Raw genomic sequence first — 72,089 nt, forward strand, 5'->3', positions numbered from 1 at the left:
GTGAAGGGTCATGTGGTACAAAGCCCTCGTGTCCAAAATCAACTGCTAATATAAGTGACCCGTTTTATACACCAATAATACATCGCAACCATATGAACCTTCACGGGATTCCGCTGAATTGGTCTCCCTTGTAGAATTATTTGAATTCTTATCATTTTGAGCTCTAGGATTCCAATAATCATTCTTCGTATGTCCATGTCTACACAATTCCAGCACTTTAACTTTCATTTGCCCTTCGACTTAAACCTCGATCTCGATTTTCATTTTTCTTCCTTAAATGCTCTTCCCCTAGCAACCAACGTTCTCGTAGATATACATTCCTCATCGTTCTTTCTTCTCAATTGCTTTAATTGAAGCAATGAGATAGCGGTGTCAAGGGTAAATGTGTCTCTACTATGGCACAAAGTATCCACCAAATCCTTGTAGAAATCCGGAAAGGATGTCAACAGAACAAATGCTTTATTTTCTTCGTCAATCTTCACCTCCACGCTCATCAATTTGCAAATTAATTTGTTGAAAATGATAATGTGCTCATCGATATTCGACCCCTCCGTTATCTTCAGATTATATAGTTGCCTCCTTAGATATAGACAGCTTGAAAGAGATTTTGTCATATAAAAACTCTCTAACTTCGTTCACAGCCCTGCAGTGGTCATTTGATCAAGGACATTGTAAAGGACATCATCCGCCAAACATAATTAGATTGAGGTAATCGCCTTCGAATAAAGTTATTCTCATTCCTCTTTATTCACAAATTTAGGGCGCTTCGCTTTCTCAAGGAGTGCGTGTTGCAGTCCTCGCTGAATTAGAAGGTCTCTCATCTTCACATTTCATAGTTCAAAGTTATTTTTTCCTATGAACTTCTATGTCTTATACTTCATATTCGATCCCTTCAACGTCGTGTTTTAAATTCTAACTGATACCACTTGTTGGGGGGGCCTAAAAGAAACTTCGGAGTTGAATCACACAACAATAGATAAACACAAACAAAGCAACCATATAGAACACACGATTTTAAATGAAAAATCCATTATTGGAAAAAACCACCGCATAAAGCGACAAGCAATCCACTATGAAAACAAATTACAAAAAATATAATCAACTTACAGATGTGAAAACCCAAATAGAAAATCATTCTCAAAACCCTAGCTCTCCTTTAAAATAAGTCCTTCATACCCTAATCACATGTTACAAACTCTTATATAGAGTTATATCCAAATTAGAAAATAAATTGTGCAATTACACGAAATCACGTGCTTTATCAATCTATCCATTGATTGATCAACATCAATCGACGATCATTTTATCAATCGAACGTGCTCAAAAGTGTCCGGAGAGCTAACATGATATTTCAGATTTTTTTTGATCAATCGAGTCTCCATGTTCAATCAACTGAACATATCCAAAACTGTCCATAGAGATAGTTGAAAATTTTGGAATTTGCTCGATTGATCGAGGCTAGAGTTCGATCGATCAAACTCCCTTATTTTTCACAAGATTGAATGCACCAATTTCAACACCTTTGGATATGGGGTGAGCAAATTCGCATCAGGTTGGCTTGGGTTGGCTACAACTTAGGTTTAGGTTTCCCCAAACTTTACTGACCCAACCCAAATTTGGGTTAGGTCAGGTCACGTTGTCAAGGTTCTCAGGTAATGTTGTCAAGGTTTTTGAGTTGGGTTCAAGTTAAAAAATGGCAATCCCATTTGAATTTGGGTCGGGATCAGGTTTCAAAAATTCTCCATCCGTTAGGTCAGGTTGGGTTGAAATTCGGGTTGGGTTGGGTTGGGTTGTGGGTTTGGTCCTCTATGCATCTTTCATGATTCTTTATATATGTGGTAATTGTAGAATATTCAAATAGTTTGTACAAGTGGGGTCACGTTATAATGATCTGGACCGTTGATCTTGAGGGACTCATACGGATAGACTATGCTCCAAAACTCTCCTAGTTAAAATGGATCTAACCCTTTGATTAATGGCTAGCAAATAAGCAGCTAAGATGGGAAACCCAACAACAGGTCACATTCAACTCAAGAGGCCAAAGATGGATCACTATATCTTCCAATCATTTTTGGATTTTGGGGCATGGTTCATCCATAGTAGCCATGGTTTTAGCCTCTGTGACTTGGGCGGACTCGTTCTGTCTCGAGCCAAGTCACAACTCACCTGAGTCAGGGGTGCATCAGCCCAATGGATCAGGTTGAATCGGTTTGGGGTTAGCTTCCAAACCTGACCCACTGCCATTGTAACTGGGTCAGGCTCAACCGATCCAACCCAAGTGGCCACGACACAAACTCTGGCTTAAGAATGGAATGCAGTACTCAAGATATGCTATCTCGACTGAATTAATGAATACATACATATATACATCATCAATCCATTTATAAATTTCTATTATTTCGTCTTGAGTTATGGGTTAGGTCAGGTCAAGTCATCTGGCCCAGCCCATTGATTGCCTACATGGACGGGTTGGGTTTGGTAGAATTCAGCCAAGCCAGGCACATTTACTTAAATAGGCTACATTTCTAGCCCAAGCCGGACCAGTTTCCCATTTAGCTTGGCCCAAATCCGCCTAAAAAGCAGGTAGGGCTAGTTGACTAATGGGCAACCCGGCCCATGTATCCAACAAGCTTGTCGACGCTCACCACAAGGACATGATCAACACCATCAGGAGCCTGAAAAAAGGGAGCTCAACTAAAAAAATAAAAAAAAATAAAAAAAATATGAACTCTTGGGAGCTTGAGATATTTTCTCATATCCAGGGTTTATGATATTATGATGGAAATGGATTCCGGCATACAGAGGCTGCTTTGAGCTGGACCAAGGGTTGTCCTAGCACAGCCCGTCCGAGACTCAATGTTTAGCCGGGTTAGCTCAAAGACTCGGAAACTGTACTCGATGTTTAGCTGGGTTAGCACAAAGACTCGACCAACTCTTAACTCGACTCAACTCAAAATTTAAATAATTGAATTTGGGGTTTAGTATGGCTGTAAAAATTTAAATTGTAGTAAATAGCTATATTATGAAGGGGAAAAAAAATAAAACAAAATAAAGCACAGCAGTGCCTGGTAGCACACCTGTCGGTGAGTTTCCAAGAGACGGCTTGAAATCCTATTAAGTCAAGTTGACTCGGCTTCGATTCGACCCAAAGAGTTTTAAAACTATGGCATGGACAGTCCTGACTTTTGGTCTACAGCATGCTCACAGTGGAGAGGGCCATGGACTGGTGATTCAAACTGTTTGTCTGATGGAACAATCATATCCTTTCTATTGGTGGTCTGCAAATAGATGGTTGTGAAGTAATAGAGAAACACTATATTTTACAAAAGAAAAAGAGAAAGAAAGATCAGATGTTGGAAAGCTAAGAATTCCAGCCTAGGGCATTTTTGAGGCACAGGCTATCCACATTAAGGACCATTGGATCAACAATCCGTATCACCAGTACGTGGGCCCACTCCCATTCGTACGTACTCAGATCTTAAGGATAATGTACATATATGCATAACCTTAATTACATTGATAATTTAAGTGCAATTTACAGAGGGAAATGAGTAGAAAGATTTCAATCTTGCAATCAAGCAAAAATGCAGTTCTTTAAGGCTCCGTTTGGCATCCTTTTCCAGGATAAATAGATGTCAAGGGACATCTACAGCCCACGGGTGCCACATCAGCAAGTCTCCTACTGTTTTGCATGAAGCTCCTTGTTACAACTTGATAAAGTGCAGTTTTACTCCTCAGCATTTTACAACTTATCAAGTTCGTTGAGAAGCTTCTTGCAAAACAACAGAAAGACTCATTCATGTGGTAACATTTACTCCTTTGGGATCCTTGTATTGATCAATCATGGATTTGCCAATCCAGGATATCAACCAAACAAAAGATCAGCTGATCTAGTAGGAGTAACCAACCTAGGATTGACGAATCCCAGGATTCACAACACCGCTAGGGTTGGGAAGTCCCACCATCCAAATGGGCCCTTATTTATCTTGAAAGATACCAAATGGAGGATTAGCTTTATACAGAGATAAAACTATGGGAATCATGAAGGTACTGAAATTTCTAATGGTACGCCCGGCCTTGGCTCTAATACCTCTGCATCTGGTAATTCTCTTGATAAAAGTTCCTGCACAGTACAACCATCGCCATCGTCGGTAAAAGATATGAAATCTCAGTACAATAGAAAAATTGAAAGTTGAAACAAATCAGCTAGGTTTCTATTAGGGCTGCAACTTCTGTTCAGGTCAACCCAAGCCTGATTGACCCAACTCGAGTTGGGGTCAGGTTGTCATGGTCCTCGGGTCGGGTTAGGGTTGGAAAGCAGCAAACCAATTTGAAATTGGGTCGGGTTCGGCTTGAGCAACTTATGGTGGAGTTAAGTCAGATTGCGAAATAATCACATATATTTAGGTTGGGTCAGGTCGGTTTTAGGGTTGAATATACAGGAACTCGAGTTGGGTTTGGGTTGGGGCTCACGGGTTAGAATTCGGGTTGGTTCGCGTTGTGGGTTGGGTTTTCTTGAGGTCAGGTTGGGCTCAGGTTGACCCTCAACCCAACCCTCCCAAGTTGCACCTTTAGTTTCTATTAAGAGAACTAATCACTTATAGGCAAGGTACGACAACTTGTCGTACTGTACCATCTTCCGTGCCAACATGCCACCTGTATGGGACATCAGTACCACTAAAGCGGTAGGCCCCTCCATGAAGATTGCCTGTCCACTCATCAGGTGGTACACGCCATTGGAATAAATGGGCAAGACAGTTCAACTCAACATACAGGAGTAGCCCACCTAGTGAGTGGATCAGCCTCATTATCAAGAAGAGCGATCCTCATAGTGTGGTCTATTGTTTTCTTGGTACTGATTTTCTAAAAAAAGTTGCATGTTGATGGAAAGTTGGAGACCACAACTTGTGGTACTGTTGCCTATAGGTGACCAATTCTCCTCTAGTGTAACCATGAGAGCACCTTGGCATGCGCAACAACTTTTAAATATTTCCGTATGAGAGCATATAAAAGAGATGCGAAGGGTTCTCAAATAGATAAAGCATTTACTAATTGTTCAAGCCCTCTTTTTTTTGTGAGTAAGGCGGACGGTACCACTGCAAGCTCAATAAATAAAAGAAATTAGATACTGTAAGGGTTACCTCCAAGAAAATCCATACAATGAAGCAAAGCAATCAAGTACTCATATAAAAAAGACCCATCGAATCCAAATACAGTTGTAACAACCACAAGAAGGTCTATGATGTGGCACTGATATACTCGATAAACGATTCTTTTGGGGATAACACGTGTTAGTATAATGTGAATTAAATGAAATTATGTTCAATGAAAGGAGCTTTTAAACTTAAGACATTAAGACATTGAGAGTGTTTGGATCATTGGATTGAATTTTAATAATCCAACCCAACAAAGAGGAAATGACTAAAATGGGGACAGCACCATTTTAAATCATAGTTATTACCACAATGTAATTTGCATTTCAAGTTGGTCCTGAAATTATTATAATTCAATTTGTGGGCCCAAGTCCCATGCTATGAAGAGAGTGGGGAGTGCCCCATTTTGCCATTTCACTTCTATTGAACTGAATTATTGCATTTCCATTCTGGATCCAACTCATCATCATCATTTAAGTCTTATCTCAATTAATTGGGGTAGGCTATATGAATCCTATTCTACCATTCCACTCTATCAAGGTCCATATCTTTAGTTAGACCATAGGTCATCAAGTCTTTTCTATCTCCATCCATGTACTTTTGGACCTTCTACTTGCCCTTTTAAAGCCTTCAACTTGTGCCAACTCACTCCTAATCAGCGTGGCTCTTGGTCTCTGTTGCACATGACCAAACCATCTAAGTCTACTTTCCCTTATCTAATTAGGTATTGGTGCTACTCCTAAGTTCCCTCAAATGCATTCATTTCTAGTTCTATTCTCTTGTCTTGCTATTCATCATTTTGTCCCAAAAAGCATGGCTGGTATTATAACTATCTTATAAAATTTCCCTTTCAATTTGAGAGGTACGCAATGATCACATAAAAGTTGAGAGGGACACCTCCAATTCTTCCACCCAGGTTGAATTCTATAGGCAACATCTTTCTCAATCTCTCCACCCGCATGAATTATTGACCCAAGGTATTGAAAGTAGTCATTTTGGGAAAATTCTTAATCAACAATCTTAACTAATTTCTTGTTTTCAATCCTAGTGTTACTAAACTTGCACTTCATATACACTGGGGATAATGGTCCAGTATCTCCCATACACTTCCAAGCCTTTATTGGTATACCATCTGGTCCGAGGGCCTTTACTGTTTTCATCTTTCTCAAAGTTTTTTTCACTTTAGATTCCTAATCATCCAGAAGTATCTATGGTCTTCAACGTCGTTTGAGTTTATCGTTCTTTCTATCCCTATGCTCTTAGTGTGATTGTCATTTACAAGTTCTAAAAATAACTTCTCCACCTTTAATTGATCTCATTATCCTTTACTAGTAGCATCTTGTTATCTCTCTTAAAGCATCTAACATGATCTAGGTCTCCACCCTTCTTCTCCCTCATTTTTGCAAGTTCGAAGACATCTTTCTCACCTTCTCTTGTCCCCCTATTGTAAAGATCATCACAATCCTTAAGTTTAGCCTCACTACATTCTTAGCAATCTTTTTGGGCTTTCTATATTGTTCAAATTTTTCATCATTTCTAGTCCCTTGTCCGGCTTCAAAACATGAACAGTTTCTCATGAACATCAATAACCATTAACTTATGTTGCACAATCAGACTCTATCCTGGTATAACCTTGCAATCTTTACATATTGATCGTTCTATTTTATTTTATTTTTAAAGTAGAAAGAAATGTATTTGACTTGTATATGATCCACTTTTGGAAATTATAAAATGTTCATCTTTTCCTTTTAATGTGTTTGCTAGAGCTAAATTGTATGCCATAACGAATTCACGAATAGCATCTCCCATCTCATTTCTTCTCCCAAAACCATAGGCTCCATGTATGCTCTCACATCCTCTCTCCTAAGGAATTCCTTTCATCAATCCATTCATATCATCCCTTGATTCTATCCTCTAACCCTACCTGCAATGTATGTGCAGTAATAACATTAATTATCTCCTCTCCTAACACAAGTTTTATTAACAAAATCCTATTACTTGTTCTCCTAACATTTACAACTTTATCCTCTAAATCTTTTTATCTACCACTATCCCTACACTATTTCTATTGTCGTCCTTTTCTTATATACCAAACTTTAAATCCATCAATTTCTCTAATTCTTGTCCCTTTTCACTTGGTCTCTTGAACGCAGGCTATGTTAACTTTCCTCTGTTTCATCGTATCTATTAATTCCATACTCTTACCTATCAATGTTCCTATATTTCATGTGGCAAGGCAAATCCTATTCTCCTAGCCTAGTTTCTTTACTCCATCGCGTTTAGAATAATATGAGAACCTTAACCTACTTCTTACAAGCCATAGCAATTGGATCTTTTCAATTCAGGATCCAAATGTAATTTCACTAAGGAATGTTGTATACGTTAACATCACTTGTCATCCAAACGTGCACAAGCGAACGCACAAAGATCACTAATTTGTTTCATTTTTATAATATTAATGTGCAACAAAGATCTGGACTTGATTTTTAAAAAGAAAAGGAAAAAAAGAAGAAGAAGAGGAAGAAGAAGAAGAAGAAGAAAGAAATATCTAACCTTGAATGATTCTATTGTCCCCTTGGCATAAACGATACTTGAGAGAAGGCCTTTACTGTCAAGATCTCCATTTTTCATTGGCACAATGAACCTGTAAAGAAACGGAAGATGAGCAGGGGGGCCTACATATCATTCAAGCAAACTACAGAGTTTTGCTAATCCCCACAGATTCCTCACACACATCCCTTACATGCATTCATACGTGCCAAAGCATCCCAAATACAAGATCCAAGCTGTTCATTAGGTGGGCCCACCTTGTAGATGCCCTTGGCCAAAAATAAAGTTCTGCGTATGTGTCACAATAGGTTGGGTCAGCCTATGGGCACAACTGGCCTGCATTGCCTTTGTGAGCTTGGACCAACCTAAATGGGTAGCAGGTCAAGCTCAAGCTAGAAATGTGACCCATTTGAGCAAATAGGTCGGGCTATCGGTTGAACCCTACCAACCTGACCAGCTCATAAAGGCTTGGCCATGCATAACCTTAGCCTCATATTCCATTATTCAACCTGAGTTGCATTGTGGCGGGTTGGGTCGGGTCAGCTCAGTCAAGCCTGGCCCTGTTACGATTGAACAGGTCGGATCAGGCGAGCTTGGGCTTGTTGAATTTTAAGGGGATGGAGTCAGGCCATTAGTCGTGAATCAGGTTTGGGATACAATTCTTGGCCCACTTGGTAAATGGTCAGGCTCAGGCAATCTAAACCTGGTCCAAACCTTGACCCATTGCCACTCCTAGTCCCACATAAGGTGGGGAAAATGTGTACATCAAATGTGGATTTGACTTTTTGTTTACCATACCTTGTTCCAATACATAAGTGACCCGCTGAGTCATCTAATTTTTCAGCGAGTATTACTACATGGTGGGGCCTACATGTTGAGTGGCTTGGTTCTAGCACATATGGCACATGTTGCCATGTACACGTGCAAAGGTGCTTGGAAATTAGCAAAACTCTATGTTAACAATTAAGATGAAAGTAATATACTTGGCTTGCAGTAGCTTGGCAAGCGCAACTGCATCCTCTTGTCCAGAAACCAAAGTAAATGCTGGCAGCAATTGCTTTATAACTGGTGTAATGACAACATCAGCACTCTCCTTTTGTAGAAAAGATTGGTTGTAAACACAATGCGGCTCATAGTAAAGAGTTAACTGGCTTTGTGGAGACATGATGAGATACCTGAAATGCATTTTAAGAGGTTGAGATTTGATTGCACAAGAAAGAAAGGCAGAAGTATAATTGATCCTTAAAGAGAGTCATTAAAAGACATTATTATTTATATAAAAAAGAATGTGTGCCAGCAATGATGCAATATGTAACACCCAAGGATAATGAATTAGGGTGTGTTTGGTTCCACCATATATTGCCAAATTTCATGACATTTCAGGATTAATCAGTCTAATTTGGTGCAAAACGTTATGACATTTGGTGCAACCAAACACACCCTTAACAAGTTCAAGGAATTTACCCATTCTCTGGACGCTGCCAAGGAGGGCCTAGAATAGGTCCAGCAGTAGCACGGACACTGACCTTCGAACCATTTTTTCCTTCAATCTCAGAGCTTTGACCAGGCTCTAAATATGTGACCTGAAATTTTTTATAATGTAGTTTGTAATCAATAATTAGAGGGAAATATACCCTAAGCATGGTGCCAATTCATTATCCAGTGCGCTGCATCCAATTGGAAATGTTGCAGAATGGACTACAATCCAGACTGTTCGTCATCTGCGTGCCCTTGTGGATTGATAATAGAAAAATCACACTAATAGGATGATCTTAACCATCAGAACTGTGAACTACAAATGGATGGTAGAAAAAAATAACACAGCTTTCCGTATTGAATGGAAAAAAAGCAATTCCAGTTTGATGGAATAGGATTGTCCAACCCATTGATTTGAGGACAGTGGTCCATTCACAGTCAAAACCACCCACTTAATGGTCCAATCTGAGTGCAGTGCACCAGGTAAGGAAGTTGTTTCCTGTGCTCTTATTAGATTTCCCAGAAATTAATACGACTTAACCTATCTACACACAAAACGGGTAAGAGACAGAAGGTGCTAACTGAGAAGAACAAGGGTTTAGTCTCATGTCGATCCCAATATATAAATCTTATATTCTTGTATACATGCAGGAAAGCATGTTCAGGATAAGGCTATATGAACAAGGAGTAACATCAACAGGCAAAGGAGCAAAAATGTAAACACAGTCAGGTAGTTATCACTTGGCAAAAGAAATGCAAGTTGAATTCGTGCAAAAAAAAAAAAAAAAACACCCAGGAAAACTATTCTACAGAGAAACACAGGCAAGAAACTAACATACCCATATCTTGGGCAATAAATATCCAATATTTTCTCTATTGAAATTAAGAATCCCACTAGCAGTAATGCAGTAACTGCAAGTTAAATTAGAAAAATAAGCACCAAATGCATCCCATTTAAACTCAACATAGGCTAGGTGTGTATGTAAGCGTAGGCCTAAGAATGAGAGGGCTCAGGCCTGGATTTTGAACTGGTTGGGTCGGTTTAGCAGGCCGGGCCTATTCAAAAATTTGATTTTGCCTCGCCCATTGCCAGCCCTATGAAAGGCACAACAGCTTTCAATTCATTTAACCCCTCGTCAGTTCTAGATAGTTCACCAACTCAATGGCAGATCAAGGAAATTTAAGATGCAAGATACAGGAACTTAATTCAAAATCAATAGCTATACTATATACAACACAAGTAGCTTTTGGACATTTTTGCCCTACAATTAGTTTCGTGGGGTGGAAAACTTTGAATATTCAAAGGATATCAGAAGACATTTTAAATGAAGCCAGGGGCAATTTGGGAACTGGAAAATATGGTTTTGTTCCGGCATGCAGTTCAGATCTCACCTGCAAAAGCCTGCGATGGTTTAGAGTATCCGCATCTTTTCAATTATTTGATGGAAGTAGCCTACTGGAACTCCTCCTCTCTCTCTCTCTCTCTCTCTCTCTCTCTCTCTCTCTCTCTCTCTCCTCTCTCTCTCTCTCTCTCTCTCTCTCTCTCTCTCTCTCTCTCTCTCTCTCTCTCTCTCTCTCTCTCTCTCTCTCTCTCTCTCTCTCTCTCTCTCTCTCTCTCTCTCTCTCTCTCTCTCTACATGTAGCCCACACTTTTGTTACAGTTTATCTTGTTCTCTCTTCTCTCTCCCCCCCTTTTTCTATCTCTCCCCCATCACCTCTCCTACCTTTTCTCTCTCATTACTCTATGTACATGTGTTGCACGGGCCACTTCCCCTAAAGATAAACAACCGGATCCTTGTAAACAAGGTAATGGCCACCACCGTTACCGTTATGATACGGGTTACAATGCCCATTATGGCCTCTTAAAAAAAATTGTATCGGCCCTGTAACAAACTGTTATGGGCCGTTACAGGCCAATCCTTTCATAACGACTGTCACATCCATCCATTACAACCCCATAACACGGAACAGATGCCATCATTATTTTTTACAAAACGGTTACGCCTTTGTAACAGCCATTATAGCACACCATGCTTGTAAACCTCCCCTTTGATGTCTCCATCTATATTAATGGCATCTTTCATGGACCAAAATGTACATACAAAATGATCTAATGCCAAGTGCATTATATTTGAGCAAGGTGAAAAACATACCATCTATGTTGCATTCAGATCATTATAATCATCACTATATAAGCCTCATCACAACTAATTGGGATCGGCTACATGAATCCTATTCCGCCATTCCACTCTATTAAGGACCATACCCACAGTTAAACCATAGGTCATCAAGCCTTTTCCTACTACTCCATACTGTGTTTGGATACAAAAGCTAATTGAATTGAGAATATTCAGATTAGGCAAGAGTACATGACAATAATTAATAACCTTTCCTAGTACTCATAACGAGGACCTATCTCAAATTGCATCAATGCAATTTGGAGTCCTTACCAGCAATATTCAAATGACTGCTAAGGAAAGCAGGCATCTATAATTCCACTTTATTAGCAATTAAGATTTGATCAAATGGTGCATCTGAACACACCCTTAAGGTTCCAGTGTCTCTAATACTCGTTGAGTGTGATTGGTGCATGATTAACAATCATGCCCAACTTGGCTACGGTTGAACTTTAGCCATCCAGTTGCAGCCGCCTTCCAGAAGATGTTTTGGACTGATCTGCTTGTATGCATGGAAATCCACATCCATTTGTGTTGTGCACTTGAAGAAAATTGGATTAGAAGAGATGTGGGGTTGCATGATTATCAAAACAAGCCCATACGATAATCCATGATGATTCTTACGTCTTTTTACAATTCCATAAAACATACAACTTCTAAATATGTTTAATCATTGTCCTACAAAAAAAAAAACATACTACTCCTTACTCTTCCACATGATAAATTGCCCCAGCAGAATAAGTACAATAGCCTATGAATGATCTTCTATCAGCAACAGGTCTGGCCCAATCTGCATCAGAGTAAGCAGATAGCACTGATCCCTTATTTAGTGACATCATAATACCCTGACGATGAGAAGATTTAGGTCACTCATTATCTTGGTTAAGGCATCCATCAGCCTAGTGTATATTGCGCACAATGTAATCAATATCCGGTCTCACTATTGCACTTGGATAAATTCCCAACTAGCTATTGATAAGTCCACTCGTCCTCCAGAAAATTCCAATTTTTTAGCTAAGTTCAGGAATAGTTCATTAGTTGAGTTGATTGATCTAGTGGCTACCTTTTCAGACTCCTGTAACAAATAGATTGTGCTTCCCCTAAAAGAGGAACACATCCTTGTGTGGCTCATCTACTTTAATAACGTTGATCCATTTAACCAAATTGATGTAAACTCCCTCCCTCCTATATCAGTGCCCAGCTGCCAGCAACCACACAACTGTATTGATCAAGAAGTTCTCTCGAACAGGTCAGTCGTTCATCACATGAAGCTTCTAAATGTGTCCCTTGCCACTCATTCAGTATCTGATGTTCGGACATTCTTTGGCAGAGGTCAGCCTGAAACCAGCCAGGATCATGTCTCCCCTTGCCCATATCGAGCAAGCAACAGCTACCCAAAAGTCATTTAGGTACTGTTTCTGAGCCAAGGTTCTATTTGAATTTGGGGCGGCAGGGAAAAACAGAACCACATTCAGTGGGCTTTCCATTTTTGTTGCTATTCCGATAAAAATCACAAGCAATACCAGTATGGGAAGGTCCCAGACATATTTCACTTGTGTTTCGATGCGCTAGTGAATCATGTCGACATTGGGATCTAGGAACTTCTACGCATAGCGAAAAACATAAAAGAGGAAATGTTGACAACAGATATGGTAGAATCAATAACTTACATTTCTGAAAAGCGGGTTCAAAATGGTTTCTGCATTGGGAGTCGATATCACCCGCAAATCTGGTAACATTTTGGATAGCGGCCTCAAGGTCTTGATATGGCAGTGATCATCAAGGCTTTGCGTAATTATTAAGCAGTCAAGCTCGGGAAGATCGTTAAGCTGCCAAAACAAGGAACATGATAACAATGACAATGACAATGACAATAAGCTAATCAGAAGAAAGTTGCAGTGATCAGAAGTACCTGGAAATTCTTCAAGAACTTTTTGGCAGCATCATAAAGCCACGGAATTCCGAAATCTAAATTGCCTACCAAGATTGGATCTACCAAAATTTTTACACCACTCACATCCCATAACCAGCTGTTCCCCTAAAACATCCAAACACAACTTCATGAAACAAGGAAAAAAAAAACATATAGAGCTAATTATAAGTTTATGCATCAATCTGGTCTATTCAAATCAATTGAGTCCATTCAAACTGAAACCACACTAACCAGATGGACCCAACCATTCTGTAGTGATCGAGACCATTCAAATTGTTGGCCACACAATGAATAGATCACACCCTAAAAACTGCAATGATCAAAGAGTCCTAAACTCCTAACCATTGAGATAACTTTGGTTCATTGAATGCGAACTATTGCCCATTTTCTTCCTAATCATCCATTCTCAAACCACCAAGCTGGCCGTTAGTAACACCTGGTTGTCATGATTTCTAGGCCAAAATGTGGATGGTGTATATAAATGTACATGCACAGTGTAGTAGAGAGTACACCATAATCCTCTAACTCAGTATGTCATTATGTCATAATTACAGTAATCCTAGATGTACAGGAAATTAAGGGAGATTTTTTAAAAAGGCCCACCTCCAGATAAGTGAGTTTGATCGAACCATCGCCGCCAGATAAACTTGGCTCAATCGCATTCTCTTCAGAAACAATAGCAGAAACGCGGTGATGGAACCTGTGAATAAGTATATAGTTCATGGAGGAATTATGTGATCCTCCACCCAAGGATATGCACTGCATACTGGAGGATTCAGTTCTACAAGTGGGGCCCACTCTAGATGGACCAAAGCCAAACACTCCCAGATTTGTACATTGTAGTCAGAAGTAATGGCCATTTTGTTCAGTTCAAAGAGAAAGCGCCCCTGCATCTCTCTGACTGTTCACTTGCATGTGAAAATTTTGAAAAGATTAGGTTTGCCCTGTGAAGGAGATTCTTGCGGGCATGGTCCACCAAGGTGGGACCCAACAGACCAATGGTCTGGATCCCTGAACTGTGGGCCCTAGTTGTAGAAACTGAAGACCCGAGTATACTGTGTGTATCCTCAGGTCGGGGTTCATCTAATTCCTGGAATGCATGATTATCAATATGAATTTTGAAAGAAAAACGAAGTAAAAATGAGAGAGGAAGAATTACATGATCTGTGGGCCTTCAATTCTGACCAGTGGGGCCCGCAGTTTGGATCCAGACCATTGGTCTGCTGCATCCCACCACGGATGGGCTACTCCCCTAGAATCTCCTCGAGTTGACAATCTCAACGTTTATCAAGGGCCCACATTCAACTGGTGCCACTAGGATCGTCCAATCGTGGAGATTTTTGAGGCATGGCCCATCCAGGGTGGAACTCAACAGACCAACGGTTTGGATTGCCAATCCATGGGCCCCACACGTCACAATCCAAAACTCGTGCAAAAAAGTGCAAAGACGAGAGAGAGAGAGAGAGAGAGAGAGAGAGAGAGAGAGAGACCTGAGATAGTGGTGGTTGGTTCTGTTGGTGGGAGAAGAGAGGGAAGGGAATCGATGGAGAAATGGTAATTGAGAAGAGAAGCGTTTTGCTGTAGTATTGCGATTGCTTCCATTGCTGTTGTACGCATGATGATGGAGGAAGGAGTTGGCAGTGGCGCAGCTGAATTGGACGGCCATGATTGAATCAAATCAAATATCAGAGAGAAAGAGAGAGGTGGTTTCAGTTGTTTAACAGTCGAGAGAGAGAGAGAGAGAGAGAGGAAGAGGAGGGTGGTTTCGGTTGTGTAACAGACTATTTAGCAGAAAATGGGGTTTGGATTTGTTGGATTCTCAGCCACCCAAATGGGGGACGCGGATTGCCTACCGACACTGTCAGTAGCCAATAGCTACTGGACGGAGCTCTGTGAGCCCCATTATGATGTATGTGTTTTATCTACGCCATCTATCCATTTTTTCAGATCATTTTATATCATGAACCAAAAAATTAGGCAGATCCAAATCTCATATGGACCACACCACAGGAAGCAGTGGTGATTAAACGCTCACCATTAAAAACTTCTTGGGGGTCATAAAAGTTTTAGATGAAGCTTATATTTGTGTTTTCCCTTCATCCAGGTCTTTTTGACCTAATCAACATGTTGGATGGAAAATAAACATTTACAGTGGGCCCTAGGAAGTTTTTAACGGTGGGCATTCAATCACGATTGTTTTCTTGTGGTGTGGTCCACTTGAAATTTGAATCTTTCACATTTTTGGGCTCATCTCCTGAAATGATCTGGAAAAATAGATGGACAACGTGGATAAAACACATATCTCATGGTGGGGCCTGCATAGTACTGTCCAGTAGCTTCCTCGCTACTGGCAGCGTCAGTAGGCAATCCGCGTCCCCAAAGGGGTTGCTTCACTTCAAGATTGCAGACAGTGATCTTCCCGTACACACCCTCAAACGTGGAAACAAGGATCATGTTTGCCAGATCAGATTCGCTCTTCAAGCGATCCAAAATGATTAGGTGATGCATTCAGAAAGTTAGGCTGACCTGTTCATCTGGTGGGCCTCAGTTGCAGAAAGAAATTGAACGGTCATGAGAGTTAATGTGTAGACTTGTGGCCTGTGGGACCGAATGGTGATCAGATCAGTCTGGCTTTTGAGGCATTATTTCTAAACGGTGAGGATTGTCTGATGAGCGACTCCAATCTTTCATCTATAATCCACGTGCGAGCGACGGACGCCGCTTGTACGGGAACTCCTGGCGATCTAAGTACACTAGCACGAGTGCATTTTAGGTACTCACCGTCTATTAGATCCAAGCCGTTCATAAGACGGCAGCGCCATGGCCCCTGTAAATGCATAGGTGTGAAACTCAGCTGTCTGATCATCAAGAGGGCCACACATGTACAATAGAAATGGATGTATGTCTTGGCCTAATCACGTGCTTTTGATCACAGGTGGTGCTTTCGAATGAATGGACAGCACGAAAAGGGATGAACGGCCAGAAAATCATGAACGGCTAGCAGTGTGTTTCTAGATTACTTAATCTGCTAATGGGTCGATTTTGGGGCCTGAGCTGAGTACTTCCTTTACAGTCTGCGTCATGGATTTCTAGCTTGGGTTTTACTTCTCGGCCCATCAGTAAATTGGAATTCAAAATGAGAGCCGTTAAAAAATGGGCCGAGCTTGGTACAACCTTCATCAAACACATGCTTATAAATAGTAATCAGATCCGAGCCCATTCGGCTTCGAGGACGCATTTGGATCCGAGGAAAATCATGAAAATCCAAGGAAATACAAAGAATCATTTCTTTTTTTCGTCATGGATTTTCAAGCACAAAATTCCAAGTGGCCATGGAAAGAAGAATGGAAGAATCCACTTAATATCCAAACAAAATCCTTAAAAATAGAATCCATGTTTGCATGGTAAATAATCATTACATGATTGAGATATCTAACCCACACGAAGGATTTCCTAGAATATGGTAGATCCCATCTTTCCGCAGGGTGATGTGCAAGTCAAGTCCACCACACATGTGCAGGGCCTAGCATGGCTGACGTCACCAAGTTCTTTGAGCCCCACCATGATGTATGTTTTATATCCACACCGTCCATCCATTTTGCGAGATCATTTTAGGGCATTAACCCAAACATGAGGCAGATCCAAACCTCAAGTGGACCACACCACACATAGCAATGAGGACAGTGACGCCCACCATTGAAACCTTCCTAGAGCCCACCATGATGTTTATTTTCAATCCAACCTGTCCCTAAGGTCACACAGGCCTGGATGAAGGGAATATATAAATATCAACTTAATCCGAAACTTCTGTAGCCCCCCAGGAAGTTTTCAAGGGTTGGCATTCAATCCCCACTACTTTACGTGTTATGGTCCACTTGAGGTTTGGATATGCCTCATTTTTGGGCTCATGTCTTAAAATTGATCTCGCAAAATGGATGGACGGTTTGGACATAACACATGCACCATGGTGGGGCCCACAAAACACCAAGCAATCCACTTCCCATATAGTCGTAATGTTGGCCATTAAAGTGACATTAACGGTCAAAAATGCAGTGAGATAAAAAGTGTAGAAAAATTAATGAATACAATCCTCCTCTGGTGGGAGTATATGGGTGGACCTGATTGATACGATCATCATCACCTGACCACGTCCTGTTGGAGAGATCGCTCTTCTACTGTAACATCTCAGATTCAGTAACAGGTGGTGCCACCACATGGGCCCGTTTGGATGCACCCTCTAAAGTTTCATTTGATTCAAAAATGACACTTTGAGCTAAACCACCTTTTACTGTTATGAGTTTGGGTGCACTTTCACAGACCCCTTTTGATTCCCCACTAGTAGAAATGAGTGGTCAAAAGACTGAGAAAATCGACAAGGTCGCCCACCTGGTGACTTACAGTTGTGGGCCATCCATGGACAACCCATGACATAGACGATCTTGACCGACCACCCCACCTGAGACTGCAGTCAGGCGACGACAACCATCATACAAAGCTCCAGCCAAGAAATTGTACAGTACAAACAGATTTTCCAATGATCCAGGAAAAACTCCAATGCATCAAATGATTCGAGGCACATCTCAGCATACTGTGGGCACTACTCGAATCAACCCATCGGGCCTCACCTTGGATCGCCAATGGCCAATAGTCTCTCTCATCAGATGACCCCAACACAATGATCAACAAGCCTGCAGATGGATGGTCGAAAAATCCTTTGCAGTGGAGTTAAAAATCCATTTTGATCAAACGTGGACGATCATATATCCCATGAGAGCAATTTTTGGGCCATGGAGCACCAAGGCGTCCCAAAATCCATCGTTGGACCGTCCACATTGCCCGACCTGATGCTAGGGCGTTGCATCATACTATGGTGCATTCTATCATGGGATCATTCCTCCTGTGCAATAGGATTGCATCATTCATCTAAGGAAAACAAGCCGTACAATTTGAAATTTTGAAACAGACTTCACAGCACTATCCATTTTCAGAACTGGGCCACATCATTGCAACAGCTTTTGCACGAACCCAAATATTATTTCCCATGAACAGCGAGTAAATGACATCCCTATGACCAAACAAATGGCAGAATCTTTGGGTCTGTCCGTCTCCAAAGATTTCTATATTCAATACTAATGTTACATAGAGAAACCAGAAGCTGCAACATACCCGTGTTTGTCCTTTGTCTTCCGGCAGAGTATTTCATCTTCCAACCTGACAATGCCGATGATGATGAAATATGAAATGGAAGCTCCTCGAGCCGCAAGCAAGGAGAGTTGGTGATCCCCACTCCCACACCCAAGTCCTATGTCGAAGCAGAGGCGGCTGGGGCTCATTTGTCGAAAACAGCATTTCAGATTCCAATAGCATCTGGTCAAGACGGATCAAAATAGTTTTATCAGTTTTAGACTTTACTCTAAGATAATTTTTCCAAGATTCCAAGATAGATTTATCATTTTTCTTTTTTGAACAATGACAATATCTAAAGAGAGGCCCAAACTATACAAATATACAAAACAAAAAATTTACAACTCCCCGAAGATGATGCTCATTCTATTACAAGAGATTTAGACCCTATTAAAAACCTCAAAAGCCTGCCTATTGCGATTCCTAAAACATCGATTGTTCCTTTCTAGCCATAGGACGCATATGCCCGCTAGCAAACATAATCACGAGACTTTTCTCCCAATTTTCTCTGTACCCCCACCATGCCACATAAAAAAGAAGCTATCAACATATTTTGGCAAGACCCATAAAACTCCGAACAAAGCGAAAAAACTATCCCACAACCCTTTTGTAAAAGAGCAGTGAAGGAAGAGATGATCCACTGATACCTCATCTTGCAGGCACATCAGACAAATATTCGGAAGAATAAAGCTTCTTTCGCGAAGATAATCTATTCTAAGCAATTTCCTCCCCACTAACCACACAAGCGCCACCACCTTCGGAGGAGCACCATAGCGCCAAATGAACGCTATCGAACAAACCCTACCACTGGAAGTGACCTCATTTACGAGCATGTAGAAGGATTTCGCTGAAAAATTGCTAGACTTGTCTTTTAGCCATTTCCTAGAATCCGGTTATGAGAGTACCAAAGACATCTTTGATAGCAACAACAAACTGATAAATTCTGCAATCTCTTCATCCTCCAAATTCCTCCTATACGGCGAAGCCCATACTACCTCCTCTCTTACTATAGAGAAACAGCTAGCTACCATCAACGCTACCTTGGTTGAGATCCCCAACAAACATGGAAAAAGATCGCTCAACTTGACCCCCCACCCATCTATCCTCCCAAAATCTAATCTTCTTCCCATTCCCCAACAAAAAGCCAACCCCTTCCCATACTCTCTATGTTTTATTGACGCCATAGATTTCCATAAATGTGAAGCCTCGTATAGCGATGATGACCCAGTCCACCACCCCATTTCTTCGACACCATATTTCCTAATTATCACCTCTCCACTGAGAACCCACCTCTACCCCAAACCTCCAAACCCATTTTCCAAACAAGGCTAGGTTCGTATCCTCCAATTTCCTAAACCCTGCTCCCCCTTGATCCCAAGGCTTGCATGCATCTTCCCACTTAATAAGGTAAAATTTATGATTGCCATCCGCTCCTTTCCACAAAAAGTCCCACCTAAGTTTATTCAATTTTTCCAAAACTAACGTCAGACATTTGAAAAGAGACATAATAAACTAGAAGGTTAGACAGACATCACCGCCTTAATCAAAGTAATTCTCCCACACATTGATAACTGACGAGACTTCCACTGATAGAGCTTCGACACCATTTGATTTAATCCAACAAAACTGCCATTTGATGTAGGACGTGGATCAAGCACTTACCTAACGCACATGAACCAGAAGAAGCCCAAGGAGAATTCAACAAATTCAACATGATTTTACAGGTCAACAGGTCGAAATTCCGCAAGAAATTCCAGATTGTTTGCTGGCTGATTTCTGCTAGTTTAGACAAGTCCACAGATCTATCGACAGGTCGAAATACTGTTCAACAGGTCAATAGATTGGGTCAACGGGTTGAAATTCACAAAATTCCCAATTTTAGTCTCTGGACATTTTTGAGCCATTTTGACAGGTTGACTCGATAGGTCGATGACAGGTTGACGGACACGGGAAATTTACGTGATTTTCTGAATTTGTTTCCTAGTTTGATTAGGACTCTTTGATTGCATTTTTAGGATTTGTTTAGGGTTATTTAAAGGGTGCTAAACTCGTTTTTATCATTCAATTCTATCAATAAAATTCCTTGGAAGTTCTACTATTTCTCTCATGGATTCGATAAACCTCGTGGATTCAAGAGTGCCTTGCATTCATAGCTCGAGTGGCAGACTGAGTGAAAGATACCTCGTTTCAACACAGATCTGGTATCGATTCCTAGTGGGGGTGGCTAACAGTGAATGTGAACTGACAGTGGGGTGTACTAACCGGCTAACAAAAAAAAAAAAAAAGTGCCTTGTGGATTCAAGGTGTTTATCGATCGAGGAAGATAGTGCTCGACCTCATCATGTCCTCCCAGCATTAATGTAGCTCAAGGCACGGAAATTGTGATTTTCTAAAAGCTCTTTTTTTTTAGTCTATAAACAATTTCATTAAAAGAAAACCACAACCACTAATTACATAGAGACAACCACCACAATTACAGCAGCTGCCAACAAACTGGGAAATGAAAAATAACTTTTAAAACCATCGCCCATTCCATAACATGAAATTTAGCCTTTCTAAACACATCTATGGATTTCCTTTTTTATTCCTAAAATATCGATCATTCCTTTCTAACCACAAGCCCGTATACCCGCTAGTATGCTCAGCTGCCAAATTCTTTTCCCTGTTTTACCTATTCCTCTGCCATACCATGACAAGAGGAAACTATCAATCAAGCTTGGCAACACCCATGATACCCCAAACAGCCGGAAGAAATTACCCACACTTCTCTTACAAAAGAACAGTGAATGAAGAGATGGTCCATAGATTCCACATCTTGATAACAAAGTAAGCAAGCATTTGGGAGGATCATCCTCCTTTTACAGAGACTGACCACTGTTAAAACCTTCTTTCTCCCCACTAGCCAACCAATGCCACTGCCTTCAACAGAGCACCATAGCGCCAGACGAACGACAACAGAGAAAGCCGGTCGCTACCTTCATTTCCAATTAGCATCCAATGGAAGGATTTCACCGATAAACTTACCAGATTTATCTTTTAACCATCTATGCGAATCCGCATTTGTTGTAATTGGAGAAACCTTGGCCAAAACCTCAAGAAGAGCAATAAGTTCTTCAACTTCTTCATCGACTAGATTCCTTCTACACGGTGGCACCCAATGAACTTCATCTCCCCTCATAGAGAAACAACTAGCCGCTCTCATTTCAGGCTCCCTAGCTATTCCCGCTTACCTAGGAAATAAATCACTCAATTTTTTTATCACCTACCCATTTATCCTCCCAAAATCTCACATTTTTCCCATCCCCCAATCTGAAGGCTCAGTTCAAGCTTTCAGGTCATTAACCATGGACCTGTTGAAAAGGTGGAGACTCGGTGAGGATACAAAGTTGGCATGACTCCTGAGTTTTTCCGAGTTTTCTGTGATTCAGTGACTCGCCCGAGTCATGTCACATTGTGGTGTTGGAAAAACAAAATGCACGAAAAGTTGCTTAACATGTTGATATTAATATCATGTTATAATAACTAAATAATAAAATTATGACATCATATTAAGATGATAAACAAGTATCTTTCACCTCAACTTTCTTTCTCTCTATCATTTCATTTCTTGCATGCTCTTTTGTTTTCAATCAGAGCATGTGACTCCACTGATGGCTACAGTTCCGATTCAGGCAGTCAAACGAGAATGACAAAAAACCATGGGCTTGGCAAACTACTAAGGATTCAGCTAGTTTTTAGAACAGGACAGCTCAGGATGGAGCTGCATGACAAGAGTCTCAATACTTGCATGCTTCTGTATGCATGAGGTACTCATACCGTGTTCGATTTATTCTCATAAAATCCTTATTATTTGTTCTCATAAAGCTCAAGTCATATCACATATAGACCCCGAATATTTGATTCATGGGCTGGGCTTTCCTCTTGAAATGGGCCAAGAAAGTGTGCATCAATTTGATAACAGTAAAACATGATAGATTAGATAAATAATGCTATTGGAGAAGACTCATGCAAGTTGGCATGAATCATCACCTCCTCGGGCAGCAACACAGCAAGCATGACTTTATTTGAATAATAAGAAGATTGTGATCGCACCTTTTCGCGCTCAGTGATGCATTTGAATCAGAAACTGCTATTGGAAAAGGAAGATTGCAGGTCACGACATCAAAGGTAGGTTGATAGACAGCATCAATATAATCAGCAAGAACCCGCACTAGCAAACAGAAAATACAGAAAAAATCAAGTAAGATCCCAACTCAAAATCAGAAAAAATAAAGCCAGCCTTATGTGATGCATAAAATTTAAATAAAAATAAAACTGAAATATATGGAAAACTTAAATGGCATGACATACAACAACCTTACATCTGCCTCAAAAAACACTGATTCAGAAAAGCCAACCACACTGTCATAAATCCATTTAAAGTTCTAAGCTGGCTTGATACAGAAATTTCCTGCAAAATTAGTGAGAGAGTATTAAAGCCAAATTGTCTGAGGCAACACATTCAAATTATTAAGCGTATTAACATTATGAGCCAAGATAACATATGTTGTGCTAGATATTGGGTGGATAAATTTCATTAGACAAGTAACTAAAGCTTGTAGCATTCTCAGCACAGAAAAATAACATGGTATCCAAACCAAAAGAACTATAATATAAACAAAAAAAATTATGCATCCAGGCCACCCAAATGGTCTCATTGAGGCCCAGATATGACTGATTTGTGTGATCAGTCCAATGCAAGCATTCAGGTTGCAGATCAAACCCAGATCAGGCCCGCCCAAGGGTCCAAACTACATAGCAGGTCTATCCAAACATTCAGATTGAAGATCTAGACCATGCCAAGGGTCCATACTGACCAATTGACCATCTGAACCTGATCAAAGGTCATGCTGGTTACTCGGACAATGGTCTAATTGGACTTCTGGACTACACTACGGGGCCACGAATGCTACCGTGCACCCTTTTTTTGGGCTTTATACACAACAATATAAGTAAATGAAGCAACTCGTTGGTTGTAATCAAGCTATGCAATAGACTGTTGGAGAGCACTTGATTTTGATCAACCAATCTAATGGTCTATTACATAGCGCCAGTGGGAGTTTTGTGCTCTCATCGTCAGTCAGTCCCAAGGCCAAATAAAGGAGGGTGGTGTCGGGTTGGCAGCCGGGATCAAGCTTTTACCATAACTTCCATCAAAATCCGGACAATGACCTATGATCTAACTGAAGTTATGGCCCCTGATAGAGTGGAATGGCAGAAAAGGATTCACATAGCTGACACAATTAGTTGGGAGAAGGTTCAGATGATGAGGATGATGATGATTTGTAAAAGAGGCCTTTTGACCGTATAGGCCAATACATACATACAGTTGTGTTGAGGTAAGAAAAGTATGATTTGAACTCTTCAATTCCGTTTCCTTAATTTCAGTTTCTTTTCTTTTATTATTACAACCATTTTAAGAGTAGATTTGTTAATTAATAGAGATTATGCCTTGGTTTCTTTAACTCAAACTAGCATTTGTACAAAGGCAGTCAAATTTGTCACCATTTTTTTTAAGGCTAATATATACAGACAAATGTATGGGATGGAATGAAAATGTGATGAAATTTCAATTGAATGAAATTAGTTTCTTTTGTTTTCCTAAGACAGGAATTTTCATGTGGAGTTTAGATTCTGCTAAATCCTTTTGGTCAAACTCTGAATGGTTGTTTTTTGGTGGTGCGATGAATCAATGATGAGCATCCAATGATTCAGTAGCTGATTGTCTGATAAGACTCATCATAGGGTTCATAATTTCACTTGGCAAATCTGGTCCAGACATCAAATCAGAGCAGTCCAACCAGCCGGGTTGAAGATCAAGTACCTGGCTATCTAATTGAAGGTGGGACCACCTCAAGGGTCCAGAATGAGATGATTGATGATGTGGGATGTGGACTAGGTCAAGGGCTTTGATAATGGGTCAAGACTGGTTCAGTGATTGTGGGTCCAGCCCAATTCGACCATTGAACCGGCCTTGACCTGTCATCAAAACCCTTGACCTAGTCCACATGACTGAAAAGCAAGCAGGAACGGTCGCAAGAGGTGTATAATGGGGATGTAGGCCCCAAAAATCCCAATTTGCAGTTATAAAGGCCTGTTCTGCGGGCCCCACGCATTGAGTTGTGCCTAAAGATTTCTTAGGAGATATGGATCCTATAAAAGTTTGTAGCTTGATTCTTTGGAGTCTTTATTTAGTAAAGATTTTGAGAGATTTTATTGGGAGTCTAAAATTAGGTCTCTTTGGTTGTCTTTACGCTAGTATTTTCCAATTATAACAAGTCTTAGTCATTAGGCATTGGTAGTTTTGTATTTTGGGACATTTTGTATCTTGTGGGATCCTTAATAGGATATATTTGTCTTGGAGGGTCTTTAATAGGAAGTGATAAGCATAAGCGAAAAAAGGGAGAATTTAGGCCCATATATGTGTGCTATTTTGGGGATTCATTTCTTAATCTAGAATAATAGAGTTACATGTGTGCGCGCGCGCTTGTAAATGCCATATGGCAATGACAGATTGGAATAAAAGGGAAATGTGAGTTTAGAGGGGAAAAAAGCTCTTGTAGAGGGAGAAAACACTAAAAATCAACTTCATTGAATTGTGGTTTGTGCAATTCTTATCCTCTTCTTTCCTTCTCAACTACCCTGCTACGTCATTGTGGGGTGATGGGGGACATCAGAGGACTTGCTCGGGTGTATTAGAGACAGAGGCGGCCACCCACATCAGTGTAGCTCTCTTTGTGGATGGGAGACGAGTTCCAGATGAGGCCCGCCGGGCCATTTTGAAAACCTCACGTGCATTGGACATGCATCAGGAAGACCCCACTTAGGGATGATGCATGTGGGCTTCTTAAAAGAAAATTTTAGTCATTGAATTTTTATTTCCTGTTGATCCAACCGTTGGATCTTGTCAATCAAGCCAACGAGCTACCAAATCTTCCAGATCTAGGCCCCTTGGACCTAGATCTTTTCATTTATGTTTTTGTTATTTTTAGGATTTATTTGACGGTTAAGATTGATGGTAAGTGTTTTAGTTTACTCATTTTGGATGATGGGCCATGTCACTTAGGTGAGTGGCATATTTGTAATTTTTTAAAAGTTATAATATAAAAGCAAAGGGGAGGTGGATGTCCAACCCTAATGAGAGCTTGAGAAAAGGAGGAAAAAAAAAGGTCGTTATGTTTTTGGGGTATTTTCCTCTTTGTTTTTAGGGTTTGTAAGAAACCCTCTCTTCCAATTGAATTGTGTAAGGGTAGAGTCTTGATGGGTGGTAGATTCCTCCAACATGCTTTCTTCTTCTTTCTCTTCTCCAACAAGGTACTTCACTTCTTCTTTTTCTTCCTTTTTCCCTTATATCTCTTCTAAACCCATCAAAACCCAACCCAATCCACCTCCTTTCTCTTTTTCCCTACTCACCCATAAGTGGACACACACACGTGCGTCCGTACAGGCTGCCACATGTGGGCCCCTTTTTTTTTGAAAATTCACTGACTATATATATATATAAAGAAAAGAGAAAGAAGGAGAAAGGGAGACAAAGCGGGGGAGAAAAGGGACGTCGCCGAGGAGGCAATCAAATCGCTAGACTCCAAGAAAAAGAAAATCTACATCCTTAAAACATATCCACATGTGGGGCCCCTTTTGGTACCTTCCCTCCTTGATTCCCCTCCAGACCTACCTTAATCCCTAGATCCCTAATTCTAAAAAAGAAAAACCATAAATCCCAAAACCCTAACGAAAATCTAACTTTTTTGTAAATCCCTTTCCCAAACTTGATTTTATTGGTGTCATTATCTTTTCACATGGTTGTTACACTACCCATGCTAGATTGGAAGTCCCTACTTCTAAGTGGGTCACTCTCGTAATATTTTATATTTTCGTGCACCACATATGTGATAGCCTAAGCCCTTTGTGTTACAAATATGAATTCTATAAATCTATTATGTGGATATGTTTGGTTTTTTTTTTTTTTTAATAGATAACAGTGATTTTATAAAAAAAAATATAAAAAAATAAAAGAAGAAGAAGCACACAAAAGGAAAAAAGAAAAAACAAGAAAGAAGTGAACTGCTGAGATAGCAGAAAGCTCCTAGTCACCGAGAAAAGACAGATCAACCCTCTTTAAAACATTTACATTAACAGTCCATTCGATGACCAACTTTTTAGCCTTAGAACCTACTATCCTACCAGAAAACGACCGATCATTGAAACACCTATCATTCCTTTCTTCCCAGACAGCCCACCAGATGGCAAGGATAGCTATATGCCAGATGATGGAGATAATTTTACCAAGCTTAAACCCATTCCAATTAGACAACATCTTCGCTGCAGATTCTGGAGTGCACCAACTGACCGAAAATTGCTGACAAAAGTCGGCAAGAATAGAGGAGATGAAAGGGCAATGAACCAGTAAATGATTCACCGATTCTGCGTGACGCGTACAACATAGACAAATGTTAACCGGCTGCATGCCTCTCTTAGACAGGTTACCTATGGTGAGAATTCTATTACGGCTTGCCAACCACCCGAAGCAAATGTACTTAGGCGGGGCCTTGTACTTCCAAATGAATAAGTAGAATTCGCTCGTGATCTGCGCCGCAGGATAGATTGCTGCGTAGAGAGACTTAACAGAGAATGATGTTGTTTTCTCCAATGGCCAAACAATACTATCAGGCTGAGAAGTGATAGTCTTTACTTGAGAGATACAATTCTGAAGCTCCATATATTCGTCAGTTTCACTTTGAGTTAGATTTCTAGTACATCTGATGTCCCAAACTGAATGATCGGGCGTGGAACAGCAGCACCTGTTGATGTATATATTTCTGTCAGGAGCAAGCCTGTATATTTGAGGGAATAGAGTCTTGAGAGAATTTTCGCCACACCAGATATCTTCCCAAAACCTAATCGAGGCACCATGACCCAACTCAAACCTGCTTTTGGAACAGACAGGGTCTTTCGCTTTTAGAATACTCCTCCATATGTAGGAAGCCTTATAATATGAAGATTGTTTAGGCCACCAACCTCCCTGGGACACCCCATATTTGCCCTTAACTATGGAACTCCACAAGGCTTCATTTTCTGAGGCAAATCTCGAGGTCCATTTCCCCAGCAACATTAAATTCATGAGCTTCAGATTCTTGACATTTGTGCCTTCCTCAGTGAACACTTTACACACTTCTTTCCATTCAAGCAAATGGAACTTCCTCTAATTTTCCTTGCCAAACCATAGAAAGTCCCTTCCAATTTTGTCGATGCACTTAATAACCGACCCTGGACAAGTGAACAATGACATAAAATATAGAGGTAGGCTAGAGAGGGCTGCTTTAATGAGGGTCAGTCTCCCACCAAGGGACAAATACCGGCATTTCCAGGAAGCCAGATACTTGTGAAATTTGCTGATGACCCTATCCCATATGTGTTTCGGCGGGGGGCCAATGCAAAGAGGCAGCCAAACAAAGTATGTTGGAATAGACTCTACGCGGCATCCAAGAGTATCGGCATATCTCTGTAAGTGGTGCTGGGGGACATTTACTCCGAGCAATTTGGATTTACTAAAATTGATCCTAAGACCCGAAACAGCTTCAAAACAGCGGATAGCAATAAGAAGATCATCAATTTTTTCTTGCAATGCCTCTGAGAAAATGAGTGTATCATCAGCGAATTGGATATGTGTGAGTGGGACCGCCAATCCTGGCATTGATATTGATAGGGACATCACGCGCACGCACGCCGCCCCCTACACACGTACGCCAGAAGAAGGAGGACCCCCGTCGATGTGGATCGATGACGACGTCCAAGAAGGGCCTCCTAGTTAGGGGACGACATTTTGATTCAAAAGAGTGGGCCCGACAATCAAGAAAGGCCTACCATGGGATCTCATGATCGTAGCCTACTAGTTGAATTGATTTAATATTGTAGGTTTTGCTTATTGTTATTATTTAGAACATCATGAATGTTTCATATTTCTTTGTTTGGTTTTTATTTTAGTTTACTTCATCGCCAAGTAATAGGTTGCGCACATGGCGCAAGTTTTGGGGTATAGGGTTTTCCTATAAATAGGCACCATAGTTCTTTGGATTCATTGAAGATTAATAAAAAATTCTGCGTTTTCCTACTTTCTGAGCTGTGAAGCCTAATTGGGTGCAAAGCCTTCCCTTCTTCGAAGGGTTAATTACCGTGGTGCGACGCCACATATATCCCGATTCGCCCCCGGCTTCTTCCATCCATATTTCTCCTCCTACAAGCATTCCATCTGCAAATCTTGTAGCCATTTTTCTTTCTACAGTAGATTTCCAGAATCTGGCTCTGCAGGAGGGCTGAAACTTCGGCGGAACACCAGGCACAAACCGTGCATCGGATCGAGCTGAGATTTGGGGGTTTTGGAGTCCATCCCTAGCCGACCAAGGCCAAGGTAGCCTTTTACTGAATAGTGGGCCCCCACACACGTACGGCCGTGATCACACGCACGTGCGTCTAGGCCATTGTTGTTGTCTGCGCGTGGGAACTGCCCTCCGGTTCAGGTTTCCTTCTTCTTTTACTCTCTTATGCTTTCTTTTTTGGTTTATTATTTATAAACCCTAGCCCTAGATTGTTCTAAATCCTAGAGTCTTGATGGGTGGTAGATTCCTCCAACATGCTTTCTTCTTCTTTCTCTTCTCCAACAAGGTACTTCACTTCTTCTTTTTCTTCCTTTTTCCCTTATATCTCTTCTAAACCCATCAAAACCCAACCCAATCCACCTCCTTTCTCTTTTTCCCTACTCACCCATAAGTGGACACACACACGTGCGTCCGTACAGGCTGCCACATGTGGGCCCCTTTTTTTTTGAAAATTCACTGACTATATATATATATAAAGAAAAGAGAAAGAAGGAGAAAGGGAGACAAAGCGGGGGAGAAAAGGGACGTCGCCGAGGAGGCAATCAAATCGCTAGACTCCAAGAAAAAGAAAATCTACATCCTTAAAACATATCCACATGTGGGGCCCCTTTTGGTACCTTCCCTCCTTGATTCCCCTCCAGACCTACCTTAATCCCTAGATCCCTAATTCTAAAAAAGAAAAACCATAAATCCCAAAACCCTAACGAAAATCTAACTTTTTTGTAAATCCCTTTCCCAAACTTGATTTTATTGGTGTCATTATCTTTTCACATGGTTGTTACACTACCCATGCTAGATTGGAAGTCCCTACTTCTAAGTGGGTCACTCTCGTAATATTTTATATTTTCGTGCACCACATATGTGATAGCCTAAGCCCTTTGTGTTACAAATATGAATTCTATAAATCTATTATGTGGATATGTTTGGTTTTTTTTTTTTTTTAATAGATAACAGTGATTTTATAAAAAAAAATATAAAAAAAAAAAAAAAAGAAAAAACAAGAAAGAAGCGAATTGTTGAGATAACAGAAAGCTCCTAATCACCGAGAAAAGACATATCAACCCTCTTTAAAACATTTACATTAACAGCCGATTCGATGACCAGCCTTTTAGCCTTAGATCCTACTACCCTACTAGAAGACGACCGATCATTGAAACACCTATCATTCCTTTCTTCCCAGACAGCCTACCAGATGGCAAGGATACGCCAGATGATGGAGTTAATTTTACCAAGCTTAAACCCATTCCAATCAAATGACATCTTAGCTGCAGATTCTGGAGCGCACCAACTGACCGAAAATTGCTGACAAAAGTCGGCAAGAATAGAGGAGATGAAATGGCAATGAACCAGTAAATGATTCACCGATTCTGCGTGACGCGTACAACATAGACAAATGTTAACCGGCTGCATGCCTCTCTTAGACAGGTTACCTATGGTGAGAATTCTATTACGGCTTGCCAACCACCCGAAGCAAATGTACTTAGGCGGGGCCTTGTACTTCCAAATGAATAAGTAGAATTCGCTCGTGATCTGCGCCGCAGGATAGATTGCTGCGTAGAGAGACTTAACAGAGAATGATGTTGTTTTCTCCAATGGCCAAACAATACTATCAGGCTGAGAAGTGATAGTCTTTACTTGAGAGATACAGTTCTGGAGCTCCATATATTCATCAGTTTCACTTTGATTTAGATTTTTAGTACATCTGATGTCCCAAACAGAGTGATCGAGCATGGAAAAGGAACGCCTGTTGATGAATATATTTCTGTCAGGAGCAAGTCTGTAAATTTAAGGGAATAGAGACTTGAGAGAATTTTCGCCACACCAGATATCTTCCCAAAACCTAATCGAGGCACCATGACCCAACACACAACTGTTGTTCGAACAGACAGGGTCTTTCGCTTTTAGAATACCCCTCCATACGTAGGAAGCCTTATAATAGGAAGATTGTTTAGGCCACCAACCTCCCTGGGACACCCCATATTTACCCTTAACTATGGAACTCCACAAGGCATCATTTTCCGAGGCAAATCTCCAGGTCCATTTCCCCAATAACGCTAAATTCATGAGCTTCAGATTCTTGACGTTTGCGCCTCCCTCACTGAACACTTTACACACTTCTTTCCATTCGAGCAAATGGAACTTCCTCTGATTATCCTTACCAAACCACAGAAAGTCCCTTCTAATTTTGTCGATGCACTTAATAACCGACCCTGGACAAGTGAACAATGACATAAAATATAGAGGTAGGCTAGAGAGGGCTGCTTTAATGAGGGTCAGTCTCCCACCAAGGGACAAATACCGGCATTTCCAGGAAGCCAGATACTTGTGAAATTTGCTGATGACCCTATCCCATATGTGTTTCGGCGGGGGGCCAATGCAAAGAGGCAGCCAAACAAAGTATGTTGGAATAGACTCTACGCGGCATCCAAGAGTATCGGCATATCTCTGTAAGTGGTGCTGGGGGACATTTACTCCGAGCAATTTGGATTTACTAAAATTGATCCTAAGACCCGAAACAGCTTCAAAACAGCGGATAGCAATAAGAAGATCATCAATTTTTTCTTGCAATGCCTCTGAGAAAATGAGTGTATCATCAGCGAATTGGATATGTGTGAGTGGGACCGCCAATCCTGGCATTGATATTGATAGGGACATCACGCGCACGCACGCCGCCCCCTACACACGTACGCCAGAAGAAGGAGGACCCCCGTCGATGTGGATCGATGACGACGTCCAAGAAGGGCCTCCTAGTTAGGGGACGACATTTTGATTCAAAAGAGTGGGCCCGACAATCAAGAAAGGCCTACCATGGGATCTCATGATCGTAGCCCCATTATGCATGGTCATAAGCCTTGGTAACATCCAGTTTGCAGAAAACACCTTCAGACTTAGCCTTGTGGCAGGAATGAAGAACTTCATTAGCGATAAGAGCTTCATCAGTGATCTGCCTGCCTTTAATGAATGAATTCCGATTACTAGAGATGAGCAACTCAATGACTTTAGAAAGCCGGGAGGATAAAACTTTCGCAAGGATTTTGTAAGGGCTCCCGATTAGACTAATGGGCCTGAATTCAGCAAAAGAAGCAGCACCCACCACCTTAGGAATGAGCGAAATAAAGGTTGCACCAAGCCCCTTCGATAATCTACCTCTTTCATGGAATTCCTGGAGAAACGAAAGAACATCGATCCGAACAGTTTGCCAGAAAGTCTGATAGAAACTAATCGGAAAGCCATCCAGTCCTAGAGACTTGTCCCCACCCAACGCATCAACTACCGCCTTGACCTCTTCTTCAGAGAATTGAGATTCCAACTGATGAGCATCAGCAACCTACAAACAATTGAAAGAAATGTTATCTAATCTCGGTCTAACCCAATTGTCAATCGACAGGACGTCTCATACCTACCCGTCCAGACCCAGCAATCTCTTTTTTGTCCTCGACTCTGCTTCCCTTATCGAAAATGCTAAGGATGGCCTTAGACCAAGAGTGCATATTGGCCATATTATGGAAGAACTTAGTATTCTTGTCCCCCTCAGCGATCCATTTGATTCTGGATTTAATCCTCCACGAGGATTCCTCTTCCTAAGCTTTACTTGAGAGCTCCTGAATTATAGATATGCGCCTGACCAGCATCTCTTTCGACATCGACCTAGATTCCGATTCAACGTCTATTGATTGGAGGTCTGATAGAAGGACTTCAATTTCAACCTCTCTCTTTTGAGTCACCTCCTGCCGCCATTCCTTGAGCTTAGTCTTGAGAAGTCTGAGTTTACATAGCAATCGAAGACCAGCATACCCTTCCACCTGGAAAGACTACCACCATTCAATGATCTTCTGCCGAAGACCCTCAGACTGGAGTCAAGCAGTGTTAAACCTGAAAGGTTTCGGGCCCCAATTGTCTTCTTCCTCACTTAAGAGAAGAGGGCAGTGGTCTGATGTAGTGCGAGGCATGACGAGTTGCTTAATTGTCGGGAAAGTCTTGATCCACTCCGGAGAGAGAAGAAATCTGTCGAGCCAAGATTGGATAGGATTTGCCCGCCCATCGGATCATGTGAATCTGGCACCTAGAAGAGGTAAATCGATGAGTTGCTCCTGTTGAATCCATTCGGAGAAGCGCAGCATTCCAGGGGAAGGCCTTCTACTTCTGGAATAATCCTCCGCAAAGTGAGTGACATTGAAGTCACCAACCACACACGAAGGCCCCGAGAAAGACTCTCTAGCCTGAGTGAGCTCTTCCCAAAAAGCAGACCTGAGAGAGTCATTGGTAGGCCCATAGATAACAGTCAGCAAGCATTTAACAGAAGAAGATTTATCTTGATGAATAACTGTCAACGAAAAGGTGCCAGCAGTGGAAGAGATGAGATCTCACTTGGACGATTTCCATGCAATGAGTATCCCACCCGAACTTCCCACCGCATCCACCGTTAAGTACTTTGCATCCCTTTCCTTCCACAGAGAAGCCAGAAGATAATCCTTGAACCGGGAGACCTTCGTTTCTTGAAAGCACACTACATATGGGTTTTTTCTGCTAATGGACGCTTTCATCAAGCTCCTTTTGTGTTCAGAGCCCAGCCCCCTGACGTTCCAAGAAATGATCTTTATTGACTCACTACACTTCCCCGATTACCCTGACGCCTTGGTTTTGACGTAGAAGCCGATATAAAACCAAGGCTCGCTTCTAGGCGTTGCAACTCACGACTGCCTGAAATCTTAAGTAAATGTTTTGGTGAAGATCGACACTTCCCAATAGGTCTGCCTCTGTTTTCTATGCATTGGAATAAAGCAACGTAATCCTCCAATCTGTCCTCGAAAGAGAGGCCAAGGGATCTCCCCACCTTTCCGATGGCTTCTCTGATCCATCGTTTCTTCTGAATTTTAGTCAGCAAGTCAGCTCTATTCGTATCAGACGGTTGCAGATCTATCTGGGAGTCGGCAATCATTTGTAGAGGTTCCGCCATAAGGATATGAGAGGGATCGTTGTCTTGGAAAAGAGTAATCGGACCCATTTCTAAGGCATCAACAGGAGGAGATGAACAGGAATGGGAGATAAGCGAGGAAGGCCACGATTGGAAATCAGACTAACTACGATCAGACAGAAGGCGGCCGATCGACTCAGCGTCTTCAGACCATGGGTTTGGCGACGAGGTAGGAGGAATGGAGGAGGTGATAGCTAAGGAACCCGAGACCGGGAGGGTGAGAGAGGCTTCCAGCGAGTCCGGTTGCATATGGGAAGCACTACGTATGACGCAAAAGGGGAGAAAACACTTGAGAGTCTGTCATCTGTCCCGAAGTTGTACACGAGCGTCGATTGAGACGGTCCACGTGTTCCCTGGAAGGCATGTATCTTGTCGAAGAAGAAACCATCCCGCTCTCCTCTAAATCCACGCATCCCTCTTTGCATGTCTCGATAGGAGAGACAAACAGGTCTGATCTTGACACGGGGCGGTGAAGGGACCGGTTAAAGGACATATGCTGCTAGTTAAGAGAGGGACTCTGAATTACCTTATGGATAATCTGGTAGCGGGACTCTGAATTACCTTCCGGATAATCTGGTAGCGGGATATATATATATGTATATATATATATATATATATATATATATATATATATATATATATGTATATATATATATATATAGGGCCTCTTTTGGAGGGTTTGTACATATCATACAGTTGCTATATGTGGAAGTTTCAGAAGATTTTGATTCTTTATATTTAGTTTCCCTAGTTGGATTGGTTTGTCAATTGCAAGTTGAGTAACTTAAGGTTACAAGTTGAGTGGATTTAGTGCAAGGTCTATTAAGGGCCAATAGAAAGCAAAGGAAGGTTTTAGAGACATTTATTCTAGAGTCTTAACTGAACCAATAAATAGGCCATTGGGCATGTTGAGAACAATGATTGATCATTTGACTGATTGAATAAAGTTGACATTTTTTTATCTATCTATCTTGTAATTGAACCTACAAATAGGCCATTGGGCATGCTAAGAACAATGATTGATCATTTGATTGATTGAATAAAGTTGACATCTATCTATCTACTACAAGTGAAGAGTTGAAGGTTTCATTTTCTAATTAATTAGTAACCTCTCCCAATTCAATAGTTTCAAATTGCTACCTCAGAAACTTCTGTAGAGAAGAGAATCTACCAAGATGGCACAGATTATACTTAGCGAAACAGATATTCCATCTTGCAGGCTATGATTTAACAACAATTAGGGCTGTACACGAGCAGAGTTAGCTTGGTAACTCGCTCGATTCGACTCGGTTCGAAACTGAGTTCGAGCCGAGTCGAGCTAATTTTTTTAGCTCGAAAAATTTTCGAACCGAGTTCGAGCTTGCCCGAGCTCGACTCGACTCAACTCGGATCGATTCAGTTCGGTGACTCGGTTACTTTGATATTGTTGTTGCTCACCAAGTGTTTGATGAAATGACTCAATGAAGTGTGGCTGGTGGCAAGGAAGGTACGTATATGAAAAAAAAATACCCTTTTTTTCTTGATTTTTATGTGGTTTACAAGGTGTTTGATGAAATACCTGTAAATCCATCGCTGCTGTTTTACATACAGCAAGATTTTGAAAGTGCAGTTCATGTATTTGTGAAAATGTTGCACAGACGAACTCGGCTCGATCTTGGCTTGAACTTAGCTCGAACTGGCCCGAGCTACTAACCGAACCGAGCTGAGCTAGCCAGTCAGGCTCGTGGACCGAGTCGAGCCAAGTCCAAGCTAAGGTCAGCAAGGGGCCGAGCTGAGTCAAGTTGTGCCAAGCTCGACTCTGATCGACTCGTGTACACCTCTAACAACAGTTGACAGGACTTTGTTTTTGTTTTTTGTTTTTTGGTTTTTTGTTTTTTTGTTCGAGGTGAACCAACTGAAGTCAACCACACTTTAAAATATAAGTTAAACACTTTCTTTTTTCTTTTTTCTTTTTTACTTTTTTCTTTTTTTTTTTAGATAACAAAACTTTTCTTGAAAAGGTTTCGAGATGGTGCAAAAGGCATCAAGCTAACTTAAAGAAGAAGAAAAAAAAAAAAAAGAACAATCCTTTAAAGCATCTATACAGTAGGCCCAATTAGCCAGACAGAGCTTCAGCATACTAAAAGCCTCAACTATTGAATTGCTCCTGTTATCAAAACATCTCCCATTCCTTCCCTCCCCCCCCCCCCAGACCAGGCAGGCAAGTGTGTTTGTCTCCATGGGGTTTACTTCCCAATCCTTACCCCATGCCATGACATCACATGTGACGACTAAAGGGGGGTAAATGTGCGATGGGGTTCGCATGGGTCGGGCTACATGGCAGGCTCTCCTTATTTCCGCCGACCACATTTAATGCCTCTACTTGAGAGCATGAACATGTGTCGTGCAATGACGCCACGTTTCCTCCAAGCCCTAACCCCGAGTCTCCACCTAGTAGCTGATCTTACTTCTCTTCTACCCAAACCTCAACTCCGAGCTTGTCTTCGCACCTGAGCCTCGTATCTCACCTGAACCTGACTCCCAACCTACCATGTGCCTCCCTACAATCATCTCCACCGCTACCTATCCTCTCACAACCAATGGGCGATGAGCACATCATCACTCCCTCATCTAGTGCTCCACAAGAGCATCATAACCTTGAGAGTCTTCGTCCACCATCTCCTCTCCCCTTCTCCTTCCGAACCCCTGCCTCCTCTTTACACCTTCCTTTCCTCTTTACTGGCCCTCAACTCTCCATCAGAACCTTGAGAGTCACCCTCTCTTCCCCCATGACGACTGAGATCTTTGTTGATCGCTTCTTTTACACAGAGGCATGCCATTCTCACATCTGTGCCACCTGTCGTCGGATCTACCACCACCACCTCCTAAACACGACCCCACCAAGACGAATATCTCCATGAACCACAACTTAATGAGCAACCCCTACAAAGGCTAAACACTTTCATATATTTGAATCTAGTAAAAACTTTTAACGGCCTCTTGGCATGCGAGAAGTTGTGATTGAATAATATAGAGCCAGCCAAATCCTTTTTTATCAGTAGCCAACCTAATTTGTTTCGAGAAGGAGAAAAAACAAAAAATGAATTGGAAATGGCACCCTCTTTAACATGTTTCGGCTTCCCCTCGGGGCGTTTCAGACAAAAAAAAAAAATGCATGAGTTCTCTAAATCAAAATCTTTTCAAATAAAAAGTCGAGATTCACACCACTACTCCAAACAAGGTGTCCCGTATCGGTATCGGTTGGCGTAACGGTGACCTCCAAAACCGATACGGATACGGGGTCGTAACGGCGATACGGGGGCGTAACGGCCCGTAACGGCGTAAAATTTTTTTTTGCCAAAAAAATAAAAAAAAATATGTATTAAATCCGGAATATTCTAAGCATTCCAAATAGGCATTCATTTATAAATTAGAACATGTTTATGGTGGTGTAACGGTCCACTCTTTGGTGAGAAGCTGTATCGGACTGTCTGATTAATTTTTAAACCAAGTAACCTGAAATTTGACTACAAAATGTATATATTTAATTTTCTAAATATCTAATTTATATACTTAACAATTTAATATCTTTCTCCTAGTAGTTCTTTAAAAAAATGAAATTAAATTTAGGTAGATGGCGTTGCCAATTTCGGTCTGACTTGAAGGGCCAATCAATGCCCCAAATTAGCCTCAAATTCATGCAATTTATTGTCATTATCCCACTTATGTATTAGTGGACATTTATTGGATAGTGAATCATGAAAAAAACCAAAAGGCCCTATTTTAAAAAATAAGACTACACCGAATAACAATTAAAAACTATTCAAATAATTTGATTTTGGCATTGTGAGTTAGCAATTGCAGTTTATAATTTAATTAGTAAATTTTAAATTAATGTCTTTGGTGCAATTTTTTATGGCCTCAAATTAGGTGAGACTTGGATTGTGAAGTGTAGCACACATGTCAAATTTTTTTGGGCCCCACGCATGATGAATGTGTTATATCTAAACCGTCCATTCATTTGACGAGATTGTCTTAAGACTTGACACGAAAAATAATACAGATCTAATTATCAAGTGGACCACACTGCAAAAAGCAATGGGGGATTGAACGTCTACCATTGAAAACTTTTTTGGGCTCACATGACTTTTAGATCAATATAAAATTTGTTTTTCCTTTTCATTCGGGTCTTTTTGACCGTATGAACAAATTGGATGGAAAATAAATGTTACGGTGGGCCTACGAATTGTTTAACGGTGAAAATCATCACCTCCGCTGCTATTTTTAGTGTGGTCCGGACGATCTTTGGATACGATTCATTTTTTAGGTAATGCTATAAAATAATATTTAAAAATAGATGAACAGTGTGGATATAATAAATACATCACTGTGGAGCCTATAAAACTTTGATCTCCTTTGAACCGTTCGTACAACTCGGAGCTCGAGGAGTGTCAGCGCTCGTCTCAGCGTGACACGTACCTACAGCAGTCAGCTGCTGCAAATAAAAAAAAAATGGAGAGAGAGGGAAACGAAAAGAAAAAAAGAAAGAAAGAAAGAAAAGAAAAAGAGGGAAAGAAGAGATTGAGAGAGAGAGAGAGAGAGAAGAAGAAGAAGAAGGAGGAGGAGGAGGACCGCAGCCGCAGCCGCAGCGTCGTAGCAGGCCGAGAAGAGGAAGAAGAAGAAGAAGAAGAAGAAGAAGAGGAAAAGAAAGGAAAAGGTTAGGGTTTTTTTTATTTATTTTCTTTTTCTTTTTTTTTTCCAAGGCCCGTAACAGCCGTTACGGGTCAGTAACGGCCGTTACGTGTACAAAAAAACGACTCAGCCGATACAGCCCCGTATCGCGTAACGGGTACCACCGTTACCGTTACATATCGGCCGTTACGGCCGATACGTAACCGTTTTGGGACACCCTGATTCCAAATGGGCCCTTTGCATAAGAAAAGGAGCAATCTCCTTCTTCTTCTTTTTTTCTTTTGAATAATGGATGCTGAAATGGATGAAATCTCCTTTTTACTGGCCCTCAACTATCCATCAGAACCTTGAGAGTCACCCTCTCTTCCCCCATGACGACTGAGATCTTTGTTGACCGCTTCTTTTACACAGAGGCATGCCATTCTCACCTCTGTGCCACCTGTCGTCGGATCTACTACCACCACCTCCTAAACACGACCCCACCAAGACGAATATCTCCATGAACCACAACTTAATGGGCAACCCCTACAAAGGCTAAACACTTTCATATATTTGAATCAAGTAAAAACTTTTAACGGCCTCTTGGCATGCAAGAAGTTGTGATTGAACAATATAGAGCCAGCCAAATCCTTTTTTATCAGTAGCCAACCTATTTTGTTTCGAGAAGGAGAAAAAACAAAAAATGAATTGGAAATGGCACCCTCTTTAACATGTTTCGGGTTCCCCTCGAGGCGTTTCGGACAAAAAAAAAAATGCATGAGTTCTCTAAATCAAAATCTTTTCAGATAAAAAGTCGAGATTCACACCACTATTCCAAATGGGCCCTACGCATAAGAAAAGGAGCAATCTCCTTTTCTTTTTTTTTTCTTCTGAGTAATGGATGCTGAAATGGATGAGATCTCCTATTTACTGGCCCTCAACTCTCCATCAGAACCTTGAGAGTCACCCTCTCTTCCCCCATGACGACTGAGATCTTTGTTGATCGCTTCTTTTACACAGAGGCATGCCATTCTCACTTCTGTGCCACCTGTTGCCGGATCTACTACCACCACCTCCTAAACACGACCCCACCAAGACGAATATCTCCATGAACCACAACTTAATGGGCAACCCCTACAAAGGCTAAACACTTTCATATATTTGAATCAAGTAAAAACTTTTAACGGCCTCTTGGCATGCGAGAAGTTGTGATTGAATAATATAGAGTCAGCCAAATCCTTTTTTATCAGTAGCCAACCTATTTTGTTTCGAGGAGAAAAAACAAAAAATGAATTGGAAATGGCACCCTCTTTAACATGTTTCAGCTTCCCCTCGGGGCGTTTCGGACAAGAAAAAAAAAATTTGCATGAGTTCTCTAAATCAAAATCTTTTCACATAAAAAGTCGAGATTCACACCATTATTCCAAATGGGCCCTACGCATAAGAAAAGGAGCAATCTCCTTTTTTTTTCTTTTGAGTAATGGATGTTGAAATGGATGAAATCTCCTTTTTACTGGCCCTCAACTCTCCATTAGAACCTTGAGAGTCACCGTCTCTTCCCCCATGACGACTGAGATCTTTGTTGATCGCTTCTTTTACACAGAGGCATGCCATTCTCACCTCTGTGCCACCTGTCGTCGGATCTACTACCACCACCTCCTAAACACGACCCCACCAAGACGAATATCTCCATGAACCACAACTTAATGGGCAACCCCTACAAAGGCTAAACACTTTCATATATTTGAATCAAGTAAAAACTTTTAACAGCCTCTTGGCATGCGAGAAGTTGTGATTGAATAATATAGAGTCAGCCAAATCCTTTTTTATCAGTAGCCAACCTAATTTGTTTCGAGAAGGAGAAAAAACAAAAAATGAATTGGAAATGGCACCCTCTTTAACATGTTTCGGCTTCCCCCCGGGGCATTTTGGACAAAAAAAAATGCATAAGTTCTCTAAATCAAAATCTTTTCAGAAAAAAAGTCGAGATTCACACCACTATTCCAAATGGGCCCCACGCATAAGAAAAGGAGCAATCTCCTTTTTTTTTTCCTTTTGAGTAATGGATGCTGAAATGGATGAATGGCAAGACGATAGGTAACAATAAACACAGTTGAAGGAACTAAGAGTAGCACCGATAGGCACTAATAAGATGGGGGAAAGTAAGCTTACATGGTTTGGTCATGTGTGACGGAGGGAAGAATTGCATTGATTAGGAGTGAGTTGGTACAAGTTTAAGACTCTAGAAGGGCAAAGGAAAAGCCCAAAAGGACATGGCTGCGGTTAGTAAGAAAATACATGATGACCTATGGTCTAACCGAAGTTATGGCCCTTAATAGAGTGGAGTTGCATAACAGGATTCATGTAGTCGATCCCAATTAATTGGGGCAAGGCTTAGATGTTGATGTTGATGTTGATGTTGATGTTGATGTTGATGTTGATGTTGATGATGATGATGACGTCGATGATGACAATGATGACGATGAAAGGTTTTTTTGAAAATGAAAGAAAAAGAAACAACGGGGCCCATAGAGGGCCAATACAACATGGAAAATACAAAATAAAAGAGAAGGGCATTGCAACAATGCACTTCTACCCAACTTAGAAATAACAGACAAATGAGAGAGTCTTTGCCCATGCCTCCTTTAGCTAGATGATCTGCTTTAGCATTTGCCTCCTGAGGAAATGTCCAAAGACAAGTTTTGCCCTTAACGCACATCACAAACTTCTCTAGTAAGAGTTTCCAATCTCCAGGGACAAGAGAGGCTGCCACCCCCAAGATATGGAATTTCTGGACTCACCTTCAAACCAGTGAGATCTCTATTTCTATGAATATCTAACACTATTCAGTGATGATGGAAAGAAGTTTAAACTTACTTGACAATAGGAGATCATGTATTCGTGTGCGTGTGTGTGTGTGTGGAGCTAGATGTATGTTAAGTATTTTATTGTGTATGGGTGTGTTATGTTTTGGTGCTCCCCCACCATGTCATTTCATTTAGGGTTTTATACTAAAATATTAGGGTTATCATCATCATCAACCACCTTATCCAAGCTTTAGGATGTGATTTGGGTGAGAGATTAATCTAATCTCTACACAACCCTCTTGACTCTCTCCCAAAATACTATTCCTCCTCACATCATGTGATTGTTTACACTTTACAGTAACAAGTCAATGATAACGACTACATGGACCAGAACGTTAACCAAGATTTTAGTGTGGCAATATTTCATGCATGTTCATGAAAAATACCTAAATGGATGGTCTCAATATGTATGAAAGATTATTTCATGCGTTTCAAGAATTAATTTTCAATAGGAACAAGTGAACATGAATGTGACAATGTCGCTTTAACATTCACAAGCAGCATCGAAAGAATAGGATAGTGTAACGAGAATATTTCCTTACCACCACAGAAGATAAAACCATCTATTGACTTCAAGCAATAGCATAGGCAAAGATACTTCCTGTAAAACATGCATCGAAATTATCAGGCACTTCTACAATACACAGCCGAATGTTTCACACAAAACTGGAACTCTTCAGGTAGCAGAAAAGAGTTGGATGCAGAAGAATGAGGCCAAAGTGCACTTAACATACTATTTCCAGTTCAAAAGATATCCACACTCAAGAACACATCATACCTTGACCAAGAATCAAAATCCCATTTGCAGCATAAGGAATGATATCATGAATCTTTTCACTAGTAAATATTGCTTGAATAGCTAACAAGAAAAGAAGAAAGAACAAGGATTAGATTGTGAAGAAAAAGATGAAATATGTCTAATATAAAAAGCACATCATCAGCCCATATTTGCCTATTCCACGGCCATAGGCATATAGATCTCAGCCCCTCTACACACTGCCAGTGCCAACTTGGCACATGTTTTTTATCCAAGCCATCCAACAGGAGGGCCCAACAATGGATGGGCCCTGGCCCAAAAATCAGGGTGGTCCACATATCAGGTGGACCAGAAAGTATTAAACAAAATGATGGCCAGAAGGGATTTGGCAAAATGTTGTTGCGTGTAGAGGGGCTGTCATCTACATCAATGCGTGTTCAAGAGCCTTTTCGGATAGCAATGATTGAGTAAAACAAAACATAAGCAATAGAAATTAATCGAAGGGTAAGAGATATGCCTATGACAATAGATCGATTCAAACCTTTTGAAGAACCAAAGTTCTCGAAATGCACAAAGTAATTGTAAATATAAAACATGAATCTGTTCATCTCCAAATCTCCCACTCGAACTCTATTGCGACTAGATTTTGGACTACTTTCCTAATCACACTTGACTTCTTAAGCATAAGGACTCTTTAACAACCTCTTGCCATCTCTATAACCTTCTACTAGCTTCTTGAAAACTATGAAACCCAGCTTCAAACAAAATTCACCTAATTCAAACTAATCCTAGTCTTCATGACCCATTTTCTTTTTTCCTTTTGGGATAGTTAAGCTGGGATTGAACCCAAGACGTCAATGTTGAAATACACCCTATCTACCATTAAGTTATGTGCTCTAACATCCATACTTTAATCATATGGTTAATTAAAAACCCAACTAAGCAGCACCAAATGTCAAACAAATGGGACCCACATGACGTGATCATCGCATCAACCCATCTTCTTTATTTTCTCATTACAGGAGTGGCCCACACAATTATGGGCCAACTCGGCAAGCTGGAGTGCATCATTGCTGCTGGTTCAAGCAACTCACTTTCAAACTGCCATATGAGATTCCCCATAACAATCATAATCCAACTTCTTGAAAATCCAATAATGAAATAGGACAACAGGATTTGGGTTTCCAACACAATTCAAAAGGACAACTCTAGTCACCAGTAGAATTAGAGCTTATGCAAAATGCGCAAACTGGAAGCAAACTTACAAAGACAGTGGCATGGCTTGTGTTTTATCCAAAGCCACCAGAAACAGAAGTAAATCATCATCGTCATCTAAGCATTACCTCACCTAATTGGGGTAAAAAAATCCCACTCCTCCATTTCACTCTATCAAGGACCACATCCTCGGTTAAACCACATGTCATCAAATCATTTCTTGGTTCTTCCATCCATGTCCTTTTGGGCCTTCCCCTTACCTTTCAGAGCCTTTTGCTTCAACTAACTCACCCCTAACTAGTGTAGTTCCTGCCTCCATTGCACATGGTCAAACCATGTAAGTCTATTTTCCCTCATCTTATTACCTATTGGTGATACTCCCAAGTTCCCTTGGACGTATTCATTTCTAATTCTATCCTTCCACGTCTGGTCACTCATCCATCTCAACATCCTCATTTCAACTACACATCCTATTAGCATGTTATTCCTTGACAGCCTAACACACTGTCCCATCAAGCATGGCTGGTCTTATAACTATCCTACAAAATTTCCCCTTCGGTTTGATTGGTATGCGGTGATCACATAAAACTCCAAAGCCAAATCTCTAGTTCATCCACCTAGCACTAATTTTATGAGCAACATCCTTCTCAATCTCTCTGCTCTCATGAATTATTGATACAAGATATTGAAAATGATCATTTTCAAGTGCTTCTTGGTCAGCAATCTTATCTAATTCTTCATTTCCACAACTATTGTTATGAAAATTGTGTTCCATATACTCTGTTTTAGTCTGACTGATTTAAAACCTTTAGATTAGAAACAAAAGTAAATAGATATATAATAACAATGAGGTCAGGAACAAGGAGCTTCATCAGTGGTTATTCCCTTCAATTTTTAACATGAAACATGTTCATAGTTGTAATTAACCTGTAAGCAGCATGCCTTCTTTTAAATAAAGCACGGAACACCTAATTAATCACCCAGTACAGTCAAATTGGACTCATTATTTGATGGATACCCTTTTTTCTTTATATATGAATTGGCACTCAAATTGGATACGCAAAGCAACAGTCCACAGTTCGGACCAGGTCCTGCATTGGATCCGCAACAGCAGAAACTTCATCAACCATGTGATTTTAACCATCCAACCAGTGACCCACAAATGCACAGTAGAAAAGAATATCACTGACAGTGGAACATAACTGAATGTAAAGGTCCAATTGAATGGCAGCAGTATGATTATCGAGTCCACACGATGGCTCATCCACAGTGGAGGTCGCCCAACGATCCATCCAGATCAAGATCAAGGACTAATGGCCATTAGTCAAATTCAGGTGCAGCACTACAATTTAGGAAATTGAGGCGCTGCTCACAATTAAGATTTCATCATGTATATATCTATTAAATTTACTTAATCATCATAACATGAGTATGTGAAAAACCTGAGATTTGCATTAGCTTTTCCTCTTTTTTATCACTCTCACCAACAGTAGCAGCATCCATATCAGCTACCGATGTCATGTGCACTGAATGGCATCCATCTGACAGCCACACAGTTTGTGTTCCTGCAACATGATGGAAAACAGCATTTAAAACTAAAACCAGCTCGGCAGTCTCACAGAATCACAGCAGATATGAAGACACATCTACTTGCAGATTCCGCTGCAAATGCCAAACAGATGTGACCCATACCAAAGTGGCATACAAGTGCACACTCATCAAGGAACTGCCAGTGGGCCACATGTAAGCGAAAGGTGGAGAGTTAGAAAAGGACAGACAACAGTCCACATTCAACATACATGTGTAGCCCACCTACTGAGTGGAGCCTATTTCTGAACCAGGTGCATTCACTGTGAGGCATACCTGATGAACAGAAAGGTTTTCAAACATGCATGCCACTTTGGCACGTGAAATGCTTTTGTTTGGTGCTTGCAGATGTGCAAGTAGCATTCCTTGGGAATAAAAGGTAGCATACTCGTAGAAATATCGGGAAGAACAGCTAGCATCTGCACTTTCATGGTACACTCCAAACGCCTCATGTGACAACCTTTGAAGGGTGTTGAACTGTGCTTGGTGAGTTCTGATCCAAGGAAAATATTGTTCAGGCTCAAGAGGTGAACATCACCAACCGAGTCCAGGATTAGAAACCTTTGCCGGGAAAGAGCATGGATTGAAACAGCTTTTAGAGATGCCGGTACTGCTGGCTTACTTTTTGACCTTTCGACCTCCAGGACCTTGAATGCCACGAATAATGAGCCAAGCTCACCTGAGTCCTGCCTCAGTTTCACAGTCTTATGCTTAGCTGCGAATAAAATTGTAAGGCACAATCAACGGATCTACTAGCCAATCCCATTATGCAAAGTTTCAAAGAGCTTGCTAAGGCCAAAGAATGTTCTTTTTTTTTTTTCAGAAATGTAGGTCAGTGAGGTAACATTGGATGCAAAATTGATGGAAATTTAGAAAGCAAGTAAAATAATGAAACAAAAGCAAGTATTTTCTTCTTTTTTTTAAAGAGTAATGGAAATTTATTAAAGGCCTGCTAGCCGAAGCAACACAGGAAAAGAACATACCAACAAAAGCAAGTATTTTCTTCACATAAAATGCAAAAATGCACAAACATACCATCACAATGGAAACAAGGGCATCACCTGCCAATCAGAAAAAGAGAAGGATACTCCAGTCAGCCTACATGGATGTAGGAATTACGGGTCCTGATGGACCAAGACATGTAAAGTGTACCATAACCACGGCAGATACAGGTAGTCCCATGGTATGACCTGGACCTGTTGATCTGATGGGGTTTGCCACCAATGGGAGATGGCCCAAACATATTCCAGTTGGGAAGATCCTTGCTTTTCAATCAGTGGAGTGCAGATGGACAGTTAAGAAAAATTATCATCATCATAGCTTTGTTTCAGCTATTTGGGGTTAGCATTAAGCATCCTGCTCTGCTGAATATTCTAAACAATGATTCATCCTCATGGTAGCTTGGCAAAAGTTTGATGATTGGCTGCCCAGCTAACATCAACCGTCCTTTATCCAAGCTAGGGACCAGTAGTTGCAACTGCTACTAGGTGGAATTAAGAAAAAATTAACTGTGAGGTATGCACATCCAATCTACAAGATTTTTGGGATATGAACATCGACCCTGTGGCACATATGATCAACAAACTATACTCCCAAACCATGGGCCTACCGTGTACAAAATGCCTGAATCAAGAAATTATTCACATCTTGACACATCAGGACATATACTTCCCTCACCTGGATGACTCTAGGAGCATTTTTGAACATTGAATCATTGGAAACTACCTAGATTAGTAAGGAGTCATTATCCATGTTTCTAGCCTGAGGAAGCAGGTGTGCAAAGGATAATGCACGCCACTAGAAATAGTCATTATCCATGTTTCTAACTGTGGGGTATGGTATGCACATCCAATCTGAAAGATTTCTGGGATATGCACATCACCCTGAGGCACATATGATCAATGGACTAGACTCCTAAACCATGGGCCTACGTGTACAAAATGCATGAATCAAGAAACTATTCACATCTTGACACATCAGGACATATACTTCCCTCACCTGGATGACTCTAGGAACATTCTTCAACATTGACTCATTGGAAGCTACCTAGATTAGTAAGGAGTAATTATCCATGTTTCTAGCTTGCGGAAACAGGTGTGCAAGGGATCATACACGCCACTGGAAATAGTCACCAAGGTAGAGTGAAAGGTGTTGAAAGTGAGTGATTTTCTTGTAAATGACCATAATACATTGATTTGAGGATGGGTGAAAAATAAGATTGAATTCAAGCAGAAGAGGGTGACTGTGTGAATCCATTATGCAAAAGGTGAATGAGGGTCCAATCAGAAAAAATAGATTACATTAGGGTATCCATACAAGGGTTACAAAATCAATATTACTCACCACATATAAATTTGGATGAGTGGCAAGCATAATGGAAAGAATAACCAATACAAAAACGAAATATATGCATAAAAATAGCTATTAAAATTATTATTTTTTTAAAAAGAGCTCGAAATGAGAAGTTTAAGTCATCTGCAAACAAACTAATATGGCGCTTTTATTGTAACAAAAATTCACTGAAATGAGAGTCCAAGGAATAGCACAAAAACAGAAAAGGCAAGAGAGAATTTAAAGCACCTTCGCTCAAGAATTACAAAGAAAGGTGATCCACATAACCAATGTTAATCTAACAACCCCATCTTTAGCTTAGAAGTTGACACCATAGCCAAAAAGAGCAACACAAAAAGGAGTATACAAATCCACATTTAAGTTCTGTTGTCTTATACTGGATCATCTAACCACAACTTTTACCAATTGCCTGTGCCCATCTATTTGACTGCGTTGAGGGAGTCCCCTTTATAATGGGAGGACTTGCAAGGTTCCATGACATCTGCAAAACATGAAGCATGAGCACCTACACCTTATTCGAGTTCCCTATGCCAATAGAAAACAGAAAAGCTAACCCTGATCCAAGAGACACTCCACCCCCATTAGATTTTGGACTCCGATGAGCAAGGAACTTTCTGGAGGTAGCTTCAATATGCTAAAATTTTATCCACCTTGACTTAATTGGCATGGCCATGACATCTGCTTTTGTTTAGTAGTAAGTTAGGCTTGTCTTAATGTTGAGGCGCCGACTGCCTACCATCAAGCTACGAACTTGATCCCATGGCCCTGACCTTTTTCCAATTCCTCCAAAAATCATCTTTACGTAAGAAGAATACTTCTTGCCTAACCAAGGGTAACAAGTTAAGAACCCTTATCAACAATCCAGTAATCATCTGCAGAAGAATCACCTACCCTTCAAATCATGTTGCTTTGCTACTTCCACAAAGCCCACAAAAGAGCTTACTGCATAAGCTCCAAGGCAATCAGTAAATTGCCAAAAAAGTACCACACAACCAAGCTTCCAAGGGATCCAATATGGAAGCAATCATTACCCACATCATCACTCTAAACAAATCTGGGAAGAGGCTTCACACCATGTGCATGAAAGGACAAAACAAATGATTTCTTCCGTTGAACTAACTAAAAACAAGTCTATTAGGAAACCATGTCCTCTCAAGATGATAACAAATGAGGATTTTGCAGAGAGTAGCATGCGGTAGCAACCCAAAAGGAGTCCAGACATACCAAAGTAGCCAATGGGAAGTTGAAGCAATATCAGCACTAAAGTAACTCACAGAAAGAGTGAATACATAGGATCCTTCTCAACTCCAAAAAATCCTACTGCTCCAAGTTTTACCTACTGCAATAATGTAGATCCCCACATCCAACTCCTCCAGCTCCAATGTAGTCAAAATGCAGGAAATAGCATAGGCAAACACCCAACGAGTAGAGCACAGACCATTCAATCATCAAAATTCTTATATTCCATACAAATCCAACCATCACAATTCACGAGTCTGAAGCCATAAATAGAGTTCATTCCTGTATGGATGCTATTCAGGGGTTAGATTAGTCATCATCTTTCATTCTTTATAACCTGAGCTTATAAAGTCCTAGTCAACCACCGACTAGGTGGTAAACCAACATCCACGGGCCTAGGCAAAGCTTCCCACTCCAATCAACTCGACCACTTCTTTTACAACACTCGCTCAAGCTCAGCTCCATATTAAAGACTAGGAGATATAAGTCACCAACACAAACTCAGTTGGAACTTGTAGCATTGAAATAGAACCTCAAGAATTTTCATCGAAATGGAAAAAACCAAAATCACGGATACAGATTTCACTGAAACAGTTAATAATCTCTAGCACAAATCAAGTATCAAAAGAGTTTCTTTTTTTTCCTTTTTTGGATTGATTAGTGCCAAAAGAGAACTTACTTTCAAAATGGAGTGTAATTGCCACAAGAGAGATACTATCTACAGCCACCCCAATTGATTTGCACACCCATTTTCTACTTTTGGTGATTGAAACAGTGCCCTTTTTTACTGTTTCAATCCCAACAAAACCTGGTGCATGAATCAATCAGGTGGGTGTGGATATTGATTCCTTAAAATGTACTTCACAAACTCACCTGAAACATAATCCGCCTCAGCCTTTCCTTCAGAACCATCTGACGGATCCTCCAGTACCCCTTCTAAATCACCATTGCAACAAATACCTGCATTTTTCCTATAAATTACTGAATTTCCACTAACTGCCTGGATCACCCCATTCTTCAAATTCTTCACCCGATTCTTCAACAATCCGCCGTTCAAATCCTCCTTCACTCTTCTCCTCACCAAGTCCCTCTCTTTCCTACTAAGCCGCCCTTTCACAATTGGCCTCAGCGGGAAAACCCGGACCCCGTTCTCCTGCCCCAAAAACAAGAACCCCGCCGAAGCAAAAACCGAACAAATCGGGACCGTGCATTCGATAACCCCGCACTTCATCAAATCGACACCCGTCCGGCCATCCTCCCAATCAACCAGCCTCGCGGAGAGGACCCAAATCTTTCCAGCAGAAGCGGAATAGACGACGACGACATTGATGGACCCTGCTACCTTGATCGAGAACCCATGGCTGAGATCGAGGATGGCCCCGGAAGCGCCTGATTTCCCATTGCCGTTCTTGATATTGAGCTGGGCATGGGCAAAACCCTCAGTCCTGCGGAGGATCCAAGCGCGGAGGAGGACGGAGGAGCGGTGGGGCCCAGCAGCGAGGAAGACGACACGGGCCGCGGCGGGGTCAGGGGACGGGTGGAGCCGGAGGAAGGATGCTGACGTGGAGGGAGGAGGGATGAGAATGGAAGATGGAGACGGGGAGGGAGAGGGCGGGGAGGAGAGGGAGATCGGATGGTGGAGGAGTACGGAAGAATCGGTGCACATGAGTGCTAGAGAATTGGAGGTGGGCTCGAAGAGGAGGGACGAGACCACCGAAGTTGGGTGGGCCTGCGGGAGACTGAGCTTGCAGGCGTGCGTAACCATCAGAATGGTAGTCCTGCAAACATGTTTTTTTTTCTTTTTCTTGTTCTTCGTCTTCTGCTTCTTCGACGACTGACGAAGGGATTTGGGTCTTTTCTTTCCTGCAGCGAGCGAGGCGGAGGCAAAAGATAATTTTATAATTTACGTGCGATAGATATTTTGATACGAGTCGCGCGAGGGGAGACCGAGAACTTCTTGCGACGAAAAGCTATGTGGGGCCCACCGTGATGTTTGTTAGAAATCCACCCCCGTCCATCCGTTTTTTCAGATCATGTTAGGACGTGGACCCAAAAATTAGGCACATCCAATAATCAAGTAACCCACAATAGAAAAAAGTGACTAGGAAATCTCTACCGTTGAAACACCTTTAGGTCAAACCGTGGTGTTTATATGGCATTCATATATTCATGTCGTTTAAAAGGTCATTCCTAACTAGAATGAACTAAAAATCCAAAAATACTAGCCTTATCCAAAACTTTTGTAACCCTATAATAAATATTTCAACGGTACATATTCAATTTTCATTATTCTTGTGATGTGCCATTTTTAGCTCGTATGTATGGATAAATTTCTCACAACAATTATGGTGGACCACTTAACTTTGTCGCGGGAAGTTACTGCGAAAGTCTTTCACACGTGATTCCCGTTGGAGAAGGGCTAGTGCTAGCATTTCCGGCTATGTCACTCGTTTACTAAGATGCTCTTGTTGAAAGTCGTGCTGGTCCACTTCGTCATGGGCATTGGACAATGATCTGTGCACGTGAGACTACCTTTAATATATTTTATCCATGATGTCCATCCATTTTTTCAATTTATATAAGAATATGAGTAGAGCTGTACTAAAACAAAGTTAGATTTGTTAGCTCGCTCAACTCAACTCAAAAAAGCTCGATTCCACTCAATTCAAAAATGAGTTCAAGCTGAGTCGAGTTGAATTTTTGAGCTCGAAAAAATTTTGAGCCGAGGTCGAGCTTGCTCGCGCTCAACTCAACTCATATCGAACCCCAACTCAAATCAAACCAGTTCGGTGACTCGATTATTTTGATATTGATGTTGCTCACCAAGTGTTCGGTGAAATGACTCAACGAATTTCAGCTAGAGGTGAGGAAAGTATGGATATGAAACAAATACCTTTGTATCTTGATTTTGATGTTACTTACTGAGTGTTTGATAAAATATGCATAGACTGTTGCTACTTTTTTACATACTGTGAGAAATTGAAGGTGCACTCCATATGTTTGTGAAAATATCGCACGGGCTCAATCTTGGGTCAAACTAGCCTGAGCTATTGACCAAACTGAGTCGAGTTGGCCAGTTAGGCTCAAGGACTAAGCCGAGCCGAGTTCGAGCTGAGGTCAGCTAGTGGCCGAGCCAAGTTGAGTTGTGCCAAACTTGACACGATTCAACTCATATATAGCTTTAACTATAAGTTTAAATTGAAGCATATCTATCGCTCAAGTGGACCACTTCACATTAAATAGTGAGAATTGAATTCCTATCATTGAAAAATTCCTGGGTGCTGTGGAAGTCTTGAATCAAGCTGTATTTATGTTTTCCTTTTGTTCATGTTTATGTGACATTATGGACTAGTTGAATGACAAATAAACATTATTATGAGCTTAGCAAGTTTCAAGCTTAAGCTTTAGGTAAAATGGATTGACATAATGAATAAGACAAATAATGGTAGGTCCCCACAACGTTTACCAGTACACAAATGAGATAGATTGCATACTGACATGTCAATGGTGAAGTGGCTGCTAAAGGTAATGTGGCGTGTAACATTGTGTGTGTTTTATCTTCGTGGTAGACATAAACCTAAAATTTAGTAGATCTAAATCTCAAGTGGGCCACACCATATGAAAGTAGTGGTGCCATCAAACCTGTTATTAGGTAACACAGGCTTGAATGAGGGGAAAGCACTAAATATCAACTTGACTTAAAACTTTTGTGGGGCAAATACAAATATCAACTTGATTTAAAAGTTGTGGCATAAGCAGTTTTCAATAGTAGGTGTTTAGTCATTATAGTTTCTTATGGTGTATTTCATATTATATTTGAATTTACTTTGCTTTTGGATTCATGCCCTAAAATGAGTTTGAAAAATTAATGGATGAGGTTAGATAAAATATATACATGTGATTTTGATTATGCTAGTCTCGTGGTATTGCGAAATGATATGAAAAATTATTCTTTCAAATGTATTCTTTAGTTGACTTTTTTATTAGTTTTTGAACATTTAGAGGACGAAAATATCTCTGCTTTGGAACTTGGTCCAGAGCTTCTTCTTTTTCTTTTTCTTTTTCTTTTTTTCTCTGTTGTTTTTCTTAAGATTCTTCTTTATTTTTAAACATGTCTTATAAGAAACCACCATCACCCATTTCAACTGCATTTTTTAGTGTAGGTTCATCGTTATTAACTTCTCCGACGTATGGGCATTGCCAACAATTTATAAGGCCCTACGAAAGTTTTATTTTTACTCCGATGACCACATTTCTTGGAGATAGAGGCCACTGATGCGTGAAATACATTTTAAATATTTCTTTTATTTTTTTATAGAATAATATTTTCTAAGAGATGGAAACCACTTTCGATTGTAGATAGAGAGAGATGACCGTGATTGTTATTATCGTGGGGAGAAGCGATTGTCGAAAAGGATTTAAGACATGTGAGAATTGTTGTAACTGTCATGTGGAAGATAATCAAGGAGATAAAATTTGAATTCTGTAATGTATTAACTTGGTTGAAGTGGTTGTTATATGTTAAGGGTATGAGTTATCTGTGTTAAGTGTCTAGGTTGTCATGTGTTAATAATTTAAATTTAGGTTGTCATGCGTTAAGGGTTTAGGTTATTACGTGTTAAGGGTCTAAGTTATTACGTGTTAAGGGTTTGGGTCGAAGTTGTCATATGTTAAGATTATAGGTTATCATATGTTAAAGGCTTGAGTCATGGTTGTCATGCTTCAACGGTATAGGTTGTCATGTGTTACAACCGAGTTCGAGCTTGCTCGAGCTCAACTCGACTCGTATCGAACCCCAACTCGAATCAAACCAGTTCGGTGACTCAATTATTTTGATATTGATGTTGCTCACCAAGTGTTTGATGAAATGACTCAACGAATTTCGACTGGAGACGAGGAAAGTATGGATATGAAACAAATACCTTTGTATCTTGATTTTGATGTTGCTTACTGAGTGTTTGATAAAATATGCGTAGACTGTTGCTACTTTTTTACATACTGTGAGAAATTGAAGGTGCACTCCATATGTTTGTGAAAATATCGCACAGGCTCAATCTTGGGTCAAACTAGCCTGAGCTATTGATCGAACCGAGTCAAGCTGGCCAGTCAAGCTCAAGGACCAAGCCGAGCCGAGTTTGAGTTGAGGTCAGCTAGTGGTTGAGCCAAGTCGAGTTGTGCCAAACTCGACATGATTCAACTCATGTATAGCTCTAAATATGAGTTTAAATTGAAGCATATCTATCACTCAAGTGGACTACTTCACATTAAATAGTGAGAATTGAATTCCTATCATTGAAAATTTCTTGGGTGCTATGGAAGTCTTGAATCAAGCTATATTTATGTTTTCCTTTTGTTCATGTCTATATGACATTATGGACAAGTTGAATGACAAATAAACATTACTATGAGCCCAACAAGTTTCAAGCTTAAGCTTTAGGTAAAATGGATTGACATAATGAATAAGACACATCATGGTAGGTCCCCACAACATTTACCAGTACACAAATGGGATAGATTGCATACTAACATGTCAATGGTGAAGTGGCTGCTAAAGGCAATGTGGCGTGTAACATTGTGTATGTTTTACCTTCGTGGTAGACATAAACCTAAAATTTGGTAGATCTAAATCTCAAGTGGGTCACACCATATGAAAGTAGTGGTGCCATCAAACCTGTTATTAGGTAACACAGGCTTGAATGAGGGGAAAGCACTAAATATCAACTTGACTTAAAACTTTTGTGGGGCAAGCACAAATATCAACTTGATTTAAAAGTTGTGGCATAAGCAGTTTTCAATAGTGGGTGTTTAGTCATTATAGTTTCTTATGGTGTATTTCATATTATATTTGAATTTACTTTGCTTTTGGATTCATGCCCTAAAATGAGTTTGAAAAATTAATAAATGAGGTTAGATAAAATATGTACATGTGATTTTGATTGTACTAGTCTCGTAGTATTGCGAAATGATATGGAAAATTATTCTTTCAAATGTATTCTTTAGTTGACTTTTTTATCAGTTTTTAAAAATTTAGAGGACGAAAATATACTTGCTTTGGAACTTGGTCCAGAGCTTCTTCTTTTTCTTTTTATTTTTCCTTCTTTCTTTGTTGTTTTTCTTAAGATTCTTCTTTATTTTTAAACATGTCTTATAGGAAACCAACATCACCCATTTCAACTGCATTTTTTAGTGTAGGTTCATCGTTATTAATTTCTCCGACGTATGGGCATCGCCAATAATTTATAAGGCCCTACAAAAGTTTTATTTTTACTCCGACAACCACATTTCTTGGAGATAGAGGCACTGATGCGTGAAATACATTTTAAATAGTTCTTTTATTTTTTGTAGAATAATATTTTCTTAGAAATGGACACCACTTTTGGTTGTAGATAGAGAGAGATGACCGTGATTGTTATTCTCGTGGGGAGAAGCGATTGTCGAAAGGGATTTAAGACATGTGAGAATTGTTGTAATTGTCATGTGGAAGATAATGAAGGAGATAAATTTTGAATTCTGTAATGTATTAACTTGGTTGAAGTGGTTGTTATATGTTAAGGGTATGAGTTATCTGTGTTAAGTGTTTAGGTTGTCATGTGTTAATGATTTAAATCTAGGTTGTCATGCGTTAAGGGTTTAGGTTATTACATGTTAAGGATCTAGGTTATTACTTGTTAAGGGTTTGGGTCGAAGTTGTCATATGTTAAGAGTATAGGTTATCATATGTTAAGGGCTTGAGTCATGGTTGTCATGCTTCAACGGTATAGGTTGTCATGTGTTACAAGTCAATGTTGACACACAGTAACCTAGACCCTTAACATGTGATAACCTCGACCCTTTAAATGCAATGACTACATTACCAATATCTATGGATTAAAACATTATTACACTACAGATGTAGTTCGTAGCATTTGATCCATTTTTGTAGTGAATGTAAAACGACATTAACCCTTAACACATGAGAACCTCAACACTGAAAAAGCAATGACTATGCTACCAACGACTAGGAATCGATTCCGTAGTCTTTGTTCCATTTTGATAGTGAATGCATGACAACCTCGACCCTTAACACATGACAACCTCAACCTTGAAAAAACAATGACTACGGTACCAATGACTACATACTAAAACCGTAGCTATTTTCTTTTCGGATCTAATATGTAGCCTTTGGTCCTTTAAAAAAAAAAAAATATTCTTTTTTTATGAATGCATGACAACCTCAATCCTTAACACATGATAACCTCGACTCGACAAACTCGGCCCTTAACACACAACAACATCAACCACGATAACTTCGACTCTTAATACATGACAACCTCGATCATTAACACATGGCACCATCTGTGGGGTCCTCTATTGCATATGTGTGGAATCTATTCCATCCATTAACTTCGAAATTTCATGTAATGTTATAGTTAAAAACATGATCAACATCCACTAATCACATTAACCACATCACAATAAAATAGTTTATATCGAACGAATACTATTATAAGTTATTGGGTTTTGTGTCACGTAAAAATCATATTAGCAAGAAGTTAGCATCTTCACGTATAAATAAATAACTACAAAGAAAATGAGTGGACCGGATTGAAAGTTCAAATAGACCACACCATAAAAAGCAGCAATGACGATGAACCCTATCATTGAAATCTCCATAAGGCTTACTATAATGTTTATTAACCCTCCAACCATTTCAAAAGGTTACATGGAACTGAACAAAGAGAAAAGAAAAGATAAATATCATATTGATCTAAAACTTCTATGTCACCCTAAGTTATGTTCAATCCTCCACTTTTTCTTTTTTCTTTTGTATGATGTAGTCCACTTGATCTCATGATCTCATTTTTGGGCTCAAGCCTTAAAACGATCTCACGAGATGAACGGACGGCTTGGATATAACACATATATCATGATGAGACTAACAAAACTTGGTGACGTCAACATACCACGAAGGTCATCGATGCATGCCACACCACGCAATCTGCTTCCGTCCAGCAGCAAGTCACTACTGTCAATGTCAGTATGCAATCCGCTTCCCCACAAGGAAGTGGATTAACTGTTACCCGAGTAACACGCTGGGGTGTTTCCCCCAACCTGGTGTGGCCCACTTTGATATATTTTGTATATATCCAATCCGTTCGTACATTTTTTTTTATGAATGAGATGCCAAAACTTAAGAACATCCAAATCTCAAGTGGAGCATACCACTAGAAATAATGACAAATTACAAGCTTTTTGCTGGCCACAAATATTTTGTATCAAGCTAACCTTTGTATTTCCCATAATCTATGTTTTCTTGACATTATCAACAGTTTGGATGGAAAATAAACATGACCAAAACCTTAAGACAAGCCTTTTAGAATTTAATGGTGAGGTACTCAATCCAGACTGTTTCCTGTGTTGTGGGCAACTCGAGATTTGGATCTGCTTAATTTTCGAAACCACATCCTAAAATGTGTTGCATAAACGTATTCATGGAGTGGATATACAACCTATCATAAATGTGGCCCCACGATAAGGGTAACACACTACTAACACCCGCTGAGGTGTTACACAGGTAACACTTAATCCGCTCCCTCTAGAAGCGCCCAGTTGGTGATTTTCGTTCGTTGCTCTGCCAGTGTTGCTTAATATGCGGTCACCTACATATACATATATGCCGTCACCTACATATACATATATACACATGGCATTCTTTGACTCTATTTGCACCGTCTAAATTAAAGGATCCACTTAGAATGGATCACCATCCGAATACCATAGTAATTAAATAAATCTAACTTAGCTGAATACTGGCCATTGGATATTTATCATTTCCACCTTTTGTTAATTGTCCACTAATCAGGCAGCTTGGCAGTCGAATAAGTAAGATTTTTGTCTTATTGTTCATCCAAGTTGCGGCCAACATTCGAGGACGCGGATTTCCTGCTAAAGCTTTTCCCAGGAAGCTTAGTAGGGCCCACCGTGATGTTTGTCAGGAATTCACTCCGTCCATTTTGGTAGCTCATTTTAGGGGATTATACTAAAAGTAAGCAGGATCCAAGACTCAAGTGGGCTGTAGTAAAGGAAAAGGTAGTTAGGGAAATTCCTACCGTTGGAGGTTTCAACAATGATGTTTACATGTCATCCATACTGTAATAACGTCATCCCTACTGGTATGAACTGAAAACACAAATATTAGCATGATTTAAAACTTCTGTGACCCCACGAATATTTTAACTGTGAATGTGATAATAATGTTTTCGGCCCACTTGAGCATTGGATACAGTTCAATTTTGGCCTCATGTCTTAAAATGAACTTAAAAAACGAATGGACGGAAAGGATTTCTCACAAACATCACAGTGGGTCTCACCTGCGTTCCCAGTGCATGAACTTCCGAAAGCCTTTTCGCAGGAAATCCGCGTCCCACATTCAAGTGGTTTAATTTGAGTCGTTGGCATGCCACGTCAACAGGCTCTTAATGAATGTGTATCAAGCATCGCATTCTTCTAGAGTATCATAGTTTTACTACTTCCCTCTTCCAAGTATGGCCCACCTGGCATGTACTAGAGCCGTTTACTCTGCCTTTTACTGCACACATGTGGCACTTTGGGTTCCTTAGAGTAGAGCAGATGATGTCCATTGTAGGGCATGACATGCCCCTGACATCGGGCAGGTTAGCTCGTTGTTTTCGGCACTAGATGTGTGGGTGTGCCAGAATTGAGTGAAATCTTTTGCTTGTTCAGCCACTCGCTCAACGTGTAAAATCAGATCAGCTAATATTCAGAGGGTAGATTTCGTCCTCGATGGGTTGCACCTGTGCCTTCCATATAAAAGGACTTTTCAATAAAGATAAATAAAAATAAAGAATAAATTTTTATTGTTGCGAAGATCAGCTGTAAAATAACCTTCTAATTGAGTAACTGAATCCAGAGCATGAGCATAGATTCAAATTGAAGCTAAATATTACTAGCTACTTGGTAAATTCTATAGATTATACCACGAAATGTAAACAACATGTTAAAAAGTAAAGATTACACTAAAAAATATAATTTGTTTGACATGATAAGTAAATAATTACATTACGAAATTTAATTTGATTAATAATTCAAAAGCTAATTGAAAAGATATATTTGATTTGTTTGGGTTAGTATGAGATGATTTAATTATTATATTCTATTCTATTTATAGTTTTAATTTACCCATCTATATTCTACTTGTCGGTTATCATAATTGTTTGCCACCGCTTTGAGCTTATCCTTTTCCGTTGTCACTTATTCCATAACCATTTTGACATGATTGCTTCTTCATCGGCCGCTCAAGCAATACATGACACTATCTGATATGCTGCAACTGTAATTATCGAGAATTCTTCTCCGTAAATGTCTGCATATCTTCAAATACACCATGTGAATTCGTTGTATAGATCACACGTAATTATCCATTATTGGTTTTTGCAGGAAACAACGATAATGGTGGATGGACAAGCTTACTAGTCGCACAGGATAAATACTCTCAGGAAAAAAGGAAGCCAACGGTCTATAATCACTTAGTTATTTAAGGCCACATATTAAGTGGATCAACCCTATTTCCAGGGCCACGACATGTTTGCCGAAACGCCACCTGATGAACGGCATTTATCTTGGAAACGTGTGCCACGTGTGCTGAAGATCGCCTCACGAATCTAGCTTCGTGTGAATCGCCTCAGATTTCTTAAAATGCTAGCGAGACTCTCGCGGGGAGAGACTAAAGAGTTGAATCTAGGTACACATGCCAACTCGTTGCACGTGGAAGATGCCTAAGTCAGTGATTATGGGAGGCCACCATTAAGATTCCCTCGACATGGATTGCGTCCTACTCTGCTCGTCTCCAGCTAGGAACAAGCAGCAGGTTTGAGTCGCCATCGTGATGTATGTATCTTATCCACACCATTCATCCATTTTTTTCTCATCATTTTGGTGTATAAGCCCAACAATTAAGCAGATCCAAGGCTCAAGTGGACTACACAAGTGAGATTTAAACTCTCACCGTTGAAAACTTCTTGGAGGTCACAGAAGTTTTGGATGGAGCTGATATTTATGTTTTCTCTTAATCCAGGTCTATGTAACTTTATGAATAGGTTGGATGGAAAATAAACATCACGGTGGGCTCTAGAAAAGTTTCAACGGTGAGAATCATTATCATCGCTGCTTCCTGTGGTGTGGTCCACTCGAGCCTTAGATCTTCCTTGTTTTTGGGCATATCCTCTAAAATGATATGAAAAAAAATAGATGGACTGTGTGGATTAGACCCATACATCATGGTGGCTAAGTTGCTGCCTGTTCCCAGTTGGAGACTGGCAGGGTAGGATGCAATCCGCATCTGATTCCCTCCCCCATAAATCAGGCAGATTCACACTCATGTCAAAGGAAGGATGATGAAAAAAGAGAATCAGCAGGACGCGGTTGGCGATGATGTCAGCACCAGCCAGATTTTTGGTGTCCAAGCTCCGTGGGCCCCACCATAATGTATGTATTTTATCTACACCGTCCATCTACATGTCTAGCTCATTTTAGGGCATGAGCTCGAAAATTAGAAAGATTCAAAGCTCAACTGGACCACACCAAAGGAACAAAAGTGAAATTTAATGCTTACGGTTGATAACTTGGTGGGGGCCACATAAGTTTTAGAAGAAGCTGATATTAATATTTTCTTTACATAAGTTTTAGATGAAGTTGATGTTAATGTTTTCTTTCATTCATATACGTGTGATCTTATGAACAGGATAGATGACAAATAAACATGACTGTGGGCACCAAGAAGGTTTTAATGGTGGATATCATTCTCCCCACTATTTCGTGCAGTGGGGTCACTTGGAACTTTCGACCTACCTCAGTTTTAAAACCCATACCAACAACATCTTGTGGGCACAAATAAATTATTTCCTTTGGTACAGCCCAACCAAACTTTTTATTAGCCAGATATTTTGTACGCACCCTGACGCAGAGAAGGACGTGAGGTCGAGCACCATCTTCCTCAAGAGGATAACTATTCTGAATCCACGGAACTTCTCTGGACTCCTCACAGAGACTTCTCGAATCAACGAGGAAAGAAAACAGAAAATAAAAATAAATTCTAATAAATTCGAAATTGATTAATGAATCATTGATAATCATCTAATGCGTCTCCTTACACCATTAATAAAGAAAAAATAAACTAAAATTCGTAATTACCAAAAATGGCAAAATTCCAACTCTAATAAAAATCCCAATTCTAATAAAACTCTTCTAATGCCTAATTTCTAAAAAGAAAAATTCCAAATAAACTTTCTTTAGAAGAGTCCTTGTATAATTAAAAGTTATTTCTAAAAGGGAAGAAAATCTAAAACTCTAAAAATAAAAAAATAAAAAATTGAAATTACTAAAAATAGTAAAATATTCCTAAAAATTCATTTTTGAGCTGAAGGCGCGCATTTTCTGAGGAAACGGACAGATGTGACCCACATAGTGGGTCGGTTCACCTCAGATGGCCCGCTTTAGTTAAGATTGATAGGTTGTGCGCCCTGTAACGATACCCAGATAAAAAGTTATGGTCAATTTACGATCCATCTTCTTTTGGCCCAACCATGCTAGGAACGTATCTGTGACACATTTTACATTAGACCCCTCCACTTGAAAAAAACTCATCCTCGAGTTTCTCAAGAGACTTGGCACATGAGTCTAAGATAACTTCTGACGTCGATGTTCATTAACCCTTTTTTTGTACTTGCTATTAAGCTCTTGAGTTGACACAATACATGTACTCATGCTTTTCTTGACTTGACTAATATTGATCAGTTCCTTCACATCTGCCTTTAAGATCTCATATTCTTTCTGATAATGGGGGCAATTAGGCGGACTTGCCCCGAAGACGAGATCAACTTAATTTTGTATATCTCGTATGTGAGGTAATTTATTAGGGAGTTCATCGAGCACAACCCCCTTAAACTCCTGTGATACTGGTTCCAAATCCTCTAGAATATTCACAGGCTCCACATATTTTTTCTTTTCAACTAATGGATATATATTTCATGTTTCCTCATATTGTTTAACAAAGGCTTGTTTAGTTATGAGATATTGTCCCTCCACTTTAGAAGTCTTGGGTTGGTTCTCCATTCCTATAAAGGCCACATATTTGTCACTGATGAATCTTGTGGCCTGTCGTGATTCTGTTTCGATGAGGTCGTTTCTCGCAGACCAATAATAGGATTTTTTTTGCATAACCTTTTACTGATCGACTATCCTTATAATAATTTTGGTTTTATTGGAATAATACCTGATTATAATCTCGGGGGAGGAATTGCATGTACAATAACTACTTCATCTGCGGCCACATGCAAATTGGTGCTTTCATCTGTCTCGTACGCTCGAGTTAAAGTTATTCCCACGAAGTTGAAACTCCGCCTTTTAATTTGTAGGCCACAAGCTTAACCTTCTTTGCTTCAGGGATTTTCATATATTCAAAGAATTGCTCAACTTCAAAAAGGCAATTAAGAAAATCTTTAATGTGAAGTTGGCCATTGAACTTAGGAAGATCGACCCTCATCTTGAATTCTCGATCCATCCAATCACTGCCTCGTATAGGATATTGTGGAATCATGTTATTGAATTACACCTACTCAGGAGTGATCCTGTGGTTCACTGTTCACACCATTTTGCGATCAGAGTGATTACGAGTGTCAACAATTGTTGGTGGCAGATCACCACCAGGAACACGGAGTTGCCCTAAGGCCTCTGCTATGCGATCTTCCATGCGGTCGATGGAAGCCTGCAGCCCTTGCATAGCTTGACGATTCTCTTGTTGCGCTGCTTCGAAAGCTGCCGCCATTAAAGGTAAATTCCCTAGAGCACCACCCAGGGGATTGTTGCCCTACCCGTCGTTAAAAGCCATTGATCCGAGGAGAAACCTCGCTTTGATACCAAATTGACGCAGGGAAGGACGTGAGGTCGAGCACCATCTTCCTCAAGAGGATAACTATTCCGAATCCACGGAACTTCTCTGGACTCCTCACAGAGACTTCTCGAATCCACGAGGAAAGAAAACAGAAAATAGAAATAAATTCTAATAAATTCGAAATTGATTAACGAATCATTGATAATCGTCTAATGCGTCTCCTTACACCATTAATAAAGAAAAAATAAATTAAAATTCGTAATTACCAAAAATGGCAAAATTCTAACTCTAATAAAAAACCTAATTCTAATAAAACTCTTCTAATGCCTAATTTCTAAAAATAAAAATTCTAAATAAACTCTCTATAAGAGTCCTAGTATGATTAAAAGTTATTTCTAAAAGGGAAGAAAATCTAAAACTCTAAAAATAAAAAATAAAAAATAAAAAATCGGAATTATTAAAAATAGTAAAATTTTCCTAAAAATTCGTTTTTGAACGGAAAGCGCACGTTTTCTGACAAAACAGACAGATGCGACCCACTTTGTGGGTTAGTTCACCTCGGATGGCCCGTTTTAGTAAAGATTGATAGGTTGTGCGCCCCATAACGATACCCGGATCAAAAGTTATAATCAATTGACGGTCCATCTTCTTTTGGCCCAACCATGCTAGGAACGTATCTGTGACACGTTCTACATCACACCCTTGCACATACACACCCAATGAACGGATGGATTTCACGTATACATCATTAATGGATCATCTTGAGTGTTTTATGTGCTAGTAAAATAGAAAGGAAGTGGATTGCAACATACCACCTATGTTGGGACTTACTATGATGTATGTGTATATTTGCATCATTCATCCATTTTACAATATTATTTTAGGGCATGTGCCTATAATTGAATAAGATCAAAAGCTTAAGTGAACCACGTCATCGAAAGTAGTGAGTATTGAACACTTATCATTGAAAACTTCTTGGGGCCATAAAAGTTTTGGATCAAGCCAATATTTGTGTTTTCCCGTCATTAAGTTGTGTTTTATATCCGCATCATTTATCTATTTTACAAGATTATTTTAGGGCATGTGCCTAAATTTGAGTAAGATCCAAAGCTTAAGTGAACCACATCACAAAAAGTAGTGAGTATTGAACACTTCTCATTATCATTGAAAACTTCTTGAGGCCATAGAAGAAGTTTTGGATCAAGCTGATATTTTTGTTTTTCCGTCATTAAGTTCTTAGATCTTATGAACAAGTTGGATGACAAATAAATATCATGATGAGCCCTAAGAAGGTTTCAATGGTAGGCATCATTGTCTCCACTATTGTTTGCGGTGTGTTCCACTTGAGCTTTGGATATGTGTTATTTTTTAGCCCATGCCCTAAAGTGATCCTGCAAAATGGATGGACAGCGTGGATATAACACATACATCATGGTGTGGCCCACATAACTTAGTGATGTCGACACACAACATTTACACACCATGAATATGCTTCCAGTAAAACATGTGTTGTTGTGTGTAGCCGCCACACATTAGGTGCGAAATCAACCTTAGAATAATCAAACATGTGAATAGAGAAACGAAAATCGAGCAATCACATAAAAACATAGAGATTTTACGTGAAAAAAATCCTTGAATAAAAAAAAAAAAAAAAAAACAATGACACTAAGCAATAAACGAATTACTATAATTGTAAAGTTACAAGAGACGAAATAACTTAAAGATAAGGAAACCCTAGCTTTTCCCTTATAAAACCCTAGGATCATGTAGGCTCTCTTTACAATACTCTAGTCGTGTATAGAAGCCCCCTTATACACTTCTGTACAATATTAAAAAATAAAACCTATACTTTCTAAAATTTATGCATTTCATTTAGTTAACCCCATATGACTTTCGATCAACTAAAAACATCATAGAGACTCTCGATCGACCGGAATTAAACCTCAGTCGACCGAAATCAAACATCGGTCAACTAGGAACATCACAGGGAGTTTCGGTCAACCGAATTCCACTAGACCTAGATTAAAGGCACTTTTCAATGATCTCTAGTATATACCTTACTATGTTATGCTTCATGATCCCCCGTTCTTATAAAACAGATTAAATTCCCTCAAAGTACTCTCTGTAGAACTTTCACATTTCGCCTTGACTATTTTTTAACCTTGCATGATTTGAAGGTGACAAACATATTAAATTTATATTTTAAACAATAAACCAACATCTTTATGGTGAAGTCGTCAATGAATGTAACAAAAAATGACAACCCTCCTTAAAAAAAACAACGAGCGATAGCCCCAACACATCAGAATATACATAGTCAAGCTGTCCTTTACTAAGATGTTTCCTGATTTTAAATGATAATCTTGATTGTTTACTGTATATGTAATGCTCACATACATCAATAAAAAAAAGTAAGAATTAAACCATGATCGAGTAGTGCCTTTACACTGCGCTCGCTCATGTGGCCTAGGCGCACGTGCTACACAAGTGCTAACATAGATTCAGCTATAAACGCTATAACTCCACCCGAGACAGTGCTCTCAATCATCCTATAAAGATTTGCGCTTCTTTGTGCCTTTATTACGGTGAGCGCCATCTTTAAAACTTTCAAGACACCATTATAACCTGAGAAATTGCACCCGAGTGCATTAAGAGCTCCACAAATATTAGATTTTTCTTCAAATCAGGAATGTTCCTCACATCTATTAGAGTGTGCTCCACCCCATCGAACATTAGTATACGAATTGAACCAATTTCAATCATCTTATAGGCGTTATCGTTGCCCATAAGAATCATGCCACCATCATACTCGTTATATGAGGTATACTAACTCCGATGAGGACACATATCATATGATGCCTCCGTGTTCAGAATTCACTTGTTATACAAGTATCCAACCTTAAACATAGACAATACGTTGCAGCCACTCATCTCCTCGAAGGATTACACTGAATTGACCTCCTTCGGCGAATCGCCTGTTTTCTCATCCTTCTGGGTCATGGGACTTGTGCAGTTATTCTTCATATATCATGTCCTACCGAATTTCAACACTTCAACTTCCCTTTGCCCTTCGACTTGAACATCAATTGTGACTTACCCTTCTCTTGTTTAAACGATCTTCCCATTGCAACCAGTGCCCCTAAAGAAGTACATTCCCCAACATTGCTATTTCTTTCTTGTTTTGATTGAAGGGCAGAGATAATGGTATTGAGGTCTAAGGTATCCCTACTATGGCACAAAGTATCCACCAGATTCTCGTAGGAATCGGAAAGGTACATCAACAACATTAGAGCTTTGTCTTCCTCGTCAATCTTCACATCCACACTAGTCAGTTTGCAAACGGGTTTTTGAAGGCAATAATATATTCAGAGAAATCCGACCCTTCCACCATCTTCATAGTATAAATTGTCTCTTCAGATTTAGGTGATTGAAGAGTGGCTTCGTTATGTAGAGGCTCTTCAACCTCACCCATAAGCCTATAGTAATCGTCTCATAAATAACATTATAAAGGACATTATCGGCCAAGCATAATTAAATTTTGCTAATCGCCTTCTGTTCTATATCGTCACAATCTTCCTCTTTTATCGTTTTAAGACGTTTCGCTTTACCAAGGACCACTTGCGACACCCCTTACTGAATTAGGAGGACTTTCACTTTCAACATCCATAATTCAAATTTGTTTTTACTTGTAAACTTTTTCGTCTTGAACTTTACATTCGAACCCATGTCTCAAATTCAATTTAAACAACCCAACGCAAAACCTACACTTTAATATCACTTGTTGCTGTAGCTGCCACACATTAGGTGCGGAAGTAACCTTAGAATGAATTAAACGCGCGAATAGATAAACGAAAATCAAGCAATAACAGAGAAATATAAAGATTTTACGTGGAAAAATCCTTGCGGGAAAAAACCATGGCACCAAGCAACACACAATCCACTATAATCAGAAAGTTAGAAGAGATGAAATAACGTACAAAGAAGAAAACCCTAGCTTTTCTCTTATAAAATCTTAGAAATCGTGTAGGCTCTCTCTACAATACCCAAATCGTATTTAAAAGCCCTATTATAGTCTTCCATATAAGATTAAGAAACAAAACCCACACTTTTTAAAACTTACGGATTCCATTCAGTCGACCAGACCTAATCTTCGACTGACCGAAAATATCACAGAGACTCTTTGTTGACCAGAATCAAACCTCCATCGACTAGGATCATCACATGGAGTTTCGATCGACCCTCGACCAAACTCCACTGGACCTAGATTAAAGGCATTTTTCAATAGGTGTTGTTGCACATGATTTTCGTCCCTTACTCATTGGGAGAGATACGAGAGCTTGTGATGCTTAATTCACACGCACTTTAAAATTACACACCTTGTGTATATTAACTCAAATTAAATGGACTATACAGTGGAATCCAGTTTTAAGCCATAGTCTCAAGATTAATTAATTATTCATAATATTAACTTCTAATAAGACCAATAAATTATTCATTATTAACCATCCAATAATGTCTACCCCAATCACTTAATCAAATAATCAAATATGCATATTTTTGTTCACAATGCATTTAAATTGGGAACCACCATTGGGACAATTTTAAAGGTTGTTTGGATGCTTATAAGTTCTCTTAAGTTGTAAATGAATTATAAAGAAATGCCTCATCCCCTACAACAGAGAAGGAAACAGCTACCGTAGCTACCACACCACTTACAGTAGAGAGGGTAGCATAACATCTGTTACACCACCTACAACAAACACAAAAGAATCCAACAGAGGATAAAGCATTACAGCACCTAACGGCCTCGTTGATTGGAAGCCCTATAAAGAGGAGAAGCAATTATAGTAGCTACCAACCTCTTTTTGTTTTTTTACACACACAAGCTCTCTCCCTCTCTCCCTCCTTAGGTACGACTATAGTTGCTTCCTCTTCTCCCCCTTTTTTTTTAATTGAGATAATAAGGAATTGAGGCGTGTTGACAGGCTAGGCCTGGGTTTTTAGGCCTTTTTTATTTGGTTTCGAGAAAAGAGCTCAGGTTGGTGGGGCCTACCAACTGCAATAACACCATCGATTATAGCCAACTGATATGTGCAAATGGATGGTTAGGATTGCCCCATCAGTACAATTTGTTTGCCATTGACACCAAACGGTCTGGCCCAGTAGATGAGCATTTCTGATATGTGGACAAAATATGTATACTATGGAGATTGAGGTGTTTGTGTCCATTGCAATCAGGGTCCTTTATTCACATGGCTTGAGCTCGGCCCACTGCCAGCTCTAGGAATGGTGTGATCCATACATGTGACCTATGTTAGTTTGTGTAGTTTGTATAAACAGGCCAACGGCCAGTATGATTAGTGTAAAATCACGAATATAAGCAAAACCTTTCGTATTTACTTCCCGTGAGAAGGGTGATGTATGTACCATGTCTACTTCACAAAACTCTATGAGCCCACTGTTGGAGTTAGTGTCCTAGAAAATCATCCGTGCCCTTATCCACCAGCCATATGGATGTAATTCGACGGATCCTAGCCATCAAGGAAGAAGATACTAATCTTCACATTCTCTTTTCTTTGAACTCCTGCTTCAGCTATGAAATGGATGCAACGACAAAATCAAACGGGCCTTTGAGAAGGCGTGGCCCGACCAACATGCCTCAAAAATCAAGTAGGCCAATGCATCATTTTAGGCCGCACTCGTGCAATAAAATCAAATGTTAGAATAACCTGACCAACAGTCCCTATTCAATATAAATGCGTGGCCATATGATATGTGGACCACACTGACCTACAAGCCAAGCACATATATACCATGTGGCCCACCTTGACACATTATACAATTGACACGTGTGCTTTGAAGAGAATGCAACAAGCACGTTTAACAGGGTACAAGCACGTACGTGCTCCAGGATGGTGTTTATGTGTGTGATCCAGGCAGATCATCAGCTGGCCCACTTCACATATGGGTCGTGGCCTGAACTCAGGTCTACACATTTATTGGGTCTACGACAGTTGATCAATGGTCTAGATTCATTGTGCAAGTCGTGGGCTACATGAGCTAACGCATAAACAAGGGGACCCACCTGATAAAATGGACACATCTGACTTGTGGCGTGTGGCATGGGCCACAACGAATAGATGGGCCTACCATGCATGATCAAGCCTACTAACAAACCTACCAAACATATCAAGAAGAAAAGAAGATGATTGTTAGAATCCAACCATTGGATGAGCCCATTATTTGATGGGGCCCATCTATTTCGAGGTCGTTCAGATACCATATAGAATGATTCCCGTAATTTGTGACTTTGATCACCAAATCAACGGATAGATTTTTTTTTTTGCCAAGGACGTAGCCTGGTCCAGGGGTGTCAATGGGCCGGGAAAAATCAAAATTTTGAATAGGCCGGCCCGAACAGCTCAAAATCCGGGGCGAAGCAAACTGTAGGCCCAGCCCGGTGACAGCCCTAACCTGGTCTCATGCGCTTATGTGGTTCCGGAACTGTGGGGCCCACCTTGATGTGTGTTTTTATATCCAGGCCGTCCATCAGTTTTTCCATCTCATTTTAAGGGCATGGCCCCGAAAATGAAGCAGATGCAAATCTCAGGTAAACCACACCACAGGAAAAAGGGATGATTGAAAGCACACCGTTAAAAAATTCCTAGGTCCCACCGTAATGTTTTGTTTTCCATCCAATCTGTTGATTAGGTCACACAAAACACAAGTATCAGTTTGATCCAAAATGTTTCTGGCCCTAAGAAGTTTTAATGGTAGGCATTCAATCACCACTTTTTCCTGTGGTGTGGTCCACCTGATATTTACATTTGCTTCATTTTTGGGCTCATGCACTAAAATGAGCTGAAAAAAGGGATGGACGGCGAGGATAAAAAAAACATATCACGGTGGGCCGCATCTGTCTCATGCTCACAGTTCCACATGAACTTAAATTGACGGTCCATGGAGAGATTATAATTTTCAATTTTGACAGTAGATGGGAGATGGGTTTGGTGGGCCATTATGTATGAGATATTCCAAAAATTGAACTGCTTGATGATCCTAGCGTCCCATTAGAGGATTTCTATGATTTAATTCCACGGCTAGTGTCATTCAATCATTCATCATGGCCCACAATGATGTATGTGATTTTATCCACGCCATTCATTCATTTTGCCACATTGTCCAGAGTATGATCCAAAGCTCAAGGGCCTGTTTGATTTTCAAATTACAAAGTAAATGCGTGATGAAGTAATTATCGTTATTTACATTTGTAATTACAACGGATATGATGTTTTAGTAGGTATTTTAAAAAAAACAAAAAAACCATGTGCATTTATCAATAGATAGGCAATCATCGTTTACAAGGGTAGAAAGAGAAATTTCCGGCATGAAATGCAATTTATGGTAGAGCGTTTGATTTACTCCAAAAACAGCAGTAAATGGCTATTATTTGTATTTTAACTCATGCAACCATTTTGAGTGCGGAGCCTTCGTGTCCGACGACATGCAAGCGCAAAATAGGTACTCCCTCCGGTAGAACGTAATTAGAAATGAACGGTTGTGTGAGGGGCTGTGTGGGTCTCACCGTGAGGTATATGTTTTATCCACACCGTCCATCCATATTGAATTATCATTTTACGGGATCAGTCAAGTAGATCACAACACAGGAAGTGGAGTGGATTGAAAGGCTCCTATTGAAAACTTCTTGGGGGCCACGGAAGTTTTGGATTAAGTCTATATTTATGTTAACCATTCATGCAGGTCTATATGACCTTATGACCAGGTTGGATGGCAAATAAACGCTAGGGTGGGTCCTATGAAGTTTTTAGCGGTAGGAGTTCAATCCCTATTGCTTCTTGTGTTGTGGTTGAGCTCATGCCCCGAAATGAGATGTTAAAATAAATGTTGCTGGGGTTTTAACGGCGGAATCATACATAGATGAATCAAGGATAGTAATCCAAGAGTACCAAGTAAACATAAGAGAACGCAAAGATTTAATGTGAAAAATCTTTTCAGGAAAAAACCACGGCACAGAGCGACAGGTTTTCACTATGAAAGCAGAAATTACAAAGAAAAAAGACTTATCGGACTTGAACAATCCTCAAATCTCACCTTGTTTCACTCTTTTGAAAACTCTAGAACCCTTTTAGAAACCATAGGAATAGTTTCTAAAGCTTTAGAATACCTCCTGATCCCGTTTACATCTCTTTATATAGTTTTAAAAAGAAACCAAAACGGAATAGGAAGCAAAATCTGTAAAATTTGTGTTTCCGCAGAAAATCTGCGTAAAACCATCAATGACATTAAACAACCTTTGATGTCATCAAAGAATGACAAAATGTGTCCATTAACCAGAGGTGGAAATATAATAAATACCCGATGGCATCGAGTTGGCTTCGATGTCATCAAATTGGCTTCGATGACATCGAAGCCTACTTGATGTCATCGAGCCCAGGCTAAACAGATTTAAGACATTTGTCAGCAACAATCTCCACCATGTCTTCAATCTTCAAATATGTAGCTTCTTGTCCTCTTCTTCTATCTCTGCCTTGCATTATAGCTTCATCAATGCTTCTCGTGCATACTCCGTCATCCGTTTACGCCATCGCCAAGCCCAAAGAAGTTACATAGAACTTGAACTTCTATGTAGGAACAACCTTAGTGAGCATGTCTGCTGGATTTACGCTGGTGTGAATCTTCTCCAATGTTACACCTCATTCCTCAAGCACCTATCGAATAAAATGGTGACGAACATCAATGTGTTTAGTACGAGAGTGGTAAATAGAATTTTTAACCAAATTGATAACGCTCTCGCTATCACAATTAACCGGCACCGCCTTCTGCTGAAGTCCCAACTGATTTATCATGCCTCTTAACAAGACACATTCCTTAAACGCTTCCGTCACTGCCATATATTTTGTTTCGGTCGTGGAAAGAGCCACCACGGACTGAAGCTTCGACATCCAACTAATTGCTCCACCCGGTAGTACAAACGAGTATCCTGAAGTTTACTTTCTGGAATTCACACTTCCTGCATAGTTTGAATCCACATACCCTACCAACTTTGCTCTTGTCTTCTCAAAAGTTAAGGCGTAGTCTTTCATACCTCGAACGTATCGAAGTACCCATTTCACCGCTTCCCAATGTTGCTTGTTGGGGTTTGACATGTATCTGCTCACAACACCGATTGCCTGTGAAATATCTGACTTCGTACAGACCATGACATATATTAAACTGCCAACCGCATTCGAATAAGGCACATGAGACATAACTTGTTTTTCCTCATTTGATTTAGGGCATTGTTTTAAGGAAAGTTTGAAGTGAGCTACGTGGGGAACGCTCACTGGCTTTGCCTGGTCCATCTCATACTTGATCAGTACATTTTCAAGGTATTCTGCCTGTGATAACCAAAGCCTATTTCTCTTCCTGTCTCTATGAATATCTATGCTGAGAACCATTTTTGCAGCTCCCAGATTTTCATCTCGAATGTCCTTGATAACTGAGTCTTCAGTATGTTGATTTCAGACATATCATGATAGGCAATCAACATATCATCAACATACAATACTAAGATGATGAATTTGCCATCAGTTAGTGTCTTGTAATAGACACAGTGATCGTATTCATTCTAAGTAAATTTCTGACTCAATACGAAAGAATCAAATTTTTTA

At 40.2% G+C, this 72,089-nt stretch overlaps 2 protein-coding genes across 11 annotated transcripts; both read right to left on the minus strand.

Moving 5' to 3' along the window:
- Positions 1–3,948: 3,948 nt before the first annotated feature.
- On the minus strand, positions 3,949–15,097 carry LOC131234764 (uncharacterized). Of its 2 annotated transcripts, none has more exons than XM_058231710.1 (8): positions 14,780–15,097; positions 13,893–13,989; positions 13,269–13,394; positions 13,027–13,185; positions 9,168–9,286; positions 8,687–8,878; positions 7,707–7,797; positions 3,949–4,123 (listed from the first exon to the last, which is right to left on the minus strand). In XM_058231710.1, exons 1-8 carry the CDS (start codon positions 14,953–14,955, stop codon positions 4,040–4,042), a joined length of 1,044 nt encoding a protein of 347 aa, XP_058087693.1. In that variant the 5' UTR covers positions 14,956–15,097; the 3' UTR covers positions 3,949–4,039. The 2 variants fall into 2 exon arrangements, with proteins under 2 accessions (XP_058087693.1, XP_058087694.1); XM_058231711.1 differs by having other exon boundaries at positions 13,893–14,379; positions 14,780–14,916.
- A 3,173-nt stretch (positions 15,098–18,270) lies between these two features.
- On the minus strand, positions 18,271–50,467 carry LOC131234761 (uncharacterized). 9 transcript variants are annotated; one of them, XM_058231707.1, is made up of 9 exons: positions 49,404–50,454; positions 45,562–45,654; positions 45,328–45,432; positions 44,795–44,917; positions 42,159–42,239; positions 41,923–41,981; positions 22,835–22,923; positions 22,566–22,683; positions 18,271–18,656 (listed from the first exon to the last, which is right to left on the minus strand). In XM_058231707.1, the coding sequence occupies exons 1-6, from the start codon at positions 50,293–50,295 to the stop codon at positions 41,953–41,955; spliced, it is 1,323 nt and encodes a 440-aa protein (XP_058087690.1). In that variant the 5' UTR covers positions 50,296–50,454; the 3' UTR covers positions 18,271–18,656; positions 22,566–22,683; positions 22,835–22,923; positions 41,923–41,952. The 9 variants fall into 9 exon arrangements, with proteins under 9 accessions (XP_058087690.1, XP_058087683.1, XP_058087684.1 ...); XM_058231700.1 differs by having other exon boundaries at positions 45,328–45,654; positions 49,404–50,446; XM_058231701.1 differs by having other exon boundaries at positions 22,830–22,923; positions 45,328–45,654; positions 49,404–50,446.
- Positions 50,468–72,089: the final 21,622 nt, after the last annotated feature.

Source organism: Magnolia sinica, chromosome 19 (assembly GCF_029962835.1).
Source record: "Magnolia sinica isolate HGM2019 chromosome 19, MsV1, whole genome shotgun sequence".
Lineage (NCBI taxonomy): Eukaryota > Viridiplantae > Streptophyta > Magnoliopsida > Magnoliales > Magnoliaceae > Magnolia > Magnolia sinica.

Coding starts and splice junctions, on each gene's coding strand:
- LOC131234764 (XM_058231710.1), bottom strand. CDS start 14,955: ATGGCCGTCCAATTCAGCTGCGCCACTGCCAACTCCTTCCTCCATCAT. Junction 13,990..14,779: donor ACCAACCACCACTATCTCAG/GTCTCTCTCTCT, acceptor ACTTATTCACAG/GTTCCATCACCGCGTTTCTG. Junction 9,287..13,026: donor TGAACCCGCTTTTCAGAAAT/GTAAGTTATTGA, acceptor AAAAAATTTCAG/GTCACATATTTAGAGCCTGG.
- LOC131234761 (XM_058231700.1), bottom strand. CDS start 50,295: ATGGTTACGCACGCCTGCAAGCTCAGTCTCCCGCAGGCCCACCCAACT. Junction 44,918..45,327: donor TCTTCCCGATATTTCTACGA/GTATGCTACCTT, acceptor ATCATGTTGCAG/GAACACAAACTGTGTGGCTG. Junction 41,982..42,158: donor GATTTTGATTCTTGGTCAAG/GTATGATGTGTT, acceptor CATGTTTTACAG/GAAGTATCTTTGCCTATGCT.